Raw genomic sequence first — 72,089 nt, forward strand, 5'->3', positions numbered from 1 at the left:
ATCAAAAGGAGAGCACCAGTTCCTTTTTTTGGGTACCTCTTCTAAAGACAGAATATTTGCTCTGTGTTGGAGAAAGTTTTACTTGATCTGCGATATGAATGAGGTCTGAGCCAGTCTGCTCTGTGCCGAGAGAGAGAACAAGAAAGGAAAACAAGTCGAATTCCTAGGTGGAAACAGAAAAGGGAGGGAACACACATTATTTGTCAGATCTGATACTTTAAAGCACTTTAAGTGTCTTATTTCATTACAGCTTTACAATGTCCTGTGCTAAGGGGATGTTTATTATTAGTCCCATATCATAGGTGAAAGAATTAACTCAATGATGATACAGTTTAAAAAAAGGAAAAGCCAGGATGTGAAACCAGACCTGTTCTTCCTGAGGCCTTGCTCTTACATAGCAGTGTGATTTCTATTTCCTTTCCTCTGCCTCCACCCTCTGCTCCCCAACACACCCCACACACACAAACACACACACACACCCCACATGCACACCAGGTACATACACACCTATTCCTTATTCTCTTTTCATACTCTTGACCTAAAAAAGAAAAAAAAAAAAAAAGCCAACTCTTCTCTATGTAAAAACCCATTCAGGGAAACAAAATGACCTGTAAAAATTGCCTGTTTCTGACATTTCCCTGAAGACTCTTCAGGCCTTCACCAATCCCCTTTGAGACAGCCCCTGTGGAACTCTCTCAGAATAGGACATAAGCCTATTACATCCTATTACATGCATTTCTAATGTTCCCTTTGCCTCTTGAAATGACAGTGGTTGTGTCGTCTTTGTTCTTTTTCTACTCAGGTTTCTACAGTCACTGTTCCTTTCTTCTCTTTTGTATCCTACTTTTTCCTACCCACCTTTTCTTGATTTTCTTCTCTTTCTAACATATGTGTAGAAAAATGTGAGTGGAGAAGAGTGGGTGGATGGGAGCAAGGGGGAAAGAGACTGACTTGGAACATTAGAGAAGCAATAACATGATAATGTGATACTCTCTGGGGGTTTTAGGCACATGCAGATTATCTATAAATTGAAAGCAAGCTCACATAAGGCCTTGTCAACTTTGCACTTTCACCGGGACAGCCTAAGCTGGCCACTAGTGTAAACCCTGTGGGAAATGACTGCTAAGTCACTGGTTACTTTTAATTGTCTTCTGATTGGGGTAACTAAACCTCTGAACAGACCTAAATGGGAACTTTTCTTAATTGATAAAACAGAAAGGTTGAAAACACCATTCTTCTGGTTCAGGGAAAGCCAGAGTGTAAAGAGAGACACCTTTTCTGCTCAATCCACTTCTGTGACAGTCACAGAAGGTGGCCAAGGAGATCTTGGGTAAAGTGGCCAGGTTTCCTGACCCTCCTAACATAGACCTTCAAAAGGGCTTCAATTTAGGAGAACACAAAAACACCAAACACTTTCTCAAAAGTGAAACAGGGATTTTAAATGCTCTTTTAAAAAAAGTTTCTTCATTGTATTTTGCTTTACTGATGTCCCCTGCCCCCAGAGAACACTCACCATCTTTTACCTAAATAAAGTCTTTATTCTAAAAGTGACTACAAATATGGACCTGCAGCTGAACTTCTCTGCCATCTCTCATTGTCCGTGCTACTGATCCTGCCATTAAGCGCGTAAGTGAAGTCCAGGCCGCCTGTAGAGGTGACCCCAACACTAACCCTCTCACAGCTTCTTGTTGTTTTAGGAACCTATAGGCTTTCATGAAAATGAATCCTGTTTAAGCAAAAAGCAAAACCCTTTCTCAAGGATAATTATTTTGTCCGACTCTCATTTTGCACAAGTCTTTCTCAGAATTGACATTTCTCTGAGAGTGGCAAAGTCTCAGCTCAATGTCAAGTGCAGTGAAGCCTTCTATTTTCCTTGAAGCAAAAAGGTTTCAAATATATTTTATCATCATGACAGCAGTGACAAATGGGACTTTAACTCAAATGGATTACAGATGGGCTTTCTGAACCACATAAAGCTCCATGCAAATAAGGAACGAACAACATTTTTTTTTTGAAATGTCAGAAATACTCATAGGTTTTTTTGGCATTTGTTAAAAAAAAAAAAACTACAAGCCCCCTTTCTTTGTTGCCTTTTTCATTTATTATCAACAGTAGGGAGGATGCAAGATGCTAGGAGGGTCAAGGGAAAAGCCAAAGTTACAGGTGCCATGTTTACAGAATATTCAGCAAGACATCTCCTCAGTGTCAGTGTGGACAGTGGATTAACAGAGTCAGTCAACTCTTCTGCAAAGGGCCAGATAATACATCTTTCAAGCCTTTGGAGCAACCAGGTCCCTGTTGCAAATACTCACCTCCACCTTTCTTCATATGAACACAGCCATAACACCACGTCACACCATGCGAGTGTGGCTAAGTTCAAATAAAACTTTTTTTATAAAAATGGGAAAGGTGCCAGATGGGTCCCACAGTCCCCTGGGTTATGATATGGGTGGCTTTAAATAGAGCTTGGCAAAGAAAAGTAGAGTCACACACACTGCCCCCAGAAGCCTTCTACTGACCAAGAAACTCAAGCAAGTGGGAGGCTTCCAGTGATGACTGTCTTTTTGATTTCTATACTGTGGAGAGGTGGGGCCTTCAGAGAAGGTGCTGGTGGTCAGCCAGGAGCTCCAACCAGGATGAAGAGTTCATCAGTATTTTAACAACTGGTAAAGCCAGGCTGGAGGTTACCAGTTAGCAGCCTATCTACAACCTGGATTCCAGAATTAAGGCACCATCCCAAGGAAGAGAAATATTCAAGTCTTTCCTAGATATGAGGGTTTTTTTCCCTATCTTCTTCCTCCCACCCAAAAAAAACAAAAAAACAAAAACAAAAAACTCCAAACCAAAAAATAGCTGATTCATTTATAAGCAAGGGGGAAAAAAAGCTATGAGAAGACTATATAATTAGTAACGATAAAGGTCACTTTAAAGTACAAAGAGAGTAGGCACAGTGAAATGCTTCCCATTGGGCCTCTCTCTAATTACTTGCCCACTTGCCTACATTGCTCAATAATTGGATTGGCATTACCAGCAGAGAGAGAAAGATGGGAAGGGAGGAGGTCATTGAAACAGTGCTTTGAGGAAAACTGCAGCAAAGGAAGAAATTCTTTTTGGAGCATCCCATTCACCAGCTCAGACGCCAGGATGCTCTTCATCTACTGCCATGCCCCCAACACATACACCTACATCCCCCTCACCCCATTATCCCTCAGCTAGCTACATTAGGACGTTATTAGCCAAACTATTTCAGACTAAAGTCTTAAGGAATACAATAGCTGTATGTCTTTTACCTCTTAGAGGTTTAAGAATTTTTTAAAAAGGGTCTCTGGGGTGAACCATCACTTTGCCCAAATAAAAGATCCTATATGGGGAAGAGGATAAACAGAGGCTTTTAGTCAAGGAGCTCCCTTCTAAAAATAATGACGGCTGCCAGTGCTTTCCTTGAAAAGGTAGACCCTAGCTATAGCATGGGATGACAGAGATTTAACTTTTTTCTTTAATTGAAGTTCTGTCTTCAATTAAATCTAGAACATCAGGAACTTCTGAACAAACTGAAGCCTGCACAGACATCCCACCTTCACTTCTTTCGTGTGGAAGAGAACTAGGTGGGCAACACAGGACAACGCTATGGAGAGATTTGCTACAGAACTGGATTATACAGGTTAGGGAGAGATACAGAGAGACAGGGAGAGATCTTTCCTCAGCAGCCTCTGGCCCAGCTGGGGAGCCTTCCCCAGGGAGCCCTGGCCCAGTAACCCAGGCTCTGGAGCAGGGAGAACTGCATATGCCCAAGTTAAGCCACCTTTGAGGAGTTCACTTGAGCCAATGAGCAGCCAGGGAGTTTCCTTGGCAACCATCCTGTACATGGCCTCAGATCTTTTTTTTTAAAAAGCCAAAGTGCTTGACATCGAAGTCACTGAAGTAATACTGAGGTGGGAACCTATAACTTCCTGTTCCCTAGGCCCCTAGACCTTACCTCTATCCTGTTCAGCCCAACCTCACTCTTAAAGCACGCAAGCTGCATCTCTTGAAATTGTTTAGCCCTCAGCTAACTCCATTTAATCAGAAGAAAGAATTCCGGGCCCCTGGCTCCATGCACTTCAGCATCCACAATCTTAAGAGGTACCCACCGAGGATGTGCTCCTAAGGGCCCTATTTCCCAGTAAATGCAACCAAAGCCTCCAAATTTGTGCTAATAAAATCCTCACTAAAAACTCTCTCCCTGACCTGACCTGAAGCACTCTAGAGTCGTTTCAAAGCCCTGTGCAAAGCCTCCCTCAGAACCATTTAGTTTAGCTGAAGGGTTAGAGGTGGAGAGATGGGTGATTTTCCATTTCAAAACGCAGAGCAGCGGTAAGGAAGCTTTGCCAGCAATGGGGATTTGACGACTGGCTTCTCCAGCAAAGCACTAAAACTGGGGAGCCGTCTAAGGTGAAGACTGTGTCCCTTGATAAAGCATGATAATCGCCACCGTAGGCAAGAGATCTTTTTCTAATCAAACTCTCCCTTACCTCCCAGGAGAAGTCTCGCCCAGCCAAGAACCCCAGGACCAAATCAGTCACAGAGCTTTGAGAGAGAGTTGCAAAAGAAAAATAACCTCAAGAATGGGAGGTTATTCCTCCTTGGAAGAAATCACATGTGAAACGACTCCAGTTGGAAGGCCCGAGATGGAGACAGGTACGTGCATCCAAAGGCATTTCTGGAGGATCCACGATGGCCAGGCTCAGCCAGGACATCCCTGCCTCAGTTTTGCCACAGTGTCTCAATCATGAGATGATGTACACAAAAGTGTTGGGAAGTGCTGAGTTTTGTTTGATTTTTGTTTTCGGAACTGGGGATTGAACCCAGGATGCTTTAACCACAGAGCTATATTCCAAGCCCTTTTTATTTTGTGACAGTGTCTCACCGAGTTTCTGGGGCTGGCCTCAAACTTGTGATCCTCCTGCCTCAGCCTCCCAAGTATCCTGGATTACAAATGTGTACCACCACACCCAGAGAAATAAGTATGAATTTTACAGGGCTTGTGGACCTGGAAAAGAATCCAGAAGCCGATGTTGTGGACAAACTAAACACTTGCCCAGTCCTGGCCCAGAACTTAGGCATACCTGGGACTGAGCCATAGCACCCTGTGGGGGAGATATGATTTGCCTTGATCCCAGTCTATTCTCCCTGTCAGATTCTCTTGGCCTTCTCCATACCCCAGACCCTCATTATCTTTATGTAGGTTCACTTCTGAGCCCATCTTCTTCTAAAACCCCAAATCCAGAGATTTTCCCCTTTTCTGTTCAAATTTACACCTAGAGCAGTATTTCTCACAGACAATGAACTTTTCTGATCAACTAACCTCTATTAACAATAATATTGAGGGTACTGAAGATAACTTCCTCAATTCAGAGATTTGCATATTAACAGAGACTTCCAGATTTAATGCTTCAACCAAAACCTGTGGCTCAAATGCTTGACATTGCAATTACCTATTAGGACTAAGCAGTGAGAAAACTGGCACCAGTGCCCACAGTCACCAAAATCGTAGATTCAATGTAAACCTGGATCACAGTTCTTTCTGTCCCCTGAACATCACTGAGTCCCATTTCCTTGTGGCAGCTAAATAATATCAAAACCTTGTGGAATGTAAAAATGAAAGATTCATGAGTTCGGCGTAGGTAGGAACAGTTCAGAAGCCATGACCAGCAAAGTGGTAAAGCTACCTGGTCACTCCAATCCAAGTCCTGTCTTCCAAGTGGCGTGTCTATTTGGGAAGCACGGGAACTCCCCCACAGACTCAAATCTAGCTCAGAAGTGGGGAGAAGGCAAACACAGCAAGGTCCACATGGCCACTTCAATTGTCCCAAGCTAAAAAAGAGCAGGAATTTGGCCAGTGGGTTCCAAAGCTAATATTCCACATTCTAAAATTATTCTTTTTGTTTCTTTTAATTTTTGTTTGGGGATTGAACCCAGGAGCACTTTACCACTGACCTTTATCCCCAACCCTTTTTTTATTTTTTGAGACAGGGTCTCACCAAGTTGCTTAGGGCCTAACTCAATTGCTGCAGCTGGCCTCAATTGTGATCCTCCTGCCTCAGCCTCCCAAGTCACCCAGATTACCAGGTGCACCACCATTCCCAGGCTGAAATTATTTTTTTAGTTGTAGATGGATACAATACATTTTATTTTTATTTTTATGTGGTGCCAGGGATCAAACCCAGTGCCTCACAGATGCTAGGCAAGCACTGTACCACTGAGCCACAACCCCAGCCCTGAAATTATTCTTTATAATACATACAATCTATATTTTCTATTTTTTTTTATTCTGGAAAGATGAATATCCTGTCTCTTAGTGTCTAACTTGGTGAGGAAGGAACACATTCTTCTTGTACTCTGGCAGAAACTAGAGTACAAAGTTAACAAGAATCAGAGGACAGCTTATTGATTCAATAAACTGTCACTGAAACAGTGGGGCATAAGGTATGCTGAGGCATGTCTCTCCATTGAAATATAGCAGATAGAATGAGGGAGATGGTAGGATGAATGGATAGATGATAAATAGCAATGAAAGTAAAAACAGATCTAGCATCCTCAGCAGACTACATAAGATGTGAAGGAAGGGTGAAGAGAGAAAAAAGAATATGTTCCCCTACCATCAAGAGAAATTCTTTTTGAATATCAAATTTACCTATCAGAAATGACTCCCCAAAGTCTCTCTCATACTAAATTAAATCCTAAGAGCAACATTGTTAAAGAAACTTGAGAATTAGTTTAATTATGGTAGGATGAGTTCCCTCTTCTCCTTTCACATCATTAGAATATTTGACAATTTTTCCATGACCATTAACAAAAATCAAAGTCAAATCCCTTTAACTATAGAAGACAGCTCCTAAGGCACATGTGAGAGGTAGCAGAGAATGAGGGGGAAGAATAGCCATGACCAGTGGGAAGGAGAAGGGAAGGAGAAATGAACAGCTCCTTCATCTGCCCTGAGATAACCCACAACTCAGAGGACACCTGGGCAAGGGTCCAGATCCCCTGAATCTATGCAGCACTCTGCAACTTACAGCACAAAAGTTTTGCAAAAACAGGGATTGTGGGGCTGGGGTAGTGTCTCAGAGCTAGAACACTAGCCTAGCATGAGTGAGGTACTGGGTTCGATCCTCAGCACCACATAAAAATAAAATAAAGGTATTGTGTCTACCTATAACTAAAAAAAAAATAATAATCTTAAAAAAAAACGGGGGGTGCTGGGGTTGTGGCTCAGAGGTAGAGCATTCACCTAGCATTCGGGAGGCCCTGGGTTCGATCCTCAACACCACATAAAAATAAACAAACAAAATAAAGGTATTGTGTCTAACCAAAAAATAAATATTAAAAAAAAAACAGGGATTGTGGCATGCATTGTGTGTAGGTGAAAATGAAGCTTCTCAGACTGTACTGCTAAATGTTCCCTTTCCCACTGCTTCTTGCACCCTTTATTTGCTCCAAATAGCATCAGTAGAATATTCTGGAAACAAGAAAATATTATTTTAAAGATATAGATATATGCATTGAGCTTAAAATGTTCAAAATAGGATTGAATACTACCCACTTCCAAAGCACTTGATGATTTCGTGGGTTCTGGGCCCACTCTACATAATATGGTGCCCCATTAAGTCCTACATTCCTAACGGTCTCAAGATTGCTCCTTGTAATGTCTCTTTTAGAGTATCTGAATAAATCATTTCTTCTCTATTTCTCAAGCCTAGCAGGTTGAACATCTCACTACTAAATGAGAGAATCAACTTAGTGCCTACACTTTACCAGCAAAACCCAAAATTTATTTTTAGTAGGAAAGCCCGAGTTTGCCTTACAAGAGCATCGCCTAGTGTCTATTTGTGGAACTGCATGTAATTTTTCTTCCATGAAAATAAGGACACATTGAGGCACAGAAGAGCCTTATTCTATGAAAGGTTATTGTACGAATGTGGATATGTTTTTTCAAGTAAAATCATATTCCCATTGATTTACAATAGTATTTTAAACGTATTTTTACACTGAAATGTTCTGAGAAATAAAACTCTCACTTTAAAAGTCAGCAATCCTACACAGCACAGTGGCACACACCTGTGATCCCAGCCACTTGGGTAGGAGGATCACTACCAAAGAGGGTAGTGCAGTGGTAGAGCAGTTGCCTGTGTGAGGCCATGGGTTCAATCCCCCCATTCCCACCCCACAAAAAAAAATCAGCAAATTGCATATTAAATAGGAAAATGATTTCTAACAAAATACTGACAGAATTTTTTAACTGTTACTTAATCATGCTATGCTTTAACTGTCCAAAACAGTAGTAATTGCTAAAGAACAATTTTAGTTCCCCAGGGAAATATTTGTGAATTCCTCTCCCTGCCCAAAGAAAAGTATTTCATATAGAATTCATGTGAATAATAATAAAATCAGAACTCTAGTTCATTTAATGATTTGCCAAGTAAATTTGGTCAAGTGACAGTCTCTGAGCCCTAGTTTTCTTACTAATATATAAAATCAGCAAATGCGAAACAGAGCTTACAGAATATGGGGGAGGCCTCAATGATGGAATGAGTAAATGACAGTTAGCCCACTGTCTGATATATGATAGGAACTCAATAAAGGTTGCATAGTGTTGCTCTAATTATTATTAACTTTATGTTCTAAGTGAATTTAACGAGGCATTATATCATTTCTTTTAAAAAGGGGCCAACCACATTGTAGTAATTGTTTATGGTGTTACTCAACTACCTGGGAGGGATACCAAACCCGACTCCAACAAGCTGCTTTCCCAGGTAGTGGACTTTAGGTTGATTTGCAATTTACTCCCCCAACCTCCAGCCCGCACAAACCGAGATGTGGTTTGCAGCTTCATTGGTACTCAGCAGGTGGTTAGAAAACAATGAAAGCCAAGAGGTGTGAATAATTAGACCCCAAGGAAAAACAAATGCTCCTTTTAAAATTGCCTTCCCCGGACCCAATGCTTTCAGTTCCCAGATAGGTGTGTGCCCAAGAACCACAAAGCCAGTGTTTAAACAATTTTTTTTCTTAAATAGTATTCGTCATTCAGATTTCACTTCTTAACCATGAAAATGTTCTAATGATCCTTGGTGGGGCCAGGGGTTAGGAAGGAAAGGAAGATACATGTGGTTAACAGGCACAGGTTCAGCATCTTGACCACAGTTGTTGACACACTAACGTACATATTTGCTAAAATGTCATAGAACTAGAGTGGGATGGTTGCAAAATAATATAAATATGTGAAAAAAATCACTAAATTGTAAGCTTTAAAATGGTGAAAGTTGTGGGAGAAAAAAATGCTTAGTTCTAGGCATACACATAGACACAAATTAGTGCAGCAAAAGCAGAGCTGGAGAAATCAGAATAAGACCAGGTAGATTGAAGCAGTGTCAATAACTGGATTGTGATAGCGTGCCATGGTTTTGCAAAATGTTACTTTTGATTGATAGAAGCTAGACAAACTGCACTCTAGGTGTGCGTGTGCTCTTTCTCTCTTTATTATTTCCTGAATGAATTCAATTATTTCCGTACACAGTTCAATTTTTTTTTTAAACAGCTGTCGATTTTCAAGAAGACTGGGTTTTTGTACAATTTTCTAATAGTGTCTGAAGACAGTGGGGGAAAAGAAATGCTTTTAATTAGTCAGAAATAGTCCCTAAATGTGAAGTTTTTCCTCAGGTTCAGATACTTCATGTTATCCCAGGAGGTCAGCATTCTTTATGGTCTATGTAACTAGAAGTTTCTGAGAAGCGACCTATCCCGAGAAGGTTGAACTACATTTCTTTTTTCGATTCAGGTTTTATGCCTGAGATTCACTTCTTTGAGAGCTCTAGGAATAAAAACAAAGGCTTTATAAAAGTAGTTCTATCCATTTTGCTGTGAAGCAGGGTTTTAGTCAGCTTTTTCACTGCTGTGCCCAATACACCGGATAAGAACAATTACAGGAGGAAAAGTGGGGTGGCTCACGGTTTCAGAGGTCTTAGTCCACAGATGGCCGACTTCATGCTTTGGGGCCCACGGTGAGGCAGAACGTCATGGCAGAAGAGTGTGGCTGAGGAGAGCAGCTGAGAACGTGACATCCAAGAAGCAAAAAGAGAACTTCCTCTTCCCCACAGACAAAATATATACCCCAAAGACACCCCCCCCCAAGGACCCACCTCCTCCAGCCACACCCTATCTAATTACAGTTACCACTCAGGTAATCCCCATCCGTGGGTTAATGCACTGATTAGGTTAAGGCTTTCCTAACCTCATCATTTCACCTCTCAATTTTCTTGTATTGTCTCACACATGAGCTTTTGGGAAACACCTAATATCTAAACTGTAACAGGCAGAATAGCCCCTTTCATTCTTAACTGCAAATAGGGGCACTGCATATATGCACAAATTTGCAGATACAGTGTTGAACCATGATAGTTAGGCCCAGATGGTCTTAATCCTAAGAGGTGACTGTGCTTCTTCGTCCCATTTTCTCTATGTCCCCTCTCCACTATGTCTCCTCTCCTAAAGCAAGAGTTTTACTATAACCAGACAGTAATTCCACCCATTGTACTTTCTTCCTGGACTTAAGATTCTGTTCTAGGACCCAACAGCTCTGATTAGCAGAGCTATGCATTTTTTAAAAAAAATATTTATTTTTTAGTTTTAGGTGGACACAATATCTTTATTTTATTTGTATGTGGTGCTGAGACTCGAATCCAGTGCCTCACGCATGCTAGGCGAGCACGATACCACTTGAGCCACATCCCCAGCCCCAGTTACGCATTTTTTACAAACACATGACCTTCCAAGTAGCCTCCTTATGTGCCTGTCTGCTTATTGAAACAATAGTACATGCTGATGCACAAAACGTATGGGAAATTCTTTCTTACAATTACCTTCAAGGTTTGTAGCATGTCCTTTTGTCTATCCTAAGTAGTGGAATCTTTTTTTTTTTTTTTTACTTTAAGAATTCTATAACTGAGAACAGCTAAGTAGGATTCACAGTTAAAGTAGGTAAATAATGTGAACAATAGCACTTATTAAAACCACTTTTTCATCCAAAATGACCATAAAGCAATGAGACTGAATTTTTAAATATGTGTAGCCCATAATACTAGTTCTGAAAAGAATTCCTATTATGCCTTAGGCAACAATAGCAGTAGAATAAATGTGCACTATCTCTCCCATGGGGCTCTCTTTAGAAGACAACAATCACTTTGATAGATAGATAATTTCCAGAAAATGCATAACATCAGGAGTATAGGTTATAAAAAGAGGGAATCAGGGCCCCAAATTTATATCCCCAGACCACCAACAAATAGTGTCCTGCCAAACACAGAAGAGAAATATAACTTTTAAAACCATAAGACATACAATAGAATTGTCAAAAATACATTTAACTAAGTCTATAAATTGTGAAATAATTTATAGAGTAATAGAAATTATTGTACAATACAGAAAATTTAAACAAGGGTCATGAGAACCATGAGCGCCATCTTGAGGCAAAACTACCATTTACAATCACTCAAAACAATCTGTTCCATTTACACCTGAGTAGACTATTTGCCTAAAATTTTTAAAATCAGGTTTTTCACTTTGTAGATGTAAGTCATCTTTAATACATATGTAAAGTACCAGGAATAAAAAAGGTGTTCAATAAATATTGTTAAAGTTCTTATTACTCACACTTGACTCTTCTTAAGAATAGTCTTTCTCTATAAGAAAGCCTGAGTAGTCAGCCCCGCACGGTGGTGCACACTTGGAATTCCAGCAATTCAGGAGGCTGAGGCAGAAGGATCACAAGTTCACAGCCAGCCTAGACAACATGACAAGATCTCCATCTCAAAATGGTTTGGGGCGGAGCTTAATGATAGAGCATCCCTGTGTTCAATCCCCAGTACTACAAGAAGACTGAGTATGTCTAAGATTATGAAATTATTGGGCTAGGGATAAAGTTCAATGATAGAGCTCTATGCATAGCATATGTGAGGCTCTCAGTTCTGCAAAACAAAAACCAGTGATTAAATTCTAACAGTTGGATCTAACAAGTTTCTTTATAGCTTTCTACAAACGGATTCACTTGAAGCCAATCATGCATCCTCCTTATTCTCAAAAACACTAAAGTGGCTGGGTGCTAGAAGCTTCCATGCCCTTCAAAGACCACGAAGGGAAGGGACCAAGGCAAACCAATGCCACATCGGCTCCCTTTTCTCCTTTCCAACTACCTCTTTCACCCCCCATGAACTTCAACTAGCCAATAAACTATAAGCTCATCCAAAAGGGGCCTCAGAGAATACTTAAATACTATTGAAATAGTTATGTGCTGAAACAAGGGACATGAAAATAAGAATGGCCCCCAACTGCAAGTTTCTGTTAAAACCACTGCCAGACAACCTGCAGTTTTAACAACTCTATTTTTCTGATAAACTGTCCCCTACCCAGTCAGAATTCTGACTCTGCTCCAACTAGGGCCGGATTGGGAGGTGGGGTGGGGTGGTCACCTGTTCCTTAAGTGCTCCCTGATGCACATCAGCTGAGTAAAGTCTTTCATTACTATCTCTATTCCAGTCACTCAAATCCTTTTGACACCATGATGTATTTACTCCATCATACAACTTGGAATATCATTATCAACAGGGGGAAAAAAGGATCACCTGAAATACCAGGTGTTTGTGATCCAGCAACATTACTGCTGTTGAGTTACCGTGGTCCACAGGAAAATCAACTCTCAACCTCAAGTCAGATCCACAGGGTCAGAGTTTCCCACCAACATTCACCTGCTCCTTGGTCTGTCATTTGCTGTGTACTAGAGTTTTCTTGTAATAATAGGTGCCAATGATTTAAAAGCTATTGGGTGAGAACTTTAAACAGAGATAAAACACAGATAGCTCTATTTGTTCAGTTATTTATTGTGCTCATTGCCTTTTATCAGAGGTAAAGTGCCAGGGTCTCACAGGGTCACAGCCTGAGAGTAGCTGATATTATATACCATCCCCAGTGTTATTTGTTACATTTCCCATGTAGGGACCAAGTCCAGAATGCAGTAAGACGATGACCCACCATAATTAACCTAAATGGGATATACCTAAGGAGATGAAGGTGCTAGCTACATCTGTTCTCTCCATAGTGAATCAAGAGGTATTAGCTACACCCTAAGCATAGACTAGGAATAGCCTCCCAGGATAGAGGAGAAACAGAAAAACCAGTTGGGACAGAAGAATATATGTGGATATTAAGAACTAGCATAAGAGGCTGGGGTAGAGTGCTCACCTAGCATGCATTAGGCACTTAGTTCCATCATCAGCACCACATAAAAATAAAATAAAGGTATTGTGTCCACCTACAACTAAAAATAAATATTTGTTTAAAAAAACTAACACAAGACAAGGAGGAAGATACATTTTACTACCTATGTTTGTTCCTATATAGATAACTCTCAGTGCCACTGTGGTTACTGATTGGAAACAGTAAAATGGAGGGAAAGTTCTGCATACCAAGAGCCAAATTGATTAATTCAAATTTAAATGCTAATTGGATACAGCAAAGTTACCTCCTAGGTCCTTAGCGACTTGAAGTTTGGATCTAACTACAGCTTTCACCCTTGTTCTCAATGTCAAAACTCTGCCTTGCTAGGTGTCAGCAGCCTAATTAAAGAAGCACCAGGGGAGTAAAGCCAATAACCTTTATTAAATTATACCATTCTCCCAAAACCTTATCAATAGCAAACAGCATTTCCAAATCCCAGGGATAAAGATGGGGGAAAACATGTTCCCTGGGGCTTTCTACAAGACATCACAGGCCTGAAGGAAAACTTCAGAGCCAAGCCACACCTCCCTCAAAGCCCTACACAGAATCGCACTGAACTAACGGTCCCTCACTGAGAAGAGCAAGAACCTTGAGCCCTGTCTGTGGCTCCAGTCTCCTTTTCGTGGCTTCCAAGCAGTGGATTCCCATGGATACCAGAAACTTAAGAAAAGGATGCTTCCCTCCATTGTTGAGAAGTAAGAAGGACTTCACAGTCAGGATGAGGTTTCTATATGCACCTCTGCAAACAGTCAGTACTCTACTATACCTGAGTCCAGAGCAACAGCCAAGAGTGCAGAATACAGTATGTTGCTCTTTAACAGAGGCACAGTGACACCCATGTGTCACACACTCACTCACACACACACACACACACACACACACACACCTCTGTGGCCAAAACAATTAACTAAGATCTTCTGGTCCTCCATTTATTGTTAACTGTGGTTCTCTTAAAGATAAGAGGCTTCTGGCAGCATGAAGATCAGTCTCCATAGTCTGCTGACTCACCCATAGCCAGGGAGAGTGCTAGGGTCCTTGGTAACAAGGAGAGGATTCGCCCACTGGGACAAAGTCCTATCCAAGACCTGCAGCCAAGTGTAGAGAGGATCCCTGATGTCTGAAGGAGCTTCATAGCTGTCACATGTACTACCTATGGTGGGCTGAAGGATGATGCTCAAATATATAAGGCCAGAATCCCTGGAATCTATGATCTTACATGACAAAGACTTGGCAGGTGTGATTAAGAATCCTGAGATGGGAAAATTATCCTCAATTATGGATGGACTTAAAAACAATCATAAGTACCATTGTAAAGAGGCAAAGGGAGATTTGGGGAATAGCTCAGCAATAAATTGCTTGTCCAGCATGCATGAGGCCCTGGGTTCAATTCCCAGCAACCCACAAAGAAGGAGAGGCAGATAGAAGGTTTGATGCTTAGAGGAGAATGTAATGTAACCAAAGAAACAGGCTGAAGCAATAAGGCCACAAGCCAGGGAGTGCCAGAAGCTGGGAGAAAGAGCTTCTGAAGGGAATACAGCCCTGCTAACACCTTGACTTGGGCCCCCTAATTTTGGACACTAATTTTGGACTTCTGACCTCTGGAACTGAAAGAGAATAAACTGATTTTGTCTTAAGCCACCAAGTTTGTGATAGTTCATTTCAGTAACCATATGTAAAAAAAAAAAAAAAAAAAAAACCCAAATAAAAAGAGTTGTTGCCTTAAGAAAAGATAAAAAACCAGAAGTTGTAGATGGTGGTTTGAGGTAACTCTCCATTGATGTCAAGACCCCGTATGAGAATGGACGATGGTGACTGGAAGGGTCTTTAGTCCCTTGGAACTCCAACCCAAGGGGAGAGAGGTGGAGCCTTTTTATATGTAGCACTCTTAATGGGAAGGAGGGAGTCAGAGAGGCTAAGAACACAGAGGCATCAATAGACACAGAAGCCTGAATGGAACTTAACTGGGACCAGACAATGGTCCTAATGAACATGACAGCAAGGAAAGGAATCCTAAAAGACGCTCAAAGAGTCTTAACCACTCTCAAAACAAACTCTTACACACCATTTTGCCCCTCTACTCCAAAATTCTAATAAAGGAATATACGTAAGAGGAACTCTTTCCTGGTTATTTTATGTTATATTTGGAAAATCTGTGTATTAATCAGAGTTATCCAGAAAAACAGAACCAATAGAATATAGACATGTAGAAACAGATTTATTATAAGGTACTGATTCATGCAATTGTGGAAGCTAAGGAGTCCTACAACCTAGTGTCTGCAAGCAGGCCCAGGAAAGCTGGTGGTGTAGCTCCAGTTTAAACCCAAAGGCCTGAGAACCTGGGGCATCAACATCCAAGGCAGGAGACGATAGAGGTCCCTGCACAAAGAGAACGAATTCACCCTTTCTCCACCTTCTTCTTCTGTATGGCACTCAATCAATTGTGTGATGCCCATGCACATCAGTGAGGGTGTCTTCTTTACCCAATCTGACTGTTCAAATGCTATCTCTTCCAGAAATACCCTCACAGACACACCCAGAAATATTGTTTTACCAACTATTGAGGCATCCATAGCACAGTCGAGTTAACCCATAAAATTAACTAACACATTTGTGTTATGAGTTTAATTGTGCCCCCACCCCAAAAAAGATACACGGCAGCCCTAATTGTCCAGTACATTGTGACCCATTTTGGAAATAGGGTCTTTGTAGAAGTAAAAAAGGAGAAATCTGAAAACATAAAGAGATATACACAGAGAGGATGACGTGCAGACAGGGAGAATGCTGTGTGAAAGACTGAGCACTGCAGTGATACATCTGTAAGCCAGGAATGCCCAAGATTAACCGACAACCACCACCAGCTAGAAAGAGGCAATGGAAGATTCTCCCCTTCAGGTTTCAGTGGGAACAGGGACATCTTTACACCCTGATTTTGGACTTCTTGCTTCCAAATCTAAAAGACAACAATTGTCTGTTGTTACGGCAGCCCTAGGAACTCAATACACCCTGTTTTCCAAATGTATGATAATGCCAAACTTTTCCAGACATACTCATTTTAGCTCCCACGGCATCGTCCAGCAATGCCTACCCCACCAGGCACACTCTCGCCCCTCTCTCCATGACTTGGAATGAAATGGCTCCTGTGGATTCATTCTTTCGAAGTATAGCATCAATAACTTTCAAACTTAGGGCTGGGGTTGTGGCACAGCCATAGAGCACTCACCTAGCACATGTGAGGCCCTGGGTTCGATCCTCAGCACCACATATAAATAAATAAAATAAACATATTGTGTCCAACTACAACTAAAAAATAAGTACTTAAACAAAAAAAAATTCAAACTTAAAAAAAGTAAACTTGACTCATCAACAAAATGAAAGACGTTTTTCCCATAAGCTTTTACTTTGACAAAATATTTACACCATTACATTATTGCTGTTTGACAGCCCCCTTTCAAACCTGGCACCAAGAGGAAAGAATCAACTCTAAATTCCCTAAAGACAATAAACTGACAACAAATCTTGATTTGACACAGTCTTCCTCCTGGGCTCCTCATAAAAAGATGTCCCACATGTTAGAAGTTTTATATGCAGTTTCTCATGAGACAGAAGACCAATGTCTAAGACAAAGAAAGGCAAAAAAAATTAAACAAGCACAAATTCTTGTTTCAATCCTTGGTATATTTTTATTTTTGTAAAATGATTCAAAAACTAATTACATCAAAAACTAATAAATAGGGCTGGGTTTGTAGCTCAGTGGTAGAGCACTCGCCTCGCTTGTGTGAGGCACTGGGTTCAAATTCTCAACACCACACAAAAATAAATAAGTAAAATAAAGTTCCATTGACAACTTCAAAAAATGTTTTAAAAAACACTAGTTAAAAAAAAAAGACAAATAAGGGGCCAGGGTTGTGTCTCAGCGGTAGAGTGCTTGCCTAGCATGTGTGAGGCACTGGGTTCAATCCCCGGCATCACATAAAAATAAACAATAAAATAAAGGTATTTTAAAAAGACAAATAAAATGAGCAATAAGAGTACTTTATTAGGAAAAAATGTTAGTCTTCAACATAGGACATACTATTTTGAAAGTTGGGAATAAGAAGTTGTCAGATGTGCAACAAATTGAAATTAAGCCCCTATCTCTCACCACGCACAAAACTCAACTCAAGGTGGATCAAGGACCTAGGAATTAAACCAGAGACCCTGTGCCTAACAGAAAAAAAAAAGTAGGCCCAAATCTCCATCATGTTGGATTAGGCCCCGACTTTCTTAATAAGACTCCTATAGCACAAGAAGTAAAATCAATAATCAATAAATGGTATGGATTCAAACTAAAAAGGTTTTTCTCAGCAAAAGAAACAATCAGTGAGGTGAACAGAGAGCCTACAGGATGGGAGCAAATTTTTACCACATGCACATCAGAGCACTAATCTCCAGGATATATAAAGAACTCAAAAATCTTAACAGCAAAAAAAAAAAAAAAAAAAAAAAAAACCCAATCAATAAATGGGCCAAGGAACTGAACAGACACTTTGCAGAAGAGGACATATAATCAATCAACAAATATATGAAAAAATTCAACATCTTTAAAAAAATGCAAATTAAAGAAATGCAATTAAAGAATTGCAAATCAAACTACTCTATGATTTCATCTCACTCTAGCCAGAATGTCAATTATCAAGAATACAAACAACAATAAGTGTCAGTAGGATGTGGGGAAAAAGGCACACTCATACATTGCTGGTGGGACTACAAATTGGTACAGCCAATATGGAAAGCAGTATGGAGATTCCTTGGAAAGCTTGGAATGGAACCACCATTTGACCCAGCTATCCCACTCCTTGATTCATACCCAAAGGACTTAAAAATAGCATACTACAGGGACACAGCCACATCAATGTTTATAGCAGCACAATTCACAATAGCTAAATTGTGGAACCAACCCTCCAATAGATGAATGAATAAAGAAACTGTGGTATATATACACAATGGAATATTACTCAATATTAAAAGATAATAAAATCATGGCATTTGCAGGTAAATGGATGGAGTTGAAGAATATTATGCTAAGTGAAGTAGGCCAATCCCAAAAAAACAAATACCAAATTTTTTCTCTGATATGAGGATGCTGATCCATAAAAGGGATGGGGGGGAGAGCATGGGAGAAATGAAGGAAATTTGGATTGGGAAAAGGGGAGGGAGAGGAAAGTAGGGGACATGGGAGTAGGAAAGATAACGGAATGAGATGGACGTCTCATTACCCTAAGTACATGTATGAAGACCAAATGATGTGACTATACTTTGTATACAACCAGAGATATGAAAAAAATGTGTTCTATATGTGTACTATGAATTGATATGCATTCTGCTGTTATATATAACAAATTAGAATTAAAACCAAAAAAAAGTTGTAAGAGTAATTTGAGTTGGGTTGTTTTGTTTGTGGTGCTGGTGATTGAACCCAATCAATCTAAGTGCTAAGCATGCACTCTACCACTGAGTTACATCCCCAGCTTTTAGCAGAGTTATGTCCATTCAGGAACTAAGATAGGACTCTGTTAAGGCCATTTGGCTGCATAAGAACCAAAAACCAAAAATCCAGAAGCAGAAAGACTGTGGCCCAAGCAGCTTTTTCAAGGAAATCTCCAAGGATCCAGGCTTCCTCTCCCTAACTTCCTGCTCCTCCATCCTTAACATGTGGCTTTTGTCCTCAAAGTCACAAGACAGCTGTTTATTCTGAATCACTGAGTCTTTCTACCAAGAAAGAGGAAAGGCAAAAAGCTAGCAGTAAGATGTGTGCCTACTGAATCTGCCCCTTCTGTCGGGGAAGAAATAGTTTTCCTGGACTTAAGTCGTACATGCTATACATAGGAAACTGGGAGACCCAGATTTACTCTGTTCTATACTTGTCCTGGCAAGTTCTGGGTTGTTAGTAAGAAATATGGAAAAGGGTAATACCAGGCGGCCAGGGAGGAGGTTCTTAGTAATATCTGCCAAAATGGATAAAATAGGAAAACCAGAAATATTCTTTCTTGCTGGGCACCATAGAACACACCTGTAATCCCAGTGGCACAGGAGGCTAAGGTAAGAGGATTGTGAGTTCAAAGCCAGCCTCAGTGACATAGCAAGACGCTGTCTCAAAATAAAAAGTAAAGATAAAAATGGTGGCAGAGGGCCTGGGGTATGGCTCAGTGGTTAAAGGCACCTGGGTTCATTCCCTGGTACAAAAAAAAAAAAAAGAATACAACAACAACAACAACAAAAAAAGTCTTTCTTAAATTATGAAAACTCTCCTAGTCTTAGGATATAATTGAAGATGTATATACCCTCATTTAATTTTATGATGGGAGGTAAAGCCACCCAACCTGCTGGGGGAAAAAAATGTGTTTAAATTATTAAAAGAGTTCTAGACTGGAAATAAGAACTTCTTTTGTGTGTGTGTGTTTTCTTCTTGTTGTTTTTTAATTAATTTTTTATTCTAATTTGTTATATATGACAGCAGAATGCATTACAATTCACATTACACATATAGAACACAATTTTTCATATCTCTGGTTGTGCACAAAGCATAGTCACATCATTTTGTGTCTTAGGGTATTTATTGTACTTAGGGTAATGATGTCTATCTCATTCCACTGTCTTTTCTACCCCCATATCCCTCCCTTCCCCTCCCACCCTTTGCTCTATCTAGAGTTCATCTAATCCTCCCATGCTTCCCTCCCAACCCTATTATGAATCAGCATCCTTATATCAGAGAAAACATTTGGCATCTGGTTTTTTGGGATTGGCTAACTTCACTTGGCATTATACTCTCTAACTCCATCCATTTTCCTGCAAATGCCATGATTTTATTCTTTTTTAATGCTGAATAATATTCCATTATGTATATATACCACATTTTCTTTATCCATTCATCTACTGAAGGGCATCTTGTTTGCTTCCACAGTTTAGCTATTTTGAATTATGCTGCTATAAACATTGATGTGGCTATGTCCCTGTAGTGTGCTGTTTTTAAGTCCTTTGGGTATAGACTGAGGATAGCGGGTCAAATGGTGCTTCCATTCCCAGGTTTCCAAGGAATCTCCATATTGCTTCGACTGGAAATAAGACCTTCTTAGCAAAGAACATTAACAAACTTGATCAGCAATAAATATTCCTTAGATAAGAATCCCATCCTACAGAAAGAAACATTTAGAATTGTACATGAGGGTATATATACAAGGATCTTCAATGCAGCACTGTTTGGGAAAGTTAAAAGTTGAAAATGACCATATCTATTTATTTATGTATCAGACACACACACATATATAGACACATCCATAAGCTGGGAAGTCTAAGCAAGTGTTTAAGAATAAGAATGTCTGACATGAAAAATGTTTCAAAATTTCTTCAGTAGGGGCTGGGATTGTGGCTTAGTAGCAGAGCGCTTACCTTGCACCTGTGAGGCACCAGTTTCATCCTCAGCACCACATAAAAATAAATAAACAAAATAAAGATATTGTGTCCATGAATAACTAAGAAAAATTTAAGAAAATCTTCAGTAATAAACAGAGAATAAAAGAGTAGGCAGGGCTGGTGGAGGTTGGCAGGAAATGGGGAGATGTTGATCAGGAGGTACAATCTTTTTATTTTTTTCATGTCATTAGTTTATTTACAAACATATCCAGTTTTGCTATGAATCGAAGAGTTTGATGCAATTTTCAAAGAGATTGTACCTGATAAAGCAGTCTTTATATCTGTTAAATGGATCAATTAAAACATAGTTATTTCTTAAGCAGTTGGTATCTGACTATAAAGATAGATGCAGCAAATCCTGATCCAATGTGTAAGGTTATCACAATCAGTAAGCACCACTTGTTTTACACTGAAAATGGCAATTCTTCCTGAATTGCCACTAGTAGTGACTCTGAAGGACTATAGAGGTCGTGAACCCCCAGATGCTCTGCCCCAACAGAAGGTACAGTCTTGTAGTTACTCAATGAATAAGCTCTGGAGACCTAATGTACAGCATGGTAATTATAGTTAATAATCATGTCTTGTATAAAGCTGCAAAATAAAATTAAAATACTTGTTCACTCCTCAGTCAAAAAAAAAAAAAACAGCTTTGTTTTGATTTATTAACTCTGTCCCAAGTGTCATTCATTATTTTTGATCCACCATCAGTTTCAAGCTCACTGGGCAGGTAGTAGTAAATTAAACACCATCATTTTCTTAAAATCACTTTTAATTATTGTTATGCTGAAAAAGCAAGGCATGATACAAGACAAACTGTGGAGAGGCAATTGAGGAGGGGGAATCTTAATTGTTAATACACATACTTTTTTATTTTCTTTTTTTTTAAAGAGAGAGTGAGAGAGGAGAGAGAGAGAGATAATTTTTAATATTTATTTTCTAGTTCTCGGCGGACACAACATCTTTGTTTGTATGTGGTGCCGAGGATCGAACCCGGGCCGCATGCATGCCAGGCAAGCGCGCTACCACCTGAGCCACATCCCCAGCCCAATACACATACTTTTTTAAAAAATATTTTATTTTTTAGTTACAGATGGGTACAGTAACTGCTATTTTATTTATTTTTATGTGGTGCTGAAGATCAAAACTGGTAGCTCATAAGTGTGAGGCAAGTGCTCTACCACTGAGCTACAATCCCAGCCCCCTAGACATACTTTTGTATATTATAATTTTTGTGAACATTTAATTAAATAAGACAACAACAAAGGAAAACATGAGCTAAAATCAAGAGGATATATCCAATTAGGTGACTTTTCCTAACTAATCTAAATCCCCAAACCTCAACCCAGACTGGAAATATCTCTCTGGGCACACAGTTAACAACCCCCTTATAGCTAAGAAAAACAAATGACTAAGGCACAATTTGGCTGAAGTTCCCTCTTAGGAAAGCCAGTCAATCAGCCTTTTGAACTTGACCTTCTCAATCCCAGAAAGAGAAGTGGGGGTCAAGCCAAGTCATGCATCCCAGCAAGGTGAGCTTGACCTCTGTTGCCAGCCACCTTAACAGGACGCAGGGACAGGCAAGAGCAGAGAGGAGCAGAGGGCCCAGGTTCTTGAGTCTAGAGCAATCATGAACAGGGATAGGAACAAATAAAAGCCTGGCCAAGAAAGGCAAAGACTTCAGATCTTGGCTTCCATTCACACAGGACACTCCTGCCACCTCCACCATCACCAACGAATGTGGGGACATTTGATGACTTCTTTTTCCTTACAGTAGAGGAGAAGCAATATGAGCAGTTTAAAGCCAAATTGAAGGAGAAGGGAAACATTGGATAGAATCTGTACTTCTCTTCCTACTTCCCTAAAATATGACGCTATTAGGACGGTGGGTGAATGCTGGGAGTAAGGGACAGCCCCACCCAAGTCCACGCTCACCCGTCTACCACTATTGCATTCCTGCCTGGGGATAATACATGTGGTCTAATTTACTTCTCCCCCGTCATTAACTATTCCACATTCTTTTTTTTTTTTTTTCATTTATTGTTCTTGCACTGGGAGAAGTATTAAGACAAGAAAGAGGGCCTTGAGGAAGGATGTTGGAGAGAATTAAGAGTTGAGAAATTTATTTATTTTTATGTGGTGTTGAGGATCGAACCCAGGGCCTTGCACATGCTAGGCAAGCGCTCTACCACTGAGACACAACCCCAGCCCTGTTTTTCTGATTTATTTTCTCATTGCAACAGACCTCACCTTGGGGTAACTTTCCCCTTACCTCAAGAATTTTCATCCCCTCCAATGGAGTGGGGAGGAGAGAATGGCTAGTTAGGTTATCTAGTCAGGCTTCCCAACCGCCTTTCGAGCAGGTATGTACACATTTTGCCCCCAAACGACTCACTCCCAGCCTTCCCAATATGTTTATGACTTTAACAGTAGAAACCAAGTCAGGGCACTGTCAAGGCTGACACTGACTGGATGCATGTGCTCAGGGAGAAAGGACACAGGGGATAATCCTGGAAAACTGGGGCCCACACCTGTTCAAAAATCATAAAACAGTGCTCATTGGGATAAGTCACTGGCACACTCAAAAGAGAAGGAGCACAGAAGTCTCTCTCAGCATTAGGACTTAACCATTCGAATCACTGAATCATAGACAGCCAAAGGGATCCTAGAGATCAATATCCAGAGGACCACCGCTCAGGTCTCACCCTTCCCTGGAACCCATCCCACAGATGAGAACATGGAGGCTCCTCACCTTGGCCTTCAGACTTCTGAATTGCTTGACTTCCTCTGAGCAAGTCCACAGTTATATCCATTATTTAGGGGTCAATGATCCCTTACACACCTCAGTAAAGTTTCCAAATCTGGTTCCTAGGAACCATCAGTACAGTGAATAAAACTGCGAGGCACTACATCACTTTGTTTATTGCTTTTTTCACAGCTCATACTGGCATCTGTTCAGCCCAGGGTTATTTAAGACCTAATGTTCATCGCCCTGGAGTGTACAGCAAAATAAATGGGGTCTCAGCTAATTAAATGCTGGCGAAAAGCTGAGGTATCTGAAAAAATCTCAAAATCCATCCACTGGCCTGTCCTAGAGCCAAGAACTGCTGCTGTTATATGACACAATAAAAGAGATGCTATGTAAATTTTAAATATTTTATTGAACATAAATAATTAGAATATCCAGCCATTTTCTAAGGCAGAAATATCTAACAGCTAGTGTGCAGAAAGCATTGCAGATGTTCACAAACTACAGAAGTGTCAATTTGCTTTTAAGTTCCTTTTAAGCAATTTTTTACTCTAAAGAAGTGAACATTTATAACTGTGAATAAATCGTTTGTGGTTTGGGCAAATGTTTAGGAATATTCAATAAAGCATTCATATAAATATTCAGTTATGGAGATAATTTGATTTAAATAGATGGTACATTCAATAAATAAACATTGTTCAACATGAATAAACATTTTAAACAACCAGCAAGCATCAAAACCCAGCTGATGTTTCATGCAAATCTTTGGAAAACATTTTATTTAGCAGTTCTTATGTACACTACACATTGTTGATGATTCTTTCATGCTCCTTATTATAAGCAGCATTTGCATGAAAACAGCACCTTTTCTTAAGAGAATTCATCTCTATACAGCACCACCGTTTTATTACAATTTTTCCTTCTTTACAGCCTTTTACGGTGTGACATTATGGTGCCCAAGGATCTAGAACTTCCAGGGCTCAGACACTCCACCATTTACAACCTGTTCCCAGGGCCAGTATAATCTTCTTTAGCCTCAACGTCATCATCTTCGAAATGGCAACCATAATACTCTCCCGACAAGAATGAGGGTTAAATAAGATGACATGAATAAAGTTCTCAGAAAACTTTCTACAAACACATCGGTTGTTATCACTTTACATGATTTCGAATAAAATGAACATGCCATCTGAATCATTTAAATTAGACTTGGGCATCCATTGTTTTAGCCTGTAACTACTTTCACACCCTGTCATGGGGATTTATATTGGATTCCTATTCTTGAGAATAATTTGGCTACAGCTATTGAAATTGGAAATACACATTTCCTTTGATCCAGCAACTGTGCTCCTGGGGATTTACCTATCACTAGCTAGTTGACAAGCATGTTCCTAGATCAGTGTCCCAGGATGTTCACTCCTGCATTTTTGTAATAGAAAATAAAAGGACAAGCCAGGCACGGTGGCATATGCCTATAATCCCAGCGGCTTCAGAGGCTGAGACAGAAGAATTACGAGTTCAAAGCCAGCCTCAGCAACTTCGAGGCACTAAGCAACTCAGTGAGACCCTGTCTCTAAATAAAATACAAAATAGGGCTGGGGATGTGGCTCAGTGGTCAAGTGTCCCTGAGTTCAACCCCCAGTACCCAAAAAAAAAGAAAAGAAAAGAAAAGAAAGAAAAAAAGAAGAATAAAAAGAAAAGAAAAGGACAACTTAAATGTTCATCAATAAATGCTTAAGTAAATTACCATACACTTCCATTTATGGAACTTGTCACAATAGGAATTTTACCCTTATTTGTTTGGTTACTGGATTATTATCATAGTTTTTCTTTGTGAGGAAAGAATACTTGTCCCCTTCCTAAAAATGCCCTTGTGGATGGAGGGAGCCTGGATAGTGACACACCACAGGCCCCTCTCAGCCCCTTATGCATACAAGCCAAGGAAGTATAGAACTTACGTGATCTGTAAATTGAAGAAGAACAACTGGAGATACTTAGCTCAGCAAGCTCTTTTTACCTCTTGGGAGAAAGCAGCCCACAGGGTTCAGGAGCTCTTCCCTCCTTGCAATATCTTCACCAGGCTGTTCCCCATCTTCACTGTGGGGAAGTCCACTATGATCAACCTTGCCTGTGGCTGAGTGGGTACAGCTGCCCAGCTCTGGACATGGGCATTAAGTCCATCTGGTTTGAACATGGCTGTGTGTTTGAAAGTAGCCTTTAGCAATGATAAAGGTAATAATGGTCTCCATCTGCCTATCATTCCTTTTATATTTCAATTTGATCAGAACTTGGACAAGGAAAGGGATGCTTTTGAGGGGCCTCATGAAGGCGACCATATGCCCCACAAACATAAATTCCTTGAAGATAAGAATTATGTCTGTCTTGCTCACCAGTGTATCCCCAGAATGGACCCTAAGCTCCCAAATTGAATAAATGAATCATGCAAATAGTGTCATATAAATCATACATAATGTGTCTGTGTGTGGTGACATAAATGTGATTTCCTTTAGAGAAAGAGAGTAGAACAGAAGGTGGCCTTTTCAATGTGAACCTACAAGAACAGTTTGGATTTCTAACCATATTAATAGTGTTAGTTATTCAATAGTTAGAGACTAGCTATATAAAGTTACCTACCAGGAAGCATAAACAGTTTTGTGTTTTCCTTTATACTTTCTGTATAAACATTTTAAGAGAAATCCTCATTAGAAAGAAAAGGTAGGGGGGCTGGGGATGTGGCTCAAGCGGTAGCGCGCTCACCTGGCATGTGTGCGGCCCGGGTTCGATCCTCAGCACCACATACAAACAACGATGTTGTGTCCGACAATAACTAAAAAATAAATATTAAAAAAAAATTTTTTAAAAAAGAAAGAAAAGGTAGGGGAAAAAAAAGAAAGAAAGAAAAGGTAGGCAGGAAGACCTATGGCAAGTCCTTTAAGTCCTTTTGTAGAATGAGTAATCACTCATAAGTCAGGGTTCTTGGTCAAAAGAAAAAAAAAATTCTGGCTTCTTTGAACAGAAGAGGAATTCATCTGAAGGCATTAAACAGCTCACAAAGTAGATGGGGAGGCTGGGAGCCATCAAAAACTGGGCAGGGTGCAAGGCAGCCCTGAACACTAGCAGCATGGTGCCCCAGGAAATTAGCATGGTGACCACACCACCCAGACATTGCCATAGACATTGCTACTTAGTCACACAGCCTTAACTCTCTGACACACCTCATAACCTCAAGGTTCAAAGTTCAGGACAGGGGACTGGGGCTGTAGCTCAGCTGTGGAGTGTTTGCCTGGCAAGTGAGGAGCTGGATTTGGTCCTCAGTGACACATAAAAATAAAGATATTGTGTCCTTCTATAACTGAAAAAAAATATTTTAAAAAAAAAGTTCAGGACAGAAGCAGTCAGTCAACCCAGATGAGGACACCTGCCCAAGCAGAGGTTTTGGCCTTGGGTAGGATAACGGACACCTCACTCTTTACTCCCTGCAACAGAAGGGTAGATAGTTTGGGTACAGATGCTGGCAGGGATGTGGGTTTGGATGGTGGGGTGGTAGAGGAATCCCTGATCACTTGCTTCTCTTTTCTCAATGGATTATGACAAACAATTATCAGCTGAGGAACAAGTGAGAAACAATATTAGAGATTTGAAAAAAGACAAAGTATGAAATAGTACTTCTGAAGGGTGGTGTTTCCGTTATCTACTGCTATATAATAAATCACCCCAAAATAGTAACTTGGAAAAGTAACAATAATTTCTTTTGCCCATGAATCTGGGGGTCAAGTGTGCCCCAGCTAGGTAGCTTTCACTCAGGGTCCCTCATAAGACTGCACTCGGATGGTAGATGGGGCTGGGGTCATCCTGCAAGGTTATTCACACACAAGTCTGGTTCCTGGGATGAGAAGATAATCCTTAGAGATATCTTGATTTCTGTTTATTTTTATTTATTTAAATTTTTGTGTGTGGGCTGGGGATGTGGCTCAAGCGGTAGCGCGCTCGCCTGGCATGCGTGCGGCCCGGGGTTTGATCCTTAGCACCACATACAAAACAAAGATGTTGTGTCCGCCGAAAACTGAAAAATAAATATTAAAATTAAATAAATAAATAAATTTGTGTGTGTGTGTGTATATATATATATATATATGTATATATAAATTTATCTGTATGCATGTATACACACATACACACATGCATGCATATTTGTATAAGCTATATATAGTCACATAGCCTTAACTCTCTGACATACCTCATAACCTCAAGGTTCGTATTTAGCTTATACAAATATGCATGCATGTGTGTATGTGTGTATACATGCATACAGATAAATAACTTTTGTTTGTATAGCAGTGTGTGTGTGTGTGTGTGTGTGTGTGTGTAATCACATAGCAGCTGAAGGTTCCCAGCATCCCAAGAGAAACCAGTAGAATCTTCATGGCCTTTTCTAAACTGGCCTCAGAATTCATGTGGTGTCCATTCTATTTGTGTTCTACCCATAGAAGACTAGAAGGTCCCATCCAGATTCAAGGGAAGGGAATGTAGACCCTATCACTTAACTGAGAAATGTTAGAGAATTTACAGAGAGATTGATAAATAAATAAAGCATAAGGCTCCATTGGAGGTTCACTGGGGATAAATGGTCATGCATTAGAGAAACCAGTTGGCAGAGTTCTGTTTTTGTCCATTGATTTGGGGCTGCCTGAGTCCACATCCAGGAGGGATGACAGCCAATTGACCATGGATTCATCCCTTCCTCTGGCCTCTATGAGGAGGTAAGCACTAAGAGGGCAGGACCCTTGTCAGTCTGATTGGTGGCTAAATCTTGGAGATTAGAGCTGGGTCCCCTATAAAGGGGTCCCTTGATATATCTGTGTTCTGGTTGAACCTGGCTCTTTTCCACAGCTTTGGTTCCAGCTGTTCTTTCCGATCAGGATGCCTTCCTGCCTCCCTGTCACCAACTTCTGTGTAAGACTTTGCACAGATCACTTTATTACTTAGAGCTTTAGTTTTCACACCTATAAAATGAAGCTTTTTATGTTTTTTTATGTTTATTTTTTAGGTGTAGATGGACACAACACAATGCCTTTATTTTTATGTGGTGCTGAGGATCGAACCTGGGTCCCGCCCGTGCTAGGCGAGCAAGCTACCGCTGAGCCACAATCCCAGCCCCTTTTTATGATCTTTAAGTTCTCTTTTGGGCATAAAAATCATACCCTGCTATCTTATCCCACTCATTTGATGATTTTCAACAAGAATGCCAAAATGTGTCAGCTCAGATGAAGACACTAGCAACAGTGCCCCCAGGTTTTTACCTCTAGATTGATCCACTTAAGACGCAGCCTCTGGAAACACATTGAATCTAAAAGCAAAGTCCCCTACACCCAATAAATCTTTGTTGGATTTGAGCATGAGACCATAGAAAGAGAAGTATTGATGGTGGAGCTGTAAAGTACCTAAACAAAGACAGATTTAGCCCATTCTTTGCCCTCTTGGGTGTTCACATCCTTTCTTAGCCATCACCCAGCCCAGTCAGATGAATATATCTCTTTTTATCTTTCCACATACATCAACCCCTTTCTTTCCTGAATCATTTTTGTTGTTTTTCTCTGAACCTTCCCCACTTTGTCTCTGCCTTACCAATGCTTAATGTCAGGGCCGTCCACAGGGTAAGAGGTGGGGGGCCGAGGACTGCAGCAATGGAGGAGTCAGGGCAATAGAAACAAATAACATTTAGTAAGGCAGCAACATTCACTGTGTCCCATAGGCTGCAGCACACCCTGGAGTCAGATGCACAGAGGTGGAAACTGCCTGTGAGTTGAATTGGGGGACTGAAGTAAGGTCACCTGCTCAAAATGGCTAGCTGGGGTTCAAAGGCCAGCTCCATCACTAACTAAATATGTGTGTGAGACCTTGAGTATGTTATTCCCTAATCATTTCATTCCTTGGTCTCTTCCTCTAAAAAGTGAGAATGAAGCCAGGTATGGTGGCTAATGCCTGTAATCCTATCAATTTGGGAGACTGAGGCAGGAGGATTACAGGTTCAGGGCCAGCCTCGGCAACTTAGCAAGACCTTCAGCAATTTAGTGAGACCCTGTCTCAAAATAAAAGAGTTAAGAAAACTTGTGCTGTAAATGGATAATAATGAGTGTAATACATTCCACTATTGTCATGTATGTATGTAAATGAATAAATATAAAAAGGACTGGGACTATAATACACAATAAAAACAAAATGTGAAAGAAAAAAACATCTTTTTTTAAAAAAATTTAAAGGATGATAGTACATAGGGTCATTGTGAGGATTAAAGGAAATAAAACATATAAGTGCTTTGAATAATACTTAGCACTCAATAAATAGAATGTATTATCCATCTTCTATGATGCCTGAAATTCTAGCACTATTCCTTGGGATTAAGGTGGGAGAACTGGCCTTGCATATTCCAAGTCCAATTGTACTCCTGCCTTATTCTGCATAAATGAGATTCCTAGCTGGACTCTGGTAACTAACCCTACCTTAATAATCCACCCATTGTCCAATTATTCTACTATCAACTCCATCCCTTTGGTCTCCTTGTGACTAAAGTCCAGCTCCTAAAATGAATGGAGTTCTGCCAGATCTGGAGTAGCTATTCAAAAATGCTATTTTTTTTATTATTGGTCATTCAAAACATTACATAGTTCTTAATACATCATATTACACGGTTTTCAAAAATGCTATTTGATTGGCTGGCCAGTTACCTTCTACTGGTCTTCTTGATGCTGCCCTGGAATGGTGCTCCCTGTGCATCCTCATCTGTGCCCTCTTCACCTGGACTCAGTGTCAGCTTTTTCACTGCCCACATCTGAGTGCTCCTGTCATCCTCCATGAACAGAGAGGTCCAAAACATCAGCCAAAACACTACTTGCTTCTATCCTCTCAGCTGATTAAACAAGATCACTAGGAATTCTTCTCCAGAAAACACATTCCATAATTCCCCTGCTATAAAACTCTGCCTCTGCAGGGTCAGACAAGGATCCTGGGTTGGGTACACTTCTTAACATGTACCTAGCTTCCTCCACTTTCTGCCCAGCCCTCTATAGCTCTCCATCAGTGTTCAAAAGAGAACTCTCTCACTCTGCCCTAGTACCCAGAGTGCTGGCAGAGTGCAAAACAGTTGGGATTATGACAGAAGGGATCAGGCTTCCTAGACCAAAGAGTTCAGAATTAGAGGGGAGTGTAACATAAGGCTGGAAAATTAGGATGGGACCTGATAAAGGAGGGTTGAAGGAGACAGGCGTGTCTAGACTAGAGACTGGCATGATAAAGGCAGTGTCTTTCAGGAGGGGACCCCAGCCCAGGTACACTTGTTTGGGGATGAGAAGAATTCAGAGGTGATAAGACCAATGAAGGGCAGCCCAGACCCCTCTGAAAGTCAACAGAGATCATAATTTCTTCCTGTTTTCAACACAACAGTTTTGTGATGATGGTGTCTACCAGTCTTTCTGATTTTCCTCCAAGATTTGTATGTCCAAGCCATTCAGTTGCATTTTTAGTAGAGGACGACTGAGCTGGCAAAATGATCTGTCCTGAAGGTGACCTGGTTGTTGGTGATCAGGTTACTTTTGTGGACTCTGAATGGAGACCTTTCAGTAATGACAAAGCAACAAAAAGATCCATCTCAAGTTGGAGATTCTCAGAATCCTCTTTTGAGTGACAGATATGTCTACCATGATTGGCAAAGGTACAAGATCTGCATGTCTGGATGAGTTTGGCGATTTTAAGTACCAGAATCCAGGTACAGTGAGTAGTTCTGAGAAAGCAGCAATTAATTCATTCAAGGAAATCACTACAATAGCAGAAACAATCAACCTCCTTCAAAACACACTTGATCAAACAAATTATTTATTCAAGCAAGTTATGAACAAAAGAACTCCTGAAGAATTAATAACGCCATAGCTTCTGCTTGCCTTTATACTGCAGAAGACAAAAAAGGGTTCCTAGAACTTTCAAAGCAAGTACAGATGGCAGCTATAATAAGGCTGTGGAATTTGGTCTTGATTCTTGGAGGAATCTGACCTCTGCAGCTGCAACAGCTATTTACATGACCTCACAGGTGTCGGCCAAGAAGAGGACCCAAAATGAAACTGGAGATGTTGCCGGTGTTGCTGATGTCACAATCAGACCATCTTACAGCTATCCTCAAACCCCAGACTTCAATTAGACAGCCCAGTGGATCAACTACCACGTCTATAAATTTAAGCAGCTAATGTCAAACCCATGTACATAGAACTTTGCCTATTGACATAGCTTATACAAAATGCTGGGCTGAGCCTGTACTGAGGAAAAAAGACATGGTGCCCATTCCAAAGCTAAATATTATTGCTTGGCATTCTATGTGCATACACTAGTGAAACATTTATAATGATTTAAATGTCTTACTGATTTGCTTTCTTTTGAAGTGATCTAGAAAACTATTTTGGAAGGTATTTGAAATGAGGTGATTCTTTTTTTTTAAAATGTTTTGTTTTAGTTGTAATTGGACACAATACCTTTATTTTATTTTTATGTGGTGCTGGGGATTGAACCCAGCGCCCCGCATGTGCTAGGCGATCGCTCTACCTCTGATATACAATCCCAGCCCCTGATGTGATTCTTGAATAAAACATTTTTCCAAATCAAAGTTTTTGTTATGATTTCATGTTATATCTAATTTATAATACACAATTACAACATACATCATTGCAAATAATACACCTGATAGAGGTCCTTTTTTCCATTATTTTCATATATATATTAATATATGTTATATATATATATGTTTTAAATTTTTTAATAAAGTCATTGAAATAGCAAAAAAAGCAAAAGAAAAGGTAGACCTTTTGTCCAGAAAAAAATATTAAGTAATTTGCATAATATTTCAGTAATATTTCAGGACTTTAAACCATCCATAAGACTCTCTGAGCATTCCTGAACTCCAGGTTAAAAATTCCTGGAGTAGAATTTTAAAACCAATCAGCACGTGGTATAAAATGGTCACTAAAATAGTTGTTAGGAACTGAATGTATGTGTCCCCCCAAAATTCATATGCTGAAATTCTAATGGCCTGAGGACTAGTACATCCCCTAATAGGATGGTATTAAGAAGGAGGGACTTGGGGAGGTGATCCAAGAATGATCTTAGACTTCCCAGACTCTAGATCTGTGAGAATAAATGACTATTATTTAAGCCATCTAATCTGTGGCAACCTGAATTGATTAAGACAGGAGGGCATAACCAATAATTCATTCATTCATTCATTCCTGGAAAGAGAAAACAGGAACCTGGACAAATGTGGTAGTGTTGTAATAGACAATAGGGAGTAGATCTCGGGCTATTTAAGAAAGAGGTGGGGGAAATAAGAAAGAGGTGGGGGAAATAAAGACTTTTGACTTTTCGGTCTTGGGAAATGAAGAAAAAGGAAGTTTGAACATTTCTAAACAGGTGATGAGACAGATAGTGATACATCTAAATGAGAAAAACAGTTTTTTGGTTGGATTATTCTTTGCATTGCAAATGGATAGGGATGTGAAGTTTGACTCATTCATTTGACAACTTTAATAAAGTGCCTAGGATATGCCTGACCCTGAGAACATAGAGACAAAGAGACATATCCCAGCCCTCACGGAGCTTACACTGCCTTGGGGAAACACAGGCAATGAAGAAAGAGAATTCCGTGATTGCTGGAGGGCAGAGGAAGTTTGTACAATGTCTGGGGACACTAGAGGGCACACCTACCTAGGGGTCACAGAAGAGACACATGAGCCAAAACCTGAAGCTTAGAGCTTTGCCTAATGGCACGAGGATGGGTAAGACAGAGCCCTCAAGTCTGAACAGGAGAAACTACACATAACACTTTGCTTGGACCCAGTGCCCATACTTCCTCTTTATGTTCTTGGCCAAGTGCTGCCTATGGGAGTTGAGAGGGAAAGAATCCAATTAAATACAGGAATGATCTCACTGACAACTGAAAGAGGGTGGGAAACAGAAAAATATGTAACACACCTATTGGTGGGGGGGAGGACAAAACAGTAAAGAAGTTATGTTCATGAGCTGTTTCCCCCTCTAAAAGGAAAATAGTGAAATGTAAAAGTCTGGACTATCAGAAAGACTCTAGTCGGATCCACCTCTGGGGAAATTCTAATATCACCCTGCAGGGAGCTTAAGGAGACTAAGCCTTTGAATGGATTTTAATAGCAATGGAGCCAGGTTTTTTTTTCTCCAGTCTGTGGTTGTATTGGCCTCTTTGATCTCTGAATAAGTCAAGGAAGGGATTTTTTTTTTTCTTGAAAGCTTTCCATGGCTGGTTTCTTGGGAGCCTTGAACACTGTGCTTTGGCGGGTGTGTCCGCCCAGCAGGGAATCCTGAAGCTTTGAGCAGGCCTGGCAGTCCCAGGGAGGCAAGTCACACAGCTTTAGAAATCTTCTAATGGAAAAAGCAGGAGGATCTCAATTCAGAGAGAAGAAGCAATAGTTGTGGAGAGGAGGTGATCAGTACCAGAGATATTTTTTCTTTTAAATAGAATAGAAAAGACTAATTGGAAGAGTCTCAGAAAAGTTAAAGGAGGAATTTAGAATGATGCCCAGATTTTTTACCCACAGAACTTGGGCTTTGACAATGCACTTCACTGAAATAAGGAGTGGTACAAATTCCAGGGAGACAGGTGAGGAGGAGACTGGAGAGGTAGCACTTCAGCTCAAGGATGAGCTGTGCCTCGAGACTCACCATCAAAGCATAAGGATGGAACGGCAGCCTGGTGTGTATATGGAACAATGGCTGTCTGTCTCTTCCCTGGAAAGATTGCCTGTAGACGGTGAGGGGGCTGGAATGCAGATGGGAACCTGGGAAAGACAGGAGAGGATTGAAGAAAATGTGCACTCCATTAACCTACATCTACACAGTACCCCCATGTGTGACTACCTCCAGCGCCTCTCAAAATCTCAGATTTTGGAGATGGAGTACCTTAGAAGATATGAACTATGCCAGGCACGGTGGCACACGCCTGTAATCCCAGTGGCACAGGAGGCTGAGGCAGGAGGATCTCAAGTTCAAAGCCAGCCTCAGCAACTTGGTGAGGTCCTAAAGCAACTCAGTGAGACCCTGTCTCTAGATAAAATATTAAAAAGGGCTGGGGATGTGGCTCACTGGTTAAGCACCACTGGGTTCAATCCCTGGTACAAAAAAAAAAAAAAAAAAAGAAAGAAAGAAAGAAGAAGATATGAGATTAAGGTTGTAGGGCAGGTGTTACTACACAAGACACAAGGAGACAGAGGAAGTAAGGCTGTTAGCAAGAGACTTAAGGATGAATACACAGTGACATTTCATCTGGAATGATAAAGAAAAATACCAGGAACAGGCTGACGGATGGTAGAAGAATAAGGGATGAGAGAGTGGAGATGACCACAAAGAGAGAAAGTAGACAGGAATTAAGAGGCAGATCTTATGCTTCATAATAGCATAATCAAAATGTTGTGATTGTGATTATCCTGCCTTGGGAAATGAAGGAATAGGGGCAAAGACCAAGTGTGTTTATGAAATGCAGACACTACTTTAAAGACATAAAAGTAACCTTCTACTCATCTAGAACTTCTAACTGCAAAAAATATGCCAGTTTTTAGCATTGTTACATTTTTTAAAAGCTAGAGGAAGTGAAGACAATGAGACATAAGGTCCTTTCTTCTGATGTGACAATCCTAGGCAAGAGAGATCAATGAAAAGAAAAAAATGTACTTTTGACAATAATTGCAACCAGAAGACTCTATACCAAGATTGGTTGAGAATGTGGCTGCTACTGTAATGCCAGATTCGTGGGACCCCAATAGACCTTCAGGAGCCGAATCCGATGCAAGCACACAAGAGTCTTTACTGCAAGCTTGAGCCTGGACTCACAACTGTTCCCAACGCAGCGGTCCCAGGGAGTGAGCCTCAGTCCTTTGTCCAGTGAGATTTTACAGGTTTGGGGGGATGCTCTATGTGTCACAATATCACACAGCAAATCATTTCATACCGTGGGAAAATCAAACAACAACTCTTAACATTGATTAGCACATTCACTGACAGGAACAAGTTGGGTAGGGGTGATTGGTGAGTACAAGAGGGGGATTCCTTTGAACTGATTGGTTTAGGCCACGAGGGGTGTACATGCTGAACTACATGGTTTCCCAACATGTTATCAACCACCATAAACTACTGGGGGGTCATCTAGCATCCCAGGTATTTTCCCTGTCTCATGCTGATTGGTGGTTGCTAGGGGGTTGCTATGGGTCCTCACCTAGCCTAACTGAGTCAGGGACACTTGGCACTGCAGATCTCTCCTGTTATTTGCAGACAAATCTGCCATGCGACCAGCGCGAGCTTCATGAAAGAAGGTTTGTTTCATAAGAAATTGCTAGTGAGTTTTAAATTAAAGAAACAGACTCGCATTACCTTTCACACCAGCTTCGAGAAGGCTTCTCCTAGCTCCCGCCTCCAGCCACCTAATGCAGTAGTGAGGTTTACAGAAGAGACTAGCGAGAGAGGGAGAGCACGCCAGGGAATGAGTTTTATTGGGAACAAAAAATCCAGGGAAAATCCCATCCAATGAAGGTTAAGGGGGGCAGCATCCCAAGGTCAAGGACAACGATTGGGTCTTCAGGTCAGTGGCCAGGCACACCTCTGCACAGACAAGCCCTCGGACCTGGGAAAGGGTGGGAAATGGCTCTGACACAACTGTGTTTGAGCACCTCTCACCCAGCGAGGGAGGTAACTCAAATCAAGTGTGAGGATGGCCTCCCACAAACAACTCAGCAAGGTGGGTATGTGCTTAGGAGTGCTCTGTGGGTTTTTCCAAGGACAAAGGTCAAGCCGCCTTCCTTGGATAGGCTTTGCTCTGAGGTAGAGGCTGGTTTCTCAAAAACGGAGTCACATCAGTTTCTCACTACCAAGTATACTAGTGCACACAAATAATCCCAGAGACTGGGAAGGCTGAGGCAGAAGTATTGCAAGCTCAAGACAAGCCTCATCAACTTAGCAAGACCCTGTCTCAAAATGAAAAATAAAAAAGGCTGGGTAAAAGTGCCCCTAGGTTCAATCCCTAGTACCAAAGGGGGAAAAAAAGTGGCTGAAGAAATGTAGATTTAGCTTTTTTAGAAGGCAGGTTGAAACAGGAATGTGTAATTTTGTCCATTTGTAATTTTGTCAGTGACAGCCACAGCCCTGGACCAAGAGCAATGATCTTCACTGTTCAGCCATGAGAACAGAGGACTTCAAGATGTCGCTCTCCCCCTGTGTCCTACCTGTGCCTCTGGCTGACTGAACCCTATATGAAGCCAGATAGAAAGGCTCTTGGTGCAGTGAATCTCGATCAGACTCCCAGGACAGAGATTAGGAGGAAGGCTGAAGAGTGGATGTGGCAGAAGAAACAACAAATATCCTACAGAGTTCAGGAGGATTAAAGGAAATCCCTGGCAGTGTCTTGGTGCATTTGGGCTTCTGTAACAAAATGCCTTAGACTGTGCAGCTTATAAACAACAGAAATGTATTTCCTCCTGGAGACTGGGAAGTCCAAGATCATGGCATCAGAGATTTGATATCAGATGAGAAACTTCTTCCTGGTTTATGGATGGCTTCTCCCTGTGTCCTGATGTGGTGAGAGAAAAGGTGATGGGGAGATCTCCTTCACCACTCACTGGAACCTGCTAGCTTGGCCACACGGTTGCAGCAAGGTGATCTCTGGGACCTCTTTGAAAAGGGCACTGATGGCTTTCAAGAGGGTGAAGCCCTCATAACCTAATCATGTCCCAACAATCCTACTTCGTAAGGCTATCTCATTGGCGATTAGGTTTAAACCTATGAATTTCAAGGGTGACACACTTAGACCATAGCAAGTAATACCCCAGCGAGCCTTCAGCTCAGAGGCGCTGATTCAAAGAAACAGAATTGAGGCTTACCACGCAGGCTAGAACAAGAACAGAAGTCACAAAACAAATTGTAAGCCCACAAGACAAATTCAGCAGGTAGACATGTTTTGTTTGGCCCATACAACACAGGTGTAAATATATGTTTTCATATCAGATATTGGAATATTCCCAAGTATTTTCAAATCAGAAAACACCACATAAAAATGTGTATTTCTGGCTTCTTTTAAAAACTGAAAAATGTAGCAACACCAGATCCATTTCCATAGGACAACACTCATCTGGAGCTGAGAACCTGCACCCCTTTGAACAGGGCTCACCCCCTCCAGGCCCTTCCACCTCCCACACGTGTCTAACACTGAGGTCAAGGGCATGTTTTCACTTTTGAATTGTCCATCACCATTAGGCTTGCAGGAGTGTTTTCTCATAAGAGAAATGTACTTGTCTATATTTATGTCTTTACTAAGTGGGAAAAAAAAAGTGGTCAAAGGGGTAGAACTTTTCCTGAAAAAAAATGAAAGAAAGCATTTTTTTCCTCAAGAAAAAAGAAAGAAAATCCTATGTTTTTATAGTCACACAAAGCATTTCTATGTCAAAAGAACATAAATTAAGAGACCATTTTTCTTTTACCCAGCTCACTTCACTCAATTATGTTACCTGCCTGGATGTCTATAGCATTTCAGCTTGAGATTCTGGACCACATAGGTGGAAAGCAGAAAAATCATCTAAATTTTCTGTGACTTACCCGCAGTATTTATTATACTTACTGCTGTTTCCTGCCACTGATTTAAATCTTCATATTTCTCTGAGCAAAGGAGATCCCCACTATCTGCTTTGTCCTCTCAGTTCTCTAAATAATTTAGGGCAACAAAAATCTCAAAAGTTTTGCAACATTGCAGGTGGGAACATCCGTTAGAAAAGCAGAAAGATGGTACTAAACAAAAGGATATGTGAGGCAAAGATGAAGGCTAAAGAAATGGGAGTAGATTAATTCATCTAATTAAAAGAGTCTGGGGAAAAAACAGGGTGAGAACAGAGCTGTAATAATAAACAGAACAAATAATTAAAAATTGAGGGGAGGCAATTTAAGCAGGAGGAATTTAATACAGGGAAATGGTTACCCATGCAATGGAAGAACTAAAAAACCAAATGAACAATGATTTGAGATTAGCAATACCAGAGGTTTTGCCTCTGCTAGGAATAATGAGACACAAAAAGGTGAGGCAATGCCAAAGCCCATACCAAGACTGCCAGTGGGAACTTGGACAAGGGCAGAGTCTAGGACCCAAAGGCAGAGGTGGGGACCTTCAGGAAGAGAGCATAGTCTATAGGACCTAGGATTATAGATGGAGCCACCACGAAAAACCACCTGGCATTTCCACCCACTCTTCCCACAGGCTAAGCCTACTCAAAAATCCTGGTTTGAGGGCTGGGGTTTGGCTCCATGGTAGAGCAGTTGCCTTGTGTACACGGGGCCTGGTTCCAACCTCTGCACTGCAAACGGAAAATAAAAACAAAACAGAAATCCAGGTTCGATGCAGACAGAGCATGGGAAGAATAGAGAATGAATCTGAAAGCAACCAGCAAACGACTAGGTAGAGACGAGGTTTAGGAGGATTTAGTAGAAATTGGGGAATAAGAAACAAAAGTATCAAATGTAGATACACGTTTTAGTAGTCTGTGCAATTTTCTGCTTCGATGCAAACTTTTTTTGTTTGCGTTCATCGTATATTCCCAAAGTTTTCAAGAAACTAATTCCAAAAAGCCCACCCTGGAAAAATAAATAAATAAATAAAACTCCATTTAGAGATATTTTTCCCCAAAAAACTATAACTTTTCCCACATTTCTCCATCTTTTCCTGCTGAAGTTTATAACCTCTTCATTAACTTGTAATTCCTTTTCTTCCAGAATTTTTTCTTTTTAATGGAACTAAGGATTAAACCCATTGCCTTCACATGTTAGGCCAGTGTCCTACCATCAAACTATACCCCTGTTGAGAGCCACAGCCTAAGGAGCCCCAGCAAACTTCCAGCTGCCAGCAAACTTCCAGCTGCCAGCTGATGATTGGCTCACAGCGGCCCCAGCAAACTTCTAGCTGCCAACTGATTGGCTCCTCTGCGGTGATGCTCATTGGGCTGTTTCCCCACCCTTTCAGACCATGAAGCTGCTCATTGGGGGACTTTTTTTTGGCTCTGCCCACGAGACCCAGCCAATCAGCCTCAAGAGCAGGAGGAGTGGGGGAGGTTGAGAGGCTTGTGGGAAGCCGGTGGTGGCAGTTGGGCTCTGAAGGTTTTTCCTGAGGAGCTGTGTGGTTTGGTATATGTGTTCTAAAAATAAAGTTCGTTTCTTTTGACAAGTGGCTCCTGAATTGTGCCCAGCCAGACTGCGGCAGTCCTACCATCAAACTATACCCCCAGCTATTTCATTTTTTATTTTGAGACAGGATCTTCCTAAGCTGTCCTACCTGGCCTCAAACTTGTGATCCTCCTGCCTCAGCCTCCTACATAACTTCTTCCAGAATGTTAATAAAGGTAATAAATAATTGCCTATCTGATTTTTCGTAATAACAACCTGAATTCTTTCCATGTACAAGCTCTTCCTATAGAATTCTTAACTGTTCTGTAAGTAGGAATTCAGTGGCAGGATGTTATTATCACAACTTTGCAATTAAAAAAAAAACAGTAAATCCATTCACTTGAGAGAAATGCAGCCAATAATTTAAAGTATATCTAAGTAAAAGCTAGGACCATTCCCCTATTAACAAGATAAGTTTTCACATTTTGATCATATGATATTTTTTTAAGAATTCATATAAGTCAGACTAGTATTACCCTGACACCAAAACCAGACAAAGACTCCTCAAATAAAGAAAACTTCAGACCAATATTCCTGATGAAAATTGACACAAAAATTCTCAATAAAATACTGGCAAATCACATACAAAAATATATTAAAAAGACAGAGCACCATGATCAAGTGGGGTTCAACCCAGGAATGCAAGGTTGGTTTAACATACAGAAATTAATAATCATAATTCACCACATCAATAGGTTTAAAGACAATAATCACATGATTATCTCAATAGACACAGAAAAAGCATTTGAAAAAATTCAGCATCCAAGTGTGGAATGGTATAATGGTATAATCCCTGCAGCCCAGGAGGCTGAGGCAGGAGGATCATGAGTTCAAAGTCAGCCTCAACAATTTAGCAAGGCCCTAAGCAACTCAGCAAGTCCATGTCTCTAAATAAAATATTAAAAAGGCTGGGGATGTGGCTCAGTGGCTAAGTGTCTTTGGGTTCAATTCTCAGTACAAAAAAAAATCAGCATCCATTCATGCTCAAACATCAAAACACTAAAAAAAAAAAAACTAGGGATAGTAGGAATATACCTCAACATTTTAAAAGCTATATATGCTAAACCCAAGGCCAACATCATTCCAAATGGAGAAAAACTGAAAGCATTCCCTCTAAAAATGGAACAAGACAAGGAGGCCCTCTTTCACCACTCCTATTCAACACAGTCCTTGAAACCCTAGCCAAAACAATCAGACAAAATTAAGAAATTAAAGGGATATGAATAGGAAAAGAAGAGCTCAAACTATCCCTATTTGCTGAAGACCTGGCTCTATATTTACAAGACCCCCCCCAAAAAAAAAAAGTCTACTAGAAAGCTTCTAGAACTCATAAACAAATTCAGCAAAGTAGGAGGGTTTAAAATCAATATCAACAAATCAATTGCATTTCTATACACCAAGGATATATCAGCTGAAAAAGAAATCAGGGAAACTATCTCCTTTAAAATAGCTTCAAAAAAATAAAATATTTTAAAAATCAACCTAAAAAAAAGAGGTTAAAGTCCTCTATAATGAAAACTACAGAAAACTAAGGAAATAAATTGAAGAAGACCTCAGCAAATGAAAAGATCTCCCATGTTCCTGGATAGGCAGAATCAATATTATCAAAATGGCCATACTACCAAAAATGCTATACAGATTTAATGCAATTCCTATAAAAATCCCAATGACATTCTTCACAGAAATAGAAAAAAAATCTATCATGAAATTCTTGTGGAAAAATAAGAGTCCCAGAATAGCCAAAGCAATTCTTAGCATGAAAAGTGATGCAGGAGGCATCATTATACCAGACTTTAAATTATACTACAGAGTTACAGTAACAAAAACAGCATGATACTGGCACCAAAACAGTCATGAAGACCAATGGAATAGAATATAAAACACTTCAAGACTCACCCACATAACTACAGTTATCTCATCCTAGACAAAACACCATAAATGTACATTGGAGAAAAGATAGCCTCTTCAACAAATGGTGCTGGGAAAACTGGAAATCCATATGTAGCAGAATTGAAATTGAGCCCCTATATCTCACCATGCATGAAACTCATTTCTAAGTGGATCAAAGACCTAGGTATTAGACCAGAGACCCTGTACTTACTAGAAGAAAAAGTAGGCCTAACTCTCCAACATGTCAACTTGGGAACAGAATTCCTCAACAGACTCCTAAAGCCCAAGAAGTAAAATCAAGAATCAATAAATGAGACGGTATCGGGCTGGGGATGTGGCTCAAGCGGTAGCGCGCTCGCCTGGCATGCGTGCGGCCCGGGTTCGATCCTCAGCACCACATACCAACAAAGATGTTGTGTCCGCCGAGAATTAAAAAATAAATATTAAAAATTCTCTCTCCTCCCTCCCTCTCTCTCTCCCCTCTCACTCTCTCTTAAAAAAAAAAAATGAGACGGTATCAAACTGAAAAGCTTCTTCATAGCAAAGGAAACACTCATGAATGTGTACAGAGATCCTACAGATTGGGAGAAAATCTTCATCACCATTTCCTCAGATAAAGCATTAATTTCTAGGATATATAAAGAACACAAAAATCTTAACACCAGAAAAATAAATAACCCAATCAATAAATGAGCAAAGGAACTGAACCAACACTTCACAGAAGAAGAAATATGAATAGTCAAAAACTATATGAAAAAAATGTTCAACATCTTTAGCAATTAGAGAAATGCAAATTAAAACTACACTGAGATTCCATCCCACTCCAGTCAGAATGGCAGTTATGAAGAATACAAGTAACAGTAAATGTTGGCAAAGATGTGGGGAGAAAGGTACTATCATACATTGTTAGTGGGGCTGAAAATTGATGCAACCATTATGAAAAGCAGCATGAATATTTTTTAGAGATCTTGGAATGGAACCACCATTTGACCCAGCCATCCCACTCCTCAGTCTATACCTATGCCTCCACATCAATGTTTATAGCATCTCAACTCACAGTAGCCAAGCTATGGAAGCAACCCAGGTGTCCTTCAATAGATGAATGGATTAAAAAAATGTGATATATATACCTAGCAGAATATTACTCAGTCATGAATAAGAATGCAGGTGTGGCATTTGCCAGTAAAATGGGTGGAATTGGAGAATATCATGATGAGTGAAATAAGCCAATCCCAAAAAACCAAAGGCTGAATGTTCTCTTTGATTTGTGGATACTAACCCAAAACAAGGGAGGTTAGGGAGGCGAGTAATAGAAATCCATTGGATTAGACAAAGGGAAACAAAGGGGATAGAGGGGAATGGGAAAGACAGTAGAATTAAGTGGTGATAACTTTTCTAGCCTTGTATTTGTAATACACAATCAGGGTAACTCCACATGTACAACTATGAAAGTGGGAACCTAAATAGAATAAATTATACTCCATGTTTGTATAATTTGCCAAAATGCATTCTACTGTCATGTATAACTAAAAATAAAATAAAGAATTCAGGTAAGTACCCTATGCATTTCAAGTGATATGTTCCTAAATCAGGTGATTGCTTCCCTGGCCCCCAACCCCTGCTATATATCATACAGTCAGTGAAAAAAACTTCTGGTTAATTTAACAGAGAAAGACATTGTAGGAAAAAGAAGAGCAAGACCCGGCTTGGGGTGGCGGGGGGATGAGTACTGTATCTGACCTTCAATTTCCACATCTGAAAAATAAGAATGATCACTGGTACCTCAACTACCTCATAGAGCTTTCTCTGTGCCTCAATTTTTCATCTGTAAAATGGAACAAGTAGTAAGGACCTCACTATGGTTTGTAAATAATGTAGCTGGGGTACAAAGGCCCTAGTCCCTTTCTCAACAAGAAACAGTGCAATTCACACTCCAGAGCTCCCATGCGTCAGGCTAAGACTACAGCTGAAATCCCATCCTGTGTAGAACTTCTATATTCTGTTTTCCTCCTCCCCTTATTAGATTTTCCTAAAAGTGGTCTTTTTTAGAAGTTTCATGTACACAAAACACTTATGTATACTCTGCTTCTAGGCAACCAAATCTAAGTCTAAATTACCCTTGTGGGGTTATTAATAATGCAGGTGGAGAGCTGAGAACAGCTTCTGACACATGTCAGTGGCTCAGTTAGTCTGAGCAGAAAATGGACCAGAAAGAACGGAATATGATCACTGCAATGGATGTTATAAAGCCCCTCGCTTGTGAAAAGGCACTTGGGAGCTGTCACTCCATCCTCACTGCCGCAGTCCGGCTGGAGCAAAATAACCTGGGGGTGACGAGCAACTTGTGTATATTGATACAGCAGGAGTGGGAGCCGTTTATTGTAGGACAACAGAGGTATTTATACATTCCACACAGCTTATCTAATTAACATAAAATAGATGCAGCAGTCAACCAATAAGGAATCTCCACACTTAATGGCTCGCTGGAGTTACTTCACAAACCACTCCCTCTGGCATTTTGCCAGGCGCCATCCTGACTTGTTTACAGACTCTAACACCTCACAAGTAAAAAGCTGAACAAATTGAAAAATCAACAACTCTTCTTAGATCTGCCAAAGAGGCAAAGCAACAGGGCAAACAGTTGCCTCCAAAATTGGAGACAGACAGGCAGAGAAGGGAATCACAATTTGCCACAGCCAAACCCTCTGGGGGAGCCAGTTCTGGGGTCGGAAAACTGCTGAATCGCTGAAGACTCAGTGTGGACCAGGCTGAGTCAAGACCTCTGATGCCCAGTCATAGGGCAGCCCTTTAGGTAGCCCTAAGTTTTTCCTCCAGATTCTCATGGGAAAGATCAGAGAAAAAATCTCCTCCAGTCTCCAGGCAGGGGAGGAGAAAGAAACCATTCTGAAACCTGCCAGAGCATTCTGTTCTTGTTAACAAGCCAGCCTTGGAGAAACTTCTTGCCAGAGCCTAGCCTACTAGGGTGTTCCAGAGCCTGGCCAAACCAGGGAAGGGAAATGCCCAACCCCAGCACCCCCAGCCACCCTGTCCCACCTACAGGGTCTGGAAGGCACTGGTGAAGTTCACAGCCCCAGGACTCAGGCTCAACCAAGAGACAGCCCTGGCCATAGGACTGTAGAGTGATCCCAACTCTCCTACACCTTACCACCACATCCCAAGGCCTGTTTATTAGAGTTCCTCTTAACCTGTTAAATAAAAATGATTTGTCAAAAGGGTTGATGTCAAAAAAAAAAAAAAAAAAGACAGAAAAGCACTTGGCAAACTGTAAAGTGCAATGCAAACAGACCCAGGAATTCCTTTCGGCAGCCACATTTTTCAAAGAAGGCTGCTCTCGGCTACTGTCAACCCCTCTGTCATTTTAGATCTTTAATAGCAGGGACTGTTTCTCTCCAGCCTCTCTCCTCCTTTGGGGGTAGCAATCACAATGTCCCTGTGGTAGTGGAGAGGGATTGGGCTTTGCCAGCTGCAACCCTCAGATAGGAGGCTGGCAGGTCTCCCTTGCCTTGATTAGCTGCTACCACCACAGCAGGCTTTCCTGGCTGCAGGGGCCTGCAGCTTACACAGACCCCACATGTCAGTAGAAGCAGAGAAACTTTGGTTTCATCTTTTGGTGCCCCACATGGGGCCCTTTGGAAGGGTGAGTGAAACCAGACCAATGGAACTCTCATTGTTTTTCCTGGAGTTCTATACTCCTTCCAGAAAAATCTACCTCCGTACAAAAAAGAAATACCAGGCACCTGTAGGCCAGTTAAAAGCAGCTAGCACAGCCACCGGTCTAAAGACACAGGTGAAGTGTCTTAAGACACAGTCTTGCTGAAGGAAGCTTGATCAGTCTCCTCTCCGACAGAGAGATGCAGGTCCAGTTCTGCTTCCGCTTCTCTCATGAGAACAGTTTGACCCAACTTTTTGAAGTGTCTACTTTCTTTCTTTCACTTTCAGACTGTCCGGGTCCCATGGTGGAGGGTGCTTCACCTGATGTATCTTGGATCCTGAGATGAAGTCTCAGTCTGATCTAAGGTCTTTGGGAAAGAGACAACCCCATTTACCCCCAAAACATGAAGCATTTCTTTATCTACTCCTTTGCTAAAAACACCTTTCTCACTTGTGTACCACAGAATCTATGCAGGCCCAGAAATAACTGGCTTAAAATGTTAACTAGGCTTGTCTGAAATCTTGGTTTTCATGGGTAACGTGAAGTTTTTTTTTTAATACCTTTATTTTATTTATTTATTTGATGCTGAGGAATGAACTCAGTGCCCCACGCATGCGAGGCAAGTGCTCTTCCCCTGAGCCACAACCCCAGCCCTAACATGAAGTTTTTAGCTAAACTTTTCTTCACCAATGTTTGTTAAAAGAGATAGTCAATGCTTACCTATCAAGATAATCCCTGTGTCTGTTAGGTTTTATTACTTAAGAAAACTAAGTCTTAAAAAAATTAAGGTTTGGGGGCTGGGATGGTGGCTCAGTGGTAGAGCGCTTGCCTAGCATGTGTGAGGCACTGGGTTCCATCTTAAGCATCACATAAAATAAAATAAAGACATTGTGTCCACCTATAATTAAAAACTAAATATTAAAAAAATAAAAATAAAGGTCCATTGACAACTAAAAATATTTTTTAAAAATTAAGGTTTGTACCCTAGTTTTAAGGTCTTTTAAACAATTACTCTGTAACTGGTTAAATATACAACTATTGTTTTAGGTAGACACCATAAATGTTTGTGGCTAGAGATGTGTATATGCCTGAGAACTAAATGGTTTAGCTTTGTCTAACTTTAAGTTTGTAAAATGAGAGCTTACATAGGTCTAATATAGGCAACAGAAACAATAGGTGCTGTCTTTTATACACTGTTCATTTTAAAACCTGGCTTACATCTAGTTGCCTGAGTCTCAGCAATCCCAAGCTGAGGCAAGCCAGGGTGCACTGACCTGTCTCACTGCAGCAGCCTGGCTGAGCCCACTGCAGATGCCTGCTCCACATACAGCAGTAGCTCTGAATCCCCAGTCATCTATGATCCTTCAACCTCAACTTCTTGGGAAGCTTTAATTGCAGACAAGTGGCAAGAAAATGGAAGGAGGGTAGACCTGAAGGGAAGTTCAGACTTAAGGATTAACCGATAGCATTAGTATTTTTCCAAACCCTAATTAGCATAAATAGCATGACCCAAGTGCTATAGAGCACACTCAAGCAGCAACCCCTATCAGGTCCCTCTCACCCTGTGAGAGGTTCTGTCTTTTCTTCCTTCTCTTTGCACTCATTCTTCATCCTCTGGGGATTTCATTCTTTGAATCCGTGAGACAAGAACCTGGAAAGAAGTTGGCAGAGAGCTTCTGGGGTCTGCTGCAACACTGGAGGGCATAGCCTGTCATTAAGAGCAGCAGCAAACCACTCATAGAAGAATTGGGCTTTGCTAGCTGCAACCCTCAGAGATGCTGCTGGCAGGCATCCCTGCCTTCATTAGCTGCAAACACTACCACAGGCTTTCTAGGCTGCAGAGGCCTGCAGCTTACACACACCCCACACCCAGTAGAAGCAGAGAAACTCCGGTTTCGCTTCTACCCACGTCCTCCTCCCTTCCTCTCCTATTGTGCACTTCATTATTTCTGCCTTCTCTGAGGCTACTCTCAGACTACCCTTCCACTCCCTCCCTGCTTTCCTTTACCTGGGAAACATTTCCCAGTGGTTAAAAATCCTTCTACCCTCTCCTTGAGGAAACCACAGTGGAGTTACTCTGGTTTTATTTTCCAGAGAAAGAGATACTTGGCAAGTGAGCACTCATTCTTCATCGTGCCACAAGCCTAAATGTCAGCCCTCAATTATCAGGGTCAGTGCAGTCCTGGACTGCCTGAAAGCCAGGGAAACTTAAATGATGACCAACACCTCCTCACTCTCCTAAGGCCCCCAAGTTGCCCAGTGTTCTAAGTGCCAAGAGAATCTTACCTCCTGCCAGCCTGGCCTACATACCTCGTCCACAGGAAATAGTTGGTGATTGAGAACATGGGTTTCAAAACTGATTGGGATACCCTAGGAAAGTGACCTGGCCTTTCTGAGCTTCAGTTGTGCCATGAATATAATGTCAACTACTTCCCAAGGTCATGGATAAGCATTAGAAAGAATAACATAAGTAAAGTGTGTCAAAATATACCAGGCACAGAAAAGGACTCCAAAATTGTCAACTAGTAAGCCATCAGTACTGTTCACAGGGTTTCCGTCCCTCTCTCAAGTATCCTAGCCTCCTGCCCCCACATCCCCTTCTTCTCCTAGAATTGCTTGGACCCCTTCCTCACCTCCTTTTGCTGATAGGCCCCATCAGGGCCTGTCTCCTCCCCAAAGTCATTCATGCTACCGCAGCCTACAGGACGGTCTTCCTGCCTCATTGTAACCCTCAAAGCCTTTGCCTCTGCCACTCATTTAGAAGATAGTACATTTTTCCTCCTCTGTTTACCTTTCTTTTTTTGGGAGGTGGGGGTGGTACTGGGAATGGAACTCAGGGACACTCAAACACTGAGCCACACCGCCAGTCCTATTTTTTATTTACTTTTTTTTATTATTTTTTTAGAGAAAGGGTCTCACTGAGTTGCTCAGTGCCTCACTTTTGCAAAGTCTGGCTTTGAACCCATGATCCTCCTGTCCCAGCCTCCCAAGCTGCTGGGATTACAGGTGTGCACTACTCCGCTGGGCCTCTGTTCATCACCTTTCTATATGTAGTGTGATTCAGTCCAAGCTAGCTTCCTTTCCTGGGGTGGTTTGTTTTTCATTACTATTTGTATAAGTATTTTACCAAACAAACCTACCTCCAGGTGCAGTAAAGTTTGAGTATTGAATTTTAAAACAATGTTAGTATGTATGAACAACAGTGAAAAGAGAAATATGCCATTTTGGAGGGTCCAACAGAAAGCCAGGCTTTCCTTGTAGCTCTCTTTGTATTTTCCAGATGTTCCCATTAATGTGGAGGATATAATTTCAACTCTGCTTTGTCAATAAAACTATCAGAAATGGAAATGACATAAGAGATATAGGCTTTGTGAGGAGATGATTCTAGATGAATATCATTAAATTCTAATTAAGGTAAGATCAACTGGTTGGAAATTGCCAAATGAGCACCTGAGAGTCTTGATCTTTAAAATACAGAAAGGTAGAGTAAGGTTAGTGCTATAGTTTGAAGGTTTGTCTCCCACAGTTCGTGTGTTAGAAACTTAATCCAAAAAGTCATTTTTTAATGGTATTTGGAAGTGGGACTTTTAGGAGGTAATTGGGTCATGAGAACTTAATTGTGTATGAATGGTTAGATAGATTATGGGTTCTCTCATAAGTAGGTCTGTTATAAAAGCCATATTTTCTCTGTCTCTGGAATGTGGCCTCTCTCCATGTGATGCCCTAAGCCATCTTGGTCCTCTACAGACTCCTTACCAGTAAGAAGTTCCTCACTGGATGCAGGTCCTCAAACTTGAACTTCCCAGCCTACAGAATTGAGAGCTGAATAAACCTGGATTTTTTCCAGGTATGGTGGTACACACCTGTAATCCCAGCTACTTGGAAGGCTGAAACAGGAGGATCACCAATTCAAGGCCAGAGACTTATCTCAAAATAAAAAATAAAAGGGCTGGTAATATAGTTTAGTGGTAGAGCATCCCTGGATCCCATCTCTAGTGCCATAAATGATTGATGATGATGAAGATGATGATGATGATGATGACAATAACAATTTTAAAATCTTTATTTTTTATAAACTATCAGCCTATATTATTCCATTATAGCACAGAAAATAAACTAAGACGGTCAAGTTGAAAAAGAGGGCCAACATTAAGCATCAAAGAGGGAGAGCCAGGAGAGAGAATCCACCATGTAATCTGTGCATGAACAGGATTCCTAGCATACAGAAATGGAATTCCAACATACCTCACAAACGTGGGTGCCCACCAAAGAAGAGACATCCCTCAGCCTCACTTCTTGGCCCCCTCCAAAGACACTAAATCAAGGCTATTCTCAAGGCCAAGGTCAATATTAAAAGGAGGCCTAGGATGATTTTGAGGGTGCCTACCCAAAGAAATCTTCCCTCACCAGTTAGCTGATTTCTGAAAAGGCTTTTCCTCTGCAAATAGAGATTGAAGCTTAACATGGAATGGAATTCATAGATTGAACAGCTGACAAACCGTGCTAAGTAATCCTGCTTGAGTTTTATTTGGATGGGAAGAAATCAAAAAGACCAGTGAGGAATGAGACAATGTGAATCAACCAGCTTTCCATTTCAAAGCCAAAGAGAATTTGCATTCCAGGATAGCTTCTTCCAGCTATCCTGGTGTGTTTATAGGCAGCTCTGCCTCTATGAATCCCTGGGATTCTACAAAGATTATATACCCACATGATCCAGCCCTGGAGCTGTGCCACAGAGTACAGTGGTGAATAGTAAAGATGTTTTTTTCTTTTTTAATATTTATTTTTTAGGTGTAGATGGACACAACACAATGCCTTTATTTTTATGTGGTGCTGAGGATCTAACCCGGGTCCGAGCCATGCTAAGCGAGCGCTCTACCGCTGAGCCACAATCCCAGCCCATAAAGATCATTTTAAGAGACTTCCTCCATGCTTCTCAGCTAATAATGAAGGGGATTGTTACACTGAACAGTACACCACCAAACATCCTTTATCCCCTTCCACTTGCCCTCAAATCTATATATTAAATCCCCAGCAGCCAGCCTGACTGTATTTAGAGACAAGACCTTTAAAGAAGTAAATAAGGTGCAATATGGCCACAAGGGTAGATAGGTGGTCCAATAGGACTGGTGTCTATAAGAAGAAGAAGGTACCCAGAGGAACAGCCACATGAGGACACAGAGAGAAGTCGGCCAGCTACAAGTCAGGAAGAGAGGCCTCATCAGAAACCAACCCAGCTGGCACATTGATCTTGGACTTGTAGCTTCCAGAACAGTGAGAAGATAAATTCCTGTTGGTTAGGCCACCTTTTAGGGTATTCTATAATAACAGCCTGAGCAGTCTAATGCAGGGTCCTAATTTATGACTGTGATACTCTCACACACAGGGACACCTCCTACTGGAGAGGGGGATGGAGGGCCTGAGCTGTCCCTTGCAGAATTCTTTTGATGAGCTCCAGCATGGAGAGTGGAATGTCCATACATATTCTCACATTAGTAATTTTTTTTTACCTCAACACAGTTATAAAAGAAAGAAATTCCTTCCTAGGGTGTTAATACATACATGTCAGTAAATACTTATTAGGAACACATCATGCAGAGCACTAAGACATGGAATACAAAGAAGACGTCTAGCTTCAAGGACCTCACTGCAGGCTCACCATGCCCTGGGACTGCAGGCAAATGCCTCTTTCTTCCTAGTCATCCTCTGTGCACCCTCTCAGGGGAATGCAGACTGTGTTCCTAAACTCTAGATATGCCTCCAGATCCCCAGCTCTCTGTGTGGCTTCACAGTGGACAATTTTTCCTATCCTGCCTAGCTTTTAAGATATTTGACCTAGGAGTATGTTAGCTTTCTATGACTATAACAAAAAAAACTGAGATAATCAAGCTAAAATATAGAAAAGGTTTACTTTTGCTCATAATTTTGTAGGTTTCAGTGCATGGGCAGGTGAACCTATTGCTTTTGGACCTATGGTAAGGCAGCCTATCATGATGGGGAGTAAGAGGTAGAGGAAGCTGCTCACCTCATGGCAGCCAGGGAGCAAAGAGAAAAAGAGATCAGTATCCCACAGTCCTCTTCGAGGAAATATCCTTACTGACCTAAAACCTCCCACAGAGTTAAACTCTTAAAAATTTCACTATATCTTAATAATTCTATAGACTGGGGACTAAGCCTTCAACACCTGGGCCTTTGGGGGACACTAACCAAACCATCATAAGGAGTGTTTAGAATTACTGGCATTTCAAAAAGATCCTAAACCGCCTCATTTGAAGTTGCTTTTATTTGGGGGAAGTAGCATGGTAACTGGGAAAAGCCCTAAACATGGAATTGGGTCTGACTCTATTCCCAGCTCTCCACTTCAAATGGATGATCCTTCTAGCCCAGTCTCCATCATAAGTAGACAATAACGTCTACCCATCAGAATGTGTGGAGAATTTGTGTGTATATTTAAGTGCAAAACTACAAACATAAAAGATGTTAGTGATAGTGACTAACAGGTACAAACAGCTATGCACAGAAACTGGTTCATAGAGATACAGGTTCATAGAGATAAAGTGTTTTTCTTAATCTCACACACTCAGCACAATACTTCTGACACCAGATGTGTGAGGATTTCACACACCAAGCAGATACCAACTGAGCATCCTAGAATTTAATTCAATTCTGACTCTATCTACTAAGAGATGGTGTCAGGTCCCATAGGGTAAGGGCAGGACTCAACCCCAAACCCCACAAGACTCCCCTCACTTGAGATGGTAGTGGCAAGCCCCAGGTTGTGCTCTGTACTTCCGACAGGCTGAAAATTGGTGTTTCCACAACCCCCTTTCCAAGTTCAATAAATGTGCTAGAGTAGCTCACAGAACTCAGGGAAACACTTTACTATACACTTGACTAAACACTTTACTCAGCACAATACTTCTGACACCAGATGTGTGATGAGCAGCCAGATGTAGGAGATTCATGGGGCAACATATAGGGTAAGAAAAGGGGAGATTTCATGTCCTCTCTTAGCACAACCGCCATCTGGGCACCTCCATGTGTTCAGCTGTCTGGAAGCTCTTGGAACCCAGTCCTTTGAGATTCTAAATAGAGGCTTCCATACGTAAGTATGGTTGAATAACTCATTGGCCATTGATCATCGATGGACTTCAGTTTCCCTCCTCTCCTGGAGGATGAGAAATGGGGTGGAATGTCCCAACTCTCTCATTGCAGTAACTGGCTTTCCATCCTGAGACTATTCAGGAGCTCCCAGTCACCAGTCATCTCATTAGCTTATAAAACACATCACTTAAGAGATTCCAAGAGTCTTAAGAACTGGGGGCATAAACTCTTTATATTTCTTATAATATCACAGTATCACAGTGGTCCATTCTCACAGTAACAATAACAACCCTATGACATGGTACTATTCTAACGCTCATTTTTATCCATAAGAAAAGCAAGGCTCGGGCTGGGGATGTGGCTCAAGCAGTAGAGTGCTGGCCTGGCATGCGTGCGGCCCGGGTTCGATCCTCAGCACCACATACAAACAAAGATGTTGTGTCCACCGAAAACTAAAAAATAAATATTAAAAAAATTATCTCTCTCTCTCTCTCTCTCTCTCTCTCTCTCTCTCTCTCTTTAAAAAAAAGAAAAGAAAAGAAAAGCAAGGATCAAAGAAGTTATAAAAGTTGGCCAAGATCACAGGATAGAGATTTTGAAGCTTGATAGTCTGACTCCAAATTTTTAAATACCTATTACCCTATTTCATATTCTCACAGTTGTGGAACTTTTTAATCAAATATCTTAGTTGCTTTCAAGTCATCTGCATTTGTCACTTATCATGTAATGTAAAGGAGTTGATGCACACTTAACAGATGAAAGCATGAGGAAGAGAAAGAAATATTATGAATAGATACTCAGGTACCAGGCTGGTCAGTACAGGGCTTAAAAGAGACTCTTTACCAAGGCTGCTGCCAAGTCCACATTCCTAGTACACCTCACCACTCTAAGAAGCCTAATGCATGAAGTTGGTTATAATTAGCAAAACTCTAACATAAGGAAAATGTTCCTGATTTTTTTTAACCTTAAAAATTGTTTCTCTTAAATCATTACATTAAATTACCTCATTTCTACCACTCAGGCAGTAATTTCTTTTTCTTTCTTTTTTTTTTAAGTTGTTGATGGACCTTTATTTTATTTCTTTATACATGGTGCTGAGAATCAAACCCAGTACCTCACATATGCTAGGCAAGTGCTTTGCCACTGAGCAACAACCCAGCCCCAAGAGATTTCATTTTTTACAAATATTTTACCATTTATTTTAAATTCAGAAATCAAATCCATTTTTTATTTTTTACAAATAAAGAATTTCATTTTCAAAAACTGAAGAAAAGCTTAGCTTCTCTACAACTGCATATGATGCCTTTTAAGTATGTGATTACTCTGCCATCTAGCTTCGTAAGCCTATATAGCTCTTTGGAGATTCTCCTGGGGCATATTAGGATGAAGCACTGCTTTGATTTAAAATGGATTTTTTTTGGACATTTAACAAATGTTCAGTAATGCTAAACAAACAAACACACACACACACACACACACACACACACACACTTGAACAACAGGAAACACAGTGACTCCTCCACAACAGGAAGCAGTCCTTATTTGAAAGGTCAATCTATAATGTCGTAAGAGACCTCTCTGCACCAATTGAGGTGTCTTCTTATTAAATAAAGGTCAGCTATATAGCATTCTTTCTTTTCAAGAATCTGGAGTGCAGATTTTGAGTGAGGTTAATATGAAAGGCCAACAGAAAAAATACTGTGCAACCACCCTCTGTCATTTGATGCAATCTTATGAATTGAGTTGAAAAGAGAAAACTTTTTCTAATCGTCTGTGTATGTCCCACAGCAGTAATTGGCCGAGCCTCCACCCAAAGATACTGTTAAAGCCTAGGTAAGGCAGATTTCATTCAGGACCACTGAAATAAGCATAAAGGGCCACTACAATGGGATTTTGCATGAAGGAGAGAGATGGGGCTCAACCTCAAACACAGCAAATGCAAATGGGAATTTATAGCCAAGGAGCCGGGTGGAGGTCGGGGTAGAAAATCACTAAGAGAAAATATTAAGGGCAAGAGGGAGTCTGGGTAACTTCTTGCTGAAGACAGGCCAGGGTGATCAGGGGGACAGTGGAGGATTAGACATTGAAGGTGATCAGATAATGAGAATGGGCTCTTGCTAAATTGACTTAACAGAGTGCTTGCTAAAAGCACTTTTATAAGGAAGTACACAGATAGGCCTAGGAGAAGGTTCAGGAGACTGACTAAATTTTAGTCAAGTAAAGAATCTTTTTTTTTTTTTTTAAGAAAGAGTGGGAGAGAGAGAGAGAGAGAGAGAGAGGAGAGAGAGAGAGAGAGAGAGAGAGAGAGAGAGAGAGAGAGAGAGAGAGAGAGAGAGTGATCTTAATATTTATTTTTTAGTTCTCGGCGGACACAACATCTTTGTTTGTATGTGGTGCTGAGGATCGAACCCGGGCCGCATGCATGCCAGGCGAGCGCGCTACCGCTTGAGCCACATCCCCAGCCCCAAGTACAGAATCTTTGCCAATAGAAATTTTTGGTCTCCTCCCTGAAGTCTTATTATCTATCAAGAAAGAAATACCGGAAGAATGTAATCACACTTGGATAACTGTTATAACATGTATCCCTTGGATTCATTCATATCTGAGGAGAATCATTTCACAAGATAATTTCTGTCTATAGGTCTATTCATTCTCCTATAAATGAAATTATGATCATTCAAAATGGTCACATGCAGCCAGGTACAGTGGTCATAATCCCAGCAACTTCAGAGAATGGAGCAAAAGGATCACAAGTTCAAGGCCAGCCTGAGCACCTTAGTAAGATCCTGACTCAAAATCAAAAATAAAAAGGGCTGGGAATGTAGCTCAGTGATAGAATGCCTCTGAGTTCAATCCCCAGTACCAGGGGAAAAAAAAAAGTCACATTCTCCATTTCCCTCTCCCCTATGAAAAAGGGCATATAAATGTTATACCAAAATTTTTGAGACTAAGTATTGGCATCAGATGAATATTAGCATCAGATCAATACTGACGTCAGATTCACCATATTAGGTTGGGAGCCATTTTATCTAGAGGCTCCAAAATTTTGATTCTGAAGCAATGCTACTTAACTTCCTGTAAGAACATGTGCCTGCTAAACAATCAACCCCACCCCAGCTTAAACTCCTAAGCAGCTTACAATCAACCCCATCCCAGTTTATGACACAACTCCTAAACAGCTTATGAAATTCCTCTTGTGGGCTGTAAAGCTCCTCTGAGTGCCCACACACTGCTACTGTCCACTGATGGTCAGCCTTGTTGGTTTGCCTGGTGTTACTAACAATAAATCTTTTGTGTGAGATTCTGGTGTGTGGCATGGTCTTTGGATTTTGCATGGACTCTGAGAGTGTCCTTTCACTAAGGAAGCACTGAAATAAAGGAGTTTATTGAGCCATTGCAGATGCTAGCAAAAAAATTTAAAAGGGACCAGGTCCTAAGACCTGGATTCCAGAAATGCTAGCAGCAGGGCTAGGTAACAGTTGGAAAGTGACTTCCAGACCTAGAGCTGAGAGTATTCTTATGAAGTTGAGGGAAGGAAAGTATAAATTGTTTACCCTGAACCTACACTTGCTATAGATAAGCAAGGAAAGCTTTGGAATAGAAGGGTAGTTCATACGGAGAAGTGACTGTTGCTTCAGGATTGGTTGGGGTTAACAATCAGAAAGTTTATGAATAAGAGGGTAGGTGGGCCTGGTGGTGAGCCATAAGAGTTTGATTGAAGTCAAGGTTTCAACATACATTCAGGAATGTGAGTGTCTTTTTGAAGCTGAACATGGTGACACACATCCATAGCCCCAGCTACTTGGGAGCCTGAGACAGGAGGATCACTTCAGCTCAGGAGTTCAAGGCCAGCCTGGGCAACATAGCAAAATCTCACATCAAAACAAGGAGTCTTTTTGTTGGTTCCATCTGCAACTGTTAACTGATGAAATTCCCTTATCTCTTCTTCCCTTCACCCTCTGGCCTTTATAATTAAATTTAAGACATCTCAGAATGTTTCTTTTATCATTAGCATCTGGATTTCATTGGGTTATTGAGCAATAACACTTATGTGATTCTCCCCTGTGCACATTAATAAATTTGTGTGTCTTGTCTCCTATTTAATCTGTTGTCAGTTAATTCCAGTGAAACTTGAGATTGGGAAGTTTTCTGTTTACCTCTACACTGTACTAAACTAAACTATGATAATAACAGCTTTTCTGAGTCCTGTGAAACCTTGTAAGTGAATCACTGAGCCTGAGGGTGATAGTCTTAGGAACCCCCAACATAAAAACACAATAACTTTTTCTTTTATTCTAAACACTCTGAATAAATACACTGTGAGCACTGATCTTTCAACAATATAACTTCAGGCAAAGACATACCAACAAATATAGCAAAGCAAGACTTTCTTATGGAACAAAGATGTATTTTGATCAAAGTTTGGATGAACCCAAAACATCTTGGTTTGAGTATATATACCCCAAGTGAGTAGAGAGAAACATCTTGAGACACTTGAGTCAGGGTGTGAGTACTATTTCCACTAATTTAGCATTTATTATGCCCTAAAGATATTTTTCTGAACTGCAACTTTATTTTATTTACTTAATTAGTTAGGTAGATAGGTACCAAGGATTGAACCCAGGGATGCTTAACCACTGAGCCACATCACCAGTCCTTTTATATTTTATTTAGAGACATGGTCTTGCTGAATTGCTTAGGGCCTCACTAAATTGCTGAGGCTGGCTTTGAACTAATGATCCTCCTGCCTCAACCTCTTGAGCCACTGAGAGTCACGCACCACCATGCCCGGCACAAGTTTATTTTTAAGAGTACTCTAAATGCAAAACAGTAATAAGCCTTGAAAAAGCTGGAAAAAAAATGATGCAGAAAAAAATACCTTCCAAAGAAAACCCCTCAGACCTCTCTTCTACCAAGGGACACTCCAATAAACGTGTGTTCATTGTGTTACATAGTGCATACAATGTTTGCTTTTTTTCCATGTTTTTATTGATGCATTATAGTTGTACATAGTTGTGGGATTTGTTGTTACATATTCACACATGCATAAATTATAAGAATATAATTTTACAATGTTTTCATATGCTTTGTTATCTAATAAAGAATTTGAGGGACTGGGTTTATAGCCCAGTGATAGAGCTCTTGCCTAGCTCGTGTGAGGCACTGGGTTCAATCCTCAGCACCACATTAAAAAAATAATAAATAAATATTGTGTCCATCTACAACTAAAAAATATTAGGGAAAAAAAAGAATTTGACTGGTCTTTGTTATTGGTTCCTAGGAGAAAGACAAAATTCTTGGATTTTTCTGAATTATAGAAGTGTCTTTATTATTCAGGAGCCCCTTGGGTCATATCTGAGTTTATGTGAACATGATGATTCAGGATGCATGTCATTAACCAGAAATACCAACCATATAATTAGACAGTTGGACCTTTGAGGCAAACTGACCTCCAGAGTGGGGGAATTGGTACACAGGTGGGTTTCAGTTCCATTACTTGATCAATGATTCAATCATACCTGCTATAGTGAGGCCCCAATAAAAACTCTATAGACGCTGAAGAAGGTTGGAGCTTCTGGGTGGACAAACATATCAATGTGTTGGAAGAATGATATGGAAGAGAGGATATGGAAGCTTTGTGTGTGGGACCCTGTCAGACCTCACCTTGTATGTCTCTTCTTTTGGCTGTCCTGATTTATATCTTTTTTTAAAATATTTATTTATTTATTTTGGTACCAGGGATTGAACCTAGGGGCACTTAACCACTGAGACACATCTCCAGCCCTTTTTATATTTTATTAGAGACAGGGTCTCACTTGAATTGCTTAGGGTCTTGCTAAGTTGCTGAAGCTGTGTTTGAACTCACAATCCTCCTGCCTCAGCCTCCCAAACCACTGGGATTATAGGCATGCACCACTGTGCCCAGCTAATTTGTATCCTTTATAATAAAACTATAACTATAAATAGAGTGTTTTCCCAGGAAAAACTGAGTTGTTCTGACAAATTGTGAAACCTGAGAGGATTTGTGGAAACCATTAGGGTTTTGTAGCTAGTTGTTGAACACTGCAGGTGGACTGGAGGTTCCCAAACTACTCAAGGATGGTAGCCTCCCTGTAGACCTTGCCCTTGAACTTAACCTGTGGGGTCTGTGCTAACTCTAGAAGTGCAAGATATGAATTTCAGTACGCCGGTTGGTTTCAGAATACTTTAAAATTATTGCACATTATTTTTAGAAGCTTTTTTCCCACTGTTTAATTGATATAGTTTCCGGTTTCTGAAAATTACTTCAGTACTTTGTGATGAGTTGGAGCACACCATTTTTTCTAATAGAATTAATGAAACTTTTTTCATTTAACATCTTTTAACTTATTGGTAGTGTTTTCAGGAATAAATTAAAATCATTAACAAGGACCAAGTATATTTAGAAAACTGATAATGAAGGTCCAATTGAGAAGCAGTCACTTTTACCACATTTTGCTCCCTTGGTAATAAAGAAGCTGTAAGACTCAGGAATAAGATGATGAGGGCTCCTGACCACATAGAAAACTTTAAAGGAAACTGTGTTTAAAGAGATTACCAAAAGAAAACACAAAAAATACCCTCCCCCAAAAATAGGGTAAGTAGCATCAACAACCCAGTATGCAAGAGAAATCCTTAGACTTGAAGTCAATCAAATTATGGCTCCACAACTTATCAGTTGTGTTTGTGTGTCTTTGACTAAGTCACTCTTAATCCCTACAATTCTCAGTTTTATGATCCATAAAACATGTACAACAATCATTGATCTGATTGTCTGGCAAAGCTGTTGTGAAGATCAATGGAGACGATGTATATCAAACTATTCTATAAAAACTAACTAAATATAAAATCCTGGGGTTATAAAATTTCAGATCTGAAGACATCTTTCAAATGCAGTATCCAAAAGATAATAATTCAGATATACAATAACAGTGGTTTTTCCAAGGGCTGTGAATGCCTCTGCATGCCTCTGCCCTGACAACAGAAGGCAAGAAGACAGAGGAATGTGAAAGCCGAAAAACAGCAATGCCTAAAAAAGAAGGATGCTTCACTTTCAGTCCATGATATAAAAGATGTTTTCTCCCGGAGTCCTGACTGAACACTAACGGAACCACCCTAGGCAAGGACCATTCAGAATTTCAGAAACTAAGATATTTGACAGAACTGGCCTAAGACAAAGTCCTATTAGGGTAAAATCCAAAATGGTTTCCGTATCCTTCGTGCCCTGGGTGAAACACTCCATGCATATCTCAAGCCTGTCAGCCTGTTGGAGTGCACCAGCTCTACCTTTTGGCTGCAGTTCTAAAAATGAATCTGTTTTTCCAAACCTTATCCTTTTGTGGTTGACTGAATACATCACCAACACTAGATATCCACACTTAATCTTCATGAATGTTAATAAGAGTTAATTACCATCAAAGGAAGAACAGAAGCACAAGTGTCACCATGCATTGGGATTTGTGGGTATGTAAAACGTGAACACAAGATGAACCAGACTCAGTCTATGAAATTCAGCTAACTAGATTGCCAAGAAATGGATTCCATTTCTTTTACTCTATTCTTTTGTCTGTGCTGCCATGAATGTTTATCAGTCTGTCAACTACTCCTTTAATTTGCCATCTTGTTATTATTTAGGAAACAAAATACAAAGCTTCTTTACCATTAATATAATGAGATATTATTTTTTATGGTCAACTTTAAGGATTTTAGTAACCCACATATCTTTGGTTCCCTGGGGAAAAGCTTATTGATTTTTCTAGTGCTTGCTGTTAAAGCTTCATGTCTGGCAGTGGGGTCTTAGCTCGTCTACTCAGGGGAGCTGTTTACATGATCTCCATAATTACTATTGGGTAACACAGTGTGCATCACGTTACTTGTACTTCCATCCTTACAATGTTATTAAACTAAGTCTTCCTCTTCTTTTCTCTCACTGCTGCAACAGCTAAAATCATGTATGTACTTTTGGTGCTCTCCTTCTGAATCCAGATTATATAAAATAAGAAGTTACAAAGTTAGTTCCTGACTACGGGCCTGCGTTAAGACATGTTCAGAGATCATTGGGATCCTGCATTCCTGGCGACAGAACCATTACAATTTACAAGCAGAAAGATGGTTCAATTTGGGGCTGGGGTGTGGCTTAGTGGTAGAGCACTTGCCTGGCACATACAAGGCACTGAATTGGGTTCAATCATCAGCATCACATAAAAATAAAGGTAGGAGCTGGGGCTGTGGCTCAGCGGTAGAGCGCTTGCCTCTCACGTGTGAGGCATTGGGTTCAATCCTCAGCACCACATACAAATAAATAAACAAAATAAAGGTATTGTATCCATTTCAACTAAACAAAATATTTTTTAAAATAAAGGTATTGTGTCCATCTACAACTAAAAAGTATATATAAAACAAAAAGAAGGTACAATTTTTCTTGGATGACCATTCTCATTCGACCCCCATTTTCCCAGATTCTTCTATACACTCCTCCCTTTCTTCCAGACCTCAGCAACTCCATACAGTATCTTTCAATGGAAATTTACTCCTTTTCCTGTTTATTAATGTTATGTATTTCAGACTTATCTAAATTAGTAAATGTTTTTCAATAAGCCTTAGTTGCAGCATACCAGGTCTAAGTTGACCAAGAACATCAAAAACACTGGCCAGTCGGGAAACTGAAGCAGGAGAATCTTTTGAGTTCAAAGCCAGCCTCAGCAATGGCGAGGTGCTAGGCAACTAGTGGAGACCCTGTCTCTAAATAAAATACAAAATAGGGCTGGGGATATGGCTCAGTGATTGAGTGTCCCTAAGTTCAATCCCCAGGACCAAAAAAAAAAAAAAAAACTAGGTCAGGAGAAGTTACCCATATAGAAATAGGAGGTTCTGCGGAAAGAATAGGAATCCTGGAAGGTACATAACCAGATGGTGTATGCACAAAGATGAAGTAAATGTTCATCATTTTAGCCAAGAGCACAGCTTCCTGAAATGTGTCCTTTAGACTCCTGGGAGAGGGTCCACTTAAGATCCACTCACTCCACTTCCACAGCCAGAGACTTTGAGTCCATGTCCTAAGATCAGTAGTTTTCAAACTATATAGGCAAGCAGGGATGCCTTTGTAAGCAGTTAGGGGGCTATCCAGGAGCTAAGGAGCCTAACAGAAACAATAGTGTAGGTGAGCATTATGGTTCTCAGGCCTTCAACACATCTGTCAGGGAATCCAACACTGGTTTAAAGCAGTCAGAAGGTACAGTCTGGAATCAAAGGACTGGTCACTACTGACATACATAATAGGCTGAATTTAACAAAAGGATTTTCAATAAACAAAACCAGTTATAGCTTTGTATTTATTTATTTATATCCAAACTGTGTTTATTGGGATGTTTTCCCACTCATCTTTATTTAGGCTGCTTTTAGTGCTGTTTCCTCCTGAAGGAACATCTTTCCATAAGCCTTGCTTTTCCTCCTGAAGGCTGGCAGAGGACAGTGGAGTAGCCAACACACAAAACTACTGTTTGTGCATGGCTAAAAACTGTGGTGATTTTATAGCATCCTGGGCATTTCACATCCATGAAATAGGAGTTGGGGGCTCTGCATCAGGCACTTCTTCTTGTGTTTCTGCTTCTCCTCTTCCAGAGAGGAATGAAGGAGATCCTTTGCGAGAGGCATGTTCTCATGGGGAGGTTGTCACCACCGGAAAGGCTCTAGCTTTTTAAATATATTTTCTAACCAAATGACTTTTAAGTTCAAGACAGTGAATGATAATTTACACATCTAGATTAAGTTTGTCACTTCCGATTTACTTTTAAAACTCTAAAACACAGGACACCTGGAACTAGCACAAACAATACTCTTTTGGCCTCAAAATAGCTTTGATTCCTACACACACACACACACACACACACACACAGTTTACCAGCAAACTAAACCTTTTATATTCTAGATTAACCCTAGGTTAACTTTATTTTTTTTTTTAAAGAGAGAGTGAGAGAGGAGAGAGAGAGAGAGAGAGAGAGAGAATTTTTAATATTTATTTCTTGGCGGACACAACATTTTTGTTGGTATGTGGTGCTGAGGATCGAACCCGGGCCGCACGCATGCCAGGCGAGCGCGCTACCGCTTGAGCCACATCCCCAGCCCCCTAGGTTAACTTTAAGAAAAAAATTCAGTCTTCCTTTTTTTTTTTTTTTTTTTCAATTTTTGTATACTGAAGAAAATCAGACATTGCTATACCCTTCTTAATCATACTAGAACAACTTTGTTCTGCCTACTCCAAAGTCATATCCCTAAGGCACCAATTACTATTAAAAATAGTTTTCAGGGCTGGGGATGTGGCTCAAGCAGTAGCGCGCTTGCCTGGCATGCGTGCGGCCCGGTTTCGATCCTCAGCACCACATACAAATAAAGATGTTGTGTTCACCAAAAACTAAAAAATAAATATTAAAAAAATTTTTTAAAAAAATAGTTTTCAGCAAGAACTATGTTTTAGCAGCAGTTACACAAAGCTGACTGCTTTAAAACTGTTGGGATATCAGCCATCCTGTCAGCTGTTGTCTGAAGGCCAATGTCACTGGTCTTGCTGTAATGGTAAAAGAGGATTCACAAAAAGTGAAGCAATGATATCCAAACAAATTCAAGAATTACCAAATCTGGTCGGTCATTCATTCATTCAATTCTTTACTGCTTAGCTGTCCTGTAAAAGGTGCTGTATCAGGTACTATCAGGATTTAGATGGAATGAAATTAAGAGAACACTAATCTCTTCTGTCTTAGAGACAGGTGAAATAATCACAAATGATTATCCTGAAACTTGAAGATTCTAGGAAAACATAGAGTCCTCAGCCCAAATACGTAACCTTTTTTCTTACAGAGAAGAGGTCAAATTTGTTTTGTACAGGATCACATAGAATTAATATTATTGGGTAGCAACTGAAATCAGCAGAAGGAAATCATGGTGACAGTAAGAACTATCAGATCAATCTAAAACACAATAAACTGGTCTGGGAGAAAAAAAAGCCTGACTAGCAATATTTGTTCCAGGTACTCTCTACTGCAGTCACTGGATACCTCAGGAAGCTGACAGTGCTTCAAAGCTCATCACCTATAATTTTATCACCCAAAGGCAATCGCTACTAACATACTCGTGTTTTCTTCACTTTTTCCTGTGCACTTTTATCATAGTAAAATCATACCACATATACAATTTTCTTTTTATCGAAAATTATTTCTCTATGCTATTTTGCACACTACCAATATTTACTAATGCTTTCCCTTATTGCTAGACATTTTGTAGTTTAGTAACGAGTTTTCAAGATACTACCTCCTAATGTGAGTGGGTTTTTTTTCTTTTTTGGGGGGGGGGCACTTGGGATTTAATCCAGGGACACCTTACCTCTGAGCTGCATCCTCAGCATTTTCTTTCTTTTTTTTTTTTTTTAAGATACTCGTCTCTAGTGATTGGCCTTGAACTTATGATCCTCCTGCTTTGGACTTCTGTTGCTGGGATTACAGGCATGTCCCACAGCACTCAGCTTCTCTATGAACCTGACAATGCAATCCTGGTAAAATTACTTATTTTTTCTGCCACAGTCACCTCATTTGTAATAGGAACTATATCTCACAATTTATTAAAAGAGCTGCTACAGCATAAATGCTTGGACCCCCTGCCCTTCCCAATTCATGTTTAAATCCTACATAAGGATGGATTTAGATGAGGCCTTTGGGATGTGATTAGCACCCACCCCTATAAAGTTAATGGCTTTATAAGCCCCCCAAAACTTATTTGCATTCACCTATCATATGAGGATATAGCAAGAAAGCACCATTTTCAGAAATATCCCTCTCCACAGAATCATCAGCTTGATCTTGGATTTCCCAGCCTCTAGAGCTTTAATGCACATCTAACTGCTGAAGCCACCTAGTGTCAAGTCCCAAACCTAAGAGTATATAGTCTATGCTCCTGCTCTGATAGTTATTTGGGCCTCTCTTAATAGCATCTATTGTATTTTGCCACCAACACTTATTAAACTTATGTGATAAATATGAAAACAAAGCTCCAGTCCTCAAATAACTAATGTTTGGTTACAAAAGGTAGACAGTCCTTATAATACTGTGGGTGTTAAAAGCATGAGCATTATCGTCAGACAGACCAAAGTTCTAGTCCAGTTTTGTCTTTGGAAAACCTTGGGGAAATTACTAAATCTCTAAGCTCTAGTTTCCTCAGATATGTGACAAGGATGATATCTACTGAAAAATACTCTAGGAAATACATATAAAGCATAGTGGAAGATCTGGCACAACATGTATTTTATTTTTTGGTACTGGAGATTGAACTCAGGGGTACTGGACCACTGTGCCACATCCCTAGGCCTATTTTGTATTTAGAGAAAAGGTCTCAGAGTTGATTAGTGCCTCACTGTTGCCGAGGCTGGCTTTGAACTCTGGATCCCCCTGCCTCAACCTCCCCACATGACAAATATTAAAAGAGCATCTTTATCAGGTATTATTCAACCCCTAGTAGAGAAGCCAGACCACCGATCCACACCAGCCTTCCCTCCTACTACAAACACATACACAAAAGGGCTACAGTAGAAACTTTCCCTCCCACTTGTTTCCTAAGGCACTGCATAACCCTGACATTTACTCAACTTAAGGCCTTCACACTGGATCAGAGAACAGATCTAAACACATCTCACATCCTAAATCACCACTAAATGTTGCGTCTGTCTCCCACATTCTCCTACATCTGCTCAGCTGACAGCTTCTCATCTACTCTCACAATCTATAACACCCAGCTCATTGCATTATTAGAAAACGTCCCTACACCCTCAATTGTGCCTTCTAACATTTTTTCATAACTGCTCCAAGTTGATTCCTTGCTTGGCTTCCTCAGAGCCTTGCTAAATCCTCTTCATCCCACTTGTGAAACCTCCAAGTGATCAAGGCAGAGGCAGACTTCTTTCATGTATATTTGCTCCCTAGACTTTGAGGCTTAGGCCCTAAAATATAAGATACCATTGATACCCAAGGACAAAGTTTTACCTCCAACTCACTTTACTGTTCTTACAAGGTCCCACCTGGGAACTCTCTTCACAACAGGATCTATGCAGTGAATTTATGCCTAACAAGCTATGAGCCTAGCCCCGATGCAGGCAAGCATCTGAGACCATATATAGGCTCCTGTTCAAGTATAGATTAAAGTCTTATCTACCAAGACTTCCCATTTCTAAAAAATCAGATCCCAGGTACCCACACTTACTTTTGCTAAGTCCAAAGACAACTTTCAGTAAGAGCCGACTTTCATTCCCAGAATCCTCACCTACACAATCTCTACCCTTCTGAGTCCTCAGTAAATGCCTTTCAACATCATTACAACAGGCACCCTCACCCATTAAAATTCTCCAAGATTACTCCTTTCTTCAACCATGTATCTGCACACATTAACAAATTTCTCGCTACTCCTTTCAACATACAAATATATAACTTAACAAGATTTCATCTATGAAATGACCTTAAAAATAGGACTAAAACCTGTGGCAAATGCAGGTTTTATGACCTTCGTTCCCAAAAATCACTTTTCAGTTTTTCCTTTCCAGCTCCCTGCAGTAAGTCAATTATTTGAGACTATTTGTCTCAATGAAACATGTTTTTCAAGAAATAAAAACAAACTTTTACCAAGTTCAGTATGCTTTCACACAACTCATGAAAAATAATACACCTTAAAAATTTTTGTTAGAGATTTCTACACCCAATTAACAATACTAATCACATTAAAACACATTTTTGGAAGTTTTTTAGAATTTTTATTTTATGTACAAAGAGTGAGCATGTTCTCCTTCACTGGATGGCTGTCCTGGGTAATCCATTCAAGGAAGATCACTTAGTCCAACTGAAAAGAAAGTACACAGGAAATTATTTTTAAATGCTTTAAATCTTAACCTGATACAAAAAAAATGGCTCATCACAGAATACTTAACTGGAAATACAGCCTACCTGAATGAATTACCAAGATCTACCTTGTTTAATCTAAGCAATCACTTTACCAAATATTTACTACAAGCTATTCCATACACTTTGCCTCTATTTTAAGACTGTGGTTTTTTAGTACTAGTATTCTCATTCCTCCCCTCAAAGAAATATTTTCCAATACAAAACGCTACCAAAAAAAAAAAAGTGATCCGAACGATTATTACTGTAAATATACAGCTCATTTTGGCTGTTGATAAACTTGGTCACAGAGCAAGTAGGTGAGCTAGTTCATTCTCTCACTCATTACGCTTTTTTTTTTTTTTTTTACAGTATGGAACCCAGTGCCTTGAGCATGCTGGGTAAGTTTCAACACAGGGCTACTACATCCCCAACCCCCCCTTCATTTTCACTGGTGACATACGTGGTCCTACTGAGTTATTTGAACTTCTACACTGTAACACTAGGCATAGAGTGATAACCTATTTGGTCAACACTGTAAGTCTTGAGTTTAGAAATAACTTTTTTTCTCTGCTGCACCACAGATCTCACACTAACAACTTATATCCGCTAAACACACCAACACACAATCTATGTTTAACTTGATCAAGGCCATACAACTATTAAATGAGAGACCTTCAGTAGTTGCTTGCTCACTCTTACAAAGTCTGTCTGGCCTCCAACTTTACGGGTCAGTCAGTCCAGCGTAGAACGATATAAAACATTGGGGGGGATTAACACACATATTCGATTAAAAAACGTCTGGGTACTTTCTATGGCCGATAAGCACCAAACTCCACCAGTAACCCTCCTACCTAAAGCAGGAACAGAGCCTAGGGCTCATCTCACTAAGGAACTACCACCACATTCTCGGCTCTCAAACATGGAGTCGGCGTCCGGGGACGCGTACCTTAATGAAGCCTATATCCTTCGCGTACTGACGGAAACACTGCCGGCACATGTTGAGGCCGTATTTCCGGATCAGACCGTGCCGGTTTGAACACACGCGGCTATAAAAGAAAAAAGAGCATTTTTGGTAGGTCAAAAAAAGTTGCGATTCCGCACTCTAAGGGCCACCACCCGCCCCGCCACCGGCGCGGCCGCATCGCCAGCACATAATGGCGTCGGCAGAAACTCGGAGTCGGTCTACCCCAAGCGCTGCTCGCGGATTCCTCTACCTGGGGTTTATCAGCAGCCTGCTGATCCAAAGCAACCCGTCCCTCAAACCACAACCTATTTCTTACCAAGAGCGAGAACCCTGGCCAAATTTTCGCGGGTGGCTCCAATAGAGTTGTTGGTGACCCATCTTGCTTTCAAGGGTGCGACGAGGCAAAAGGAGCGAGCTCGGCCACGCATGCGCTCTTCAGGGCTTTTTTTTTTTTTTTTTTTTTTGCAGGACACAGCTTACCCAGAATGCATTGTTGAAAGTGACGCGTGCGCAGTGTGGCAATGCTGTTTGGCCGAAAGTTTCTCTTAAAACATTCTCGGCGGGCGCGGTTGATGACGTCACCACCACTCAAACTCTATATCTCCTTTTGCGCTGTCTCTGATCGCCGGGCGCGGTGGCGCGTGCCTGTAGTCCCAGCTACTCGGGAGGCTGAGGCAGGAGGATCGCTTGAGCCCAGGAGTTCTGGGCTGTAGTGCGCTATGCCGATCGGGTGTCCGCACTAAGTTCGGCATCAATATGGTGACCTCCCGGGAGCGGGGGGCCACCAGGTTGCCTAAGGAGGGGTGAACCGGCCCAGGTCGGAAACGGAGCAGGTCAAAACTCCCGTGCTGATCAGTAGTGGGATCGCGCCTGTGAATAGCCACTGCACTCCAGCCTGGGCAATATAGCGAGACCCCGTCTCTTTTAAATTTTCATAAAGTAGAATTTTCAGTCCCTAAGAAACTAGTTACGTTATAGTGTCTTTATTAACTTTATTGATTGAAACTTTTCCATTTCTTTTATTACCATTTTCCATTTAAAATAAGAATTTTTACCTCGACTCAGCACTGACACCTACTGGCGTGAAATTTTAAAACTACTTAAACTCGACTAGGATTCAAAGATAGGAGCTTCTTTCAGTTCTACTAAACTGAATACATTTTTAGTTATTTTGATGGTAGTTATTGAATTTTGGGTTGGTGTTTGGTTTGGGTTTTTTTTTGGGGGGGGGGAGGAGACGTTGACACCTTTCTCCAAGAAATACACCCACACCATTCCAGAAAAAAATTATTCAAGTTTATGGCCCATAATGAATCTGATCTCTAAATGCACTTGACTGAATTTAAAGTGAGAGGTTAAATGCAGCATATGTTGCTTTTACGAGGTAACTTTGTAATAAAACAGTAGTGAAAACCAAATTTTAAAATATAAGGACAAATCTGACAAAAAATGTCTTAGGTTCCACATGATCATTTATAATGTCTCTAAATAAACCTAAAACTCTACATGGCTCTGAAATACAAACCTTAACTAGATCTAAAATTGCAGCAGGGGTGCAACAATTAAAAAAATCTTTTAACCAAAGAACTGTTTTATTTGAACTTAAACAAAAAATTTTTAAAGTACATTATTTTAAGATTTTGGGAGGCAAACCCTACCCAATTATTACATTAAGCAATGTTATATAATGAAAGAAAGAGAGGTGTCAGAATTAAAAACAAGATATGGCATGATTTCTGTGAAAAGTTAGTGTTGAAAACAATTTTTCTCAAAGAGCCCTTCTTCAAATTTCAATTTTTGTGCCTCAATGTCAGATATACAGTTACACAAGTAGAATAAATATGCATTCAAGACATCTCCAGTAAGACTTTGATTGCTCACCCTCCAGACTTGCATACCCTCATTCACCAAGCACCGACCTCTCAGGAGAAGGTACAGGCACAGAGTGAGAAAAGAAGGATGCAGAGAGACACCAGGACCCTGGTGTCTTACTTTGGCTTTGTCTACACAGCACTGGTTGCCACTAGTAGGGATCCCTGAGTATGACAAAAGCAGGTAGCATACTATCCATGGCCACTAGGGTCCTGGTGGAGGGTTTAATAGGCCTGGGTGTTTATCAGCTGTCTAAGGATCCAAGGAACTTCCTCTTTGAAGACCTTGGTCTTTATCCATAGATCTACAACCTTGGGTGGCATTATGGGAATTACCACTCTGGAAAATTTATGCCTATCAGTTTAATTACAAATGCCAGTTTGCTGATGGTCACCAACTTGGAAGCAATATGTTGAATAATTACTATCACTAAGTAGTCATGTCACCAATAATTACTATCACTAAGTAATCATGTCATTTGGATTCATGAAGAATTAAAAACTTCCAAATTTCCATATTTTCAGTATATTAAGGGAAAGAAGTGCAGCATTTTTATATAGTCTGACATTATCTAAAAAGCAAAACAAAACAAAAATGACATTGAACTTGATAGAGAAAAAACTAGTCATTACCATTATAACTCTATACAGATAACAAGAATGTGACACAAGAGCTAAATGATACCTTCCAACACTTCAATGCTTATATAATGATGTTCTCTTCTTTCTGTCTGTAAGATATCAAGAAAGAAAGTGTTAGGTGTTAACACTGAGAACCTGAAACCCCATGCCTGCTCAGAACAGTGTGAAAGAAATCTCTTGATAAAAGTTGGGGTATACGTTCTTTTACTCATCTTAGAGCATATACCTACTTTGAAATTATGTTAAATGAAATATCAATGAAAATGAAATTTCAGGCTGGTACAGTGGCACAGACTTGTAATCCTAGTGACTCAGGAGGCTGAAGCAGGAGAATCCTAAGTCTGAGTGCAGCCTCAGTAACTTAAATAGGCCCTACGTAATTAGCAAGACCCTGTCTCAAAATAAAAAGGGCTGGGGATGTGGCTCAGTGGTAAAGTAAAAGCACACCTGATTTAAATTCCAGTACCAACAAAAAAAAAAAAAAAAAGGAAAAGAAAGAAAAAGTCTTATGTTTAATAGTATTTCTGTATCTATATCCATTTCACCAAATGTTAATATTTTAATCAACTATTTATTTTAAGTATAACATACATACATTAGATATATTTTTAACCCTGGGCCCCTATTTCTACCTTCAAACTAAGAAACCATGTGTTTTAAATATTCCACTGAATGACTGGGGGTGTGCCTTAGTGGTAGAGTGTTACCTAGCATGTATGAGACCCCAGGTGTGTGTGTGTGTGTGTGTGTGTGTGTGTGTGTGTGTGTATTACTTGTAATTACATGTATATATTGTATTTCTTTTCATTTACATGGTATATCTAATGCTTCTCACAAACAAATAGACAAAGCATCAGAAAGACATAAAATTATGGAGAAATATAAGTAAAATGAAGGAATGAAGGTGAATTCAAACCTCCTTGGGTGATCATTTCTTTGCATACTTTAACTTATGTCCATATACACAAAGAAAGATATATACATATAGATACATATATAACAAAGTGTGTCTATAAATAAGACTTACAAAGAATGTATGTAAAATCATGTCTTATAAAGTAGCTATCTAGATATCTAGATATAAATATATAGAAAAAACTATGTCTATAAGTAAAAATTCTGGAAATGATGCCAAAGAACACAGGCATATATATATATATATATATATATATACACACATACACATATATATATGTGTGTATATATATATATATGTATATATATATATATATATGTATATATATATATATATATGTGCAGCTTGCCCCATAGAAATTATAATAAATCAAACTCCTACCTATAGAGTGCCTGTTTTCCTGTAGTCTCCCAGTAGTGTGAACTAACAAACTTCTCATATTTGTCTTTCTCATAGCCTAGAAATGTGAAGCACTATTTCAATTTGATTTTTGATAAGGCAGAAAATGTTTCCCTATGTTTATAAGCCAGCCATATATCTTTATCTGGGAACTTCTTTGAGTCCAAAGACGTTAGACTTAGCTTGCTAATTCTGTAGTTTATATGCAAGAAAAGAAAAAAAACTTTGACCTTCATATTTGTTTCAAAGCTATTTTGTTCACCACTATCCTATATTCTTATTTCTTTATGTATAAATAAAGATATATATATATATATATATATATATATATATATATATATATATATATATTTGTGTGTACATATACAAATATGCGTGTACATACACACACATGCACATAATTTATTAGGGTTCTCCAGAGGGACAAAACCAATAGGATATATAGAAATTACATAGATGGGTTTATGAGAGGGAATTTATTAGGAGAATTGGTTCACATAATCATGGAGGCTAAGAAACTTGTGATTTATGCCATCAGCGAGTTGGAGACTTAAATAGGCCCTACGCAATTAGCAAGATTCTGGTAACACATCAGTCAAGTCCAAAGACCTCAGAACCAGGGAAGCTAATGGTGCAACTCTCAGTCTGAGGAAGAAGGCCTAAGAACCCAAGGAGTCACTGATGTAAGTCCTGAAGTCCAACTGCTGGAAATCCTGGAGTTCAGATGTCCATGGGAAGAAGAAAAAAGTGTTCCAGCCTCAGGAGGAAAAAAAGAAAATCTCTTCCTCTCCTTTTTTGTTCTGTTCAGGCTCCCAGCTAATTAGATGATGCCTACCATTATTAAGAACAGATCTTCCCCACTCAGCCCAACAACTCACATGCCAATCTCTTTCAGAAATACCTTCACAGAAATGTCCAGAAATAATGCTTTAACAGTGCTCTAGTTAG

General features: G+C 40.3%; 1 protein-coding gene and 3 pseudogenes across 1 annotated transcript; 1 reads left to right on the top strand and 3 right to left on the bottom strand.

The window, feature by feature from the left end:
* Nucleotides 1–21,059: 21,059 nt before the first annotated feature.
* Nucleotides 21,060–30,350, bottom strand: LOC113184387 (cytochrome c oxidase subunit 7C, mitochondrial pseudogene; annotated as a pseudogene).
* A 597-nt stretch (nt 30,351–30,947) lies between these two features.
* LOC113184386 (transcription initiation factor IIB pseudogene) lies at nt 30,948–31,685 on the top strand (annotated as a pseudogene).
* A 30,149-nt stretch (nt 31,686–61,834) lies between these two features.
* LOC113184393 (small ribosomal subunit protein eS27-like pseudogene) lies at nt 61,835–62,090 on the bottom strand (annotated as a pseudogene).
* Nucleotides 62,091–66,201: 4,111 nt separating this feature from the next.
* On the bottom strand, nt 66,202–67,740 carry Rps29 (ribosomal protein S29). Its single transcript, XM_026391075.2, has 3 exons — nt 67,630–67,740; nt 67,296–67,395; nt 66,202–66,308 (listed from the first exon to the last, which is right to left on the bottom strand). The coding sequence occupies exons 1-3, from the start codon at nt 67,689–67,691 to the stop codon at nt 66,300–66,302; spliced, it is 171 nt and encodes a 56-aa protein (XP_026246860.1). The 5' UTR covers nt 67,692–67,740; the 3' UTR covers nt 66,202–66,299.
* Between the last annotated feature and the right edge of the window lie 4,349 nt (nt 67,741–72,089).

The sequence above is a fragment of the Urocitellus parryii genome, chromosome 6 (genome assembly GCF_045843805.1).
Source record: "Urocitellus parryii isolate mUroPar1 chromosome 6, mUroPar1.hap1, whole genome shotgun sequence".
In the NCBI taxonomy this organism is placed as follows: Eukaryota; Metazoa; Chordata; class Mammalia; order Rodentia; family Sciuridae; genus Urocitellus; species Urocitellus parryii.

Coding starts and splice junctions, on each gene's coding strand:
- Rps29 (XM_026391075.2), bottom strand. CDS start 67,691: ATGGGTCACCAACAACTCTATTGGAGCCACCCGCGAAAATTTGGCCAG. Junction 67,396..67,629: donor GGCCAGGGTTCTCGCTCTTG/GTAAGAAATAGG, acceptor TTTCTTTTATAG/CCGCGTGTGTTCAAACCGGC.